The sequence below is a fragment of the Peromyscus californicus genome, unplaced genomic scaffold (assembly GCF_007827085.1).
Source record: "Peromyscus californicus insignis strain IS unplaced genomic scaffold, ASM782708v3 Scaffold_17__1_contigs__length_78620276, whole genome shotgun sequence".
NCBI lineage: Eukaryota > Metazoa > Chordata > Mammalia > Rodentia > Cricetidae > Peromyscus > Peromyscus californicus.
Window position 1 is genome coordinate 45,105,059 of NW_026294469.1, and position 70,345 is coordinate 45,175,403.

Genomic DNA, 70,345 nt, shown 5'->3' on the forward strand with positions numbered 1-70,345 from the left:
GAACTGAACACCCTCTTCTGACCTCCTTGGACATCAGGCAGGCACACGGTGCACGGATGTAAACGCAAGCGAAACCCTCAGAAACACAAAACAAATCTAAAAGAAAAAAAAATCGATCTAAAAACACGGCGGCAACGAGCATCAGGAAAGGTGATAGTCGGTTGCTCTGGAGAATTGGGAAACAACGGAGTACAGCGATCGGCCTCTACGATGGCACTCTCACCCTTCCTAAAAGTTTACTTTCTACCCTGATTTGACCCTGATTTAAAAAAAAAAAAAAACTCTCTTAAACACAAAGCAGAGGAAGAGTCTGGAGAGATGGCTCAGCGGTTAAGAGCACCGGCTGTTCTTCCAGAGGACCTGGGTTCAATTCCCAGCACCTACATGACAGCTCACAACTGTCTGTAACTCCACCTTCCAGGGATCCGACATCAACAGACATACATGCAGGCAAAATATCAATGCACATAAAGTAAATAAATCATTTTTTTAAAGGAAGCAGAGGAAGACTTCTGACTTGATTCTCTAAACCTGGTATAACGATATATTAATAGATTTGACTCTATAAAAATTAAAGGGGCTGGGAATGTAGCTCTGTAGGGAGAGTGCTTGCCACTCAAGGCCTGGGTTCCCATCTCCGTCACTGCATTAAACTGGCATGGTGATATACACCTATAATTCCAGCATTGGAGAGGTGGCAGTATGATCAGGAGCTCAAGGTCATTGTCAGCTACATAGTGAGGCCAAGGCCAGCCCAGACCCTGCATTTAAGGGTGGGGGGGTGTGGCGGGGGAGGGGGGCGGCGGGGGGAGGGGGTGGAGAGATGGCTCAGCATCTTCCAGAGGATCCAGGTTCAATTTCTGGCACCCACACATCAGCTCTCAACTGTAACTCCAGTCCTGGGGATCCAACACACTCTTCTGGTTGGCCCAGACATACATCCATCAGTCACGTAAAAATATATTGATAGGCAGGGCAGGGGAGATGGTTCAGTGGGTAGAGCACTGGACACACAAGCATGAAGAACTGAGTTTGGACCCTCGGCACTCACATAGACACCTGGTGGGGACCGACCTGCCTGTCATCCCAGCAGCTCATGAGGATTACAGACAGGGGATTCCCAGTTGGCTATGCAGACTAGATGAGTCAGCCTCAGTATGGAAGGTGGTGAATCACATGCGTGTACCTGCATGTGCTTGTGCACACACGCACGCTCGCACACACATAAGTAATCTTTATTTTTTTATGAATGCTTCTTTTATTTTTATTAAGAAATTTTCTATTCATTTTACATACCAACCACAGATTCCCCTGTCCTCCCTCCTCCCACCCCCCCAGCCTTCCCCCCCCAACCCATCCCCCATTCCCACCTCCATCAAGGCAAGGTCTCCCATGGGGAGTCAGCAGAGCCTGGTGCATCCAGGTGAGGCAGGTCCAAGCCCCTCCTCCCTGCACCAAGGTTGCACAAGGTGTCCCACCCTAGGCACTGGGCTCCAAAAAGCCAGCTCATGCACCAGGGATGGGTCCCGATCCCACTGCCTGGGGGCCCCCTAGACAGTTCAAGCTAAACAACTGTCTCACTTATCCAGAGGGCCTAGTCCAGTACCATGGGAGCTCCACAGCTATTGGTCCACAGTTCATGGGTTTCCACTAGTTTGGCTGGTCGTCTCTGTACGTTTTCCCATCATGATCTCGATGTCCCTTGCTCATAGAACCCCTCCTCTCTCACTGAATGGACTCCTGGAACTCGGCCTGGCTGTGGATCTCTGCATCTGCTTCCATCAGTTACTGTATGAAGGCTTTATGATGACAGAGTATTCACTAATCTGATTACCAGAGTAGGCCAGTTCAGGCACCCTCTTGACTACTCCTAGTAGTCTAAGGTGGGGTCATCCTTGTGGATTCCTGGGAACTTCCCTAGCACCCATACCTTAGTATGAAAGGTGGTGAATCATCACGCATGTACCTGTATGTGTTTGTGTATGCACACTTGCACACACATACACTCACACACATGTAATCTTTATTTCTTAAACGAGTAAAAAAAAAAAAAAGCCAAAGTTTTAATAAAAACATGACAAAAAATTGAGTCCTTGTGCTAGAAACACATAAAAATTACGAGTTTCAAAGGAACCTCTGAATCAGTTTTCGTCAAGATTCTAGCGCCCTATCATCTTCTACACACTGTACATAAATGCCATTGTCATGTGTGGCCACATCATAGCTCCTTACATGTTTAACTGAAGTGTAAGGTATCTTAGGTTTTGGGTTTTTTTGTTTGTTTGTTTGTTTTTTGTTTGTTTGTTTTAGCAAACTGAGTACTGGTCAGGTGTGATGGTAGATGTCTAATCCCAGCCCTTGGGAGGCAGAGGCAGGTGGGTCTCTGGGCTCAAGGCCATCCATCCAGTTACAGCACTGATCTTGATTGTATTTTTGATTTGTTTTGTTCATCATAACATGGTCTCTTGTTTCCAAGGATGGCCTAGAACTCATGATCCTCTGTCTCTACCTCTTGAGTGCTGAGAGTCCAGGTGTGCACTGACACACTCATTTACCTGGTATGGGGACTACATTCCAAGCTCCTGGTTCTCCAACTTCATTTTCCTCTTTAATTTTTTCAAAATTACACATTCTCTTGCTTCAAAGAGTCAAGCTGAGCCGTGACACACACCTAGAATCCCAGCTCTCAGGACGCCTGGAGGGGAAAAAGCCCGTCTCAAGAAAATAGTTCCAACGTAGGCAGTAGAAACTGGCTGGCTCACTGCATTCTGTGTGTGCTATGAAAAAGAGCAATCTATGTCCTCATGGCCACAGCAATGATTGAGAATCCACCTCCAAATCTTAGTAAGCCATGCCAGTTTCTTACTTCGTGTCAATTTTTCCTCAAGAAACCAACTGTCTTTATCCCCCTACCCTCAACTCATGCCAACATCCTTTCGGTAGCTCCATTAGTATCTGGCTTGGCTCATATCCAGTGATGGCAAGATCATGCCACTCAATGCTACTCACTGGTAACAACCGAGCAGTATGAACACACATTTGTAACGGTTTAGTGTGTCACCTGACACTTACCCACACTGAAATCAGTCCCCCAAATTCTTTACTACTGTCCCAGTCTTTCCACAGCATGATGACTCAAGTTCCCCACAAATGTCCTGTTCTTCAAAGGTTCCCACATGGGCTGTTAGACGTGAGTAGGTCCAGTGGTGGCTGCTGTGCAGTACAGAGTGACAGCACCACAGAACGGGTACACTGGGCCTGTCCACAGCTTCCCAGTGAGCCCTTAGACACTCAGCAGTGACCTTCCCTGAGTGCACTGTGTGCACTTCAGACTGAGAAGAAACTCATGAGCAGCTGCACAAGACTGTGGCTCTGGCATACGGTCTGAAGTCACTCAAGGCATCTAGATGTGCTTTCATGAGCGACTTGAGTCCCAGAGTTCCCAGCAGGTGACAAGTTCCGGGACAAGAACAAAGGTCTATCTATCTCGACACATTTCTTTCTGTTAGACACAGTCATGAGCAGGAGTCATAAGCGGGCGAACACCCTTTGTCATTCAGCATTTTTTGTTGTTGTTGTTGTTGTAGTGCTGGGAATTGAACCCAGGACTTCACACATGGTAGACAACCATTCAGAAGTGAGCTAAATCCCTCACTTTACCCAACAATGACCCACTGTCATTTGAAACACTGCAAATCATAGGCATGAAATTGTGCTGTGGTCCCTAGCACGTGAGGGGTACCTCTCCCCTTCAATCCCTGCCAGAGGAGGGGACCATGAGTATTCACTGCTCAGAAGACAGCCTTCATCTGTCTACTGCAAAGACTCTTCCGCTTGTGTATTCCATTTCCCACATCCCCAACTGCCTATGATGGCATGTACTTAACTAAGAAACAATTAACAGTAATAGAAAAAGGTAATCAGTGACACAAATTCACCAAACCCATATTTTGCTAAATGTAACTTAGGTTGAAAATATTTAATTTGAATTTTTGAAAAATGAGTATCTTGATTTAGTCAGGTTTTGGGGATCACTGGAGATTAGCCACTATTGTACTCAGAACGATCAGGGCAAATCAACGTTTTCTTGGGCTTCTTCAGAGCAGCCTCGGGAATGGCTAAGTTATGCCAAACTGAAGCATCATCACTCAAACTTGATGCCTTGAGCCAGAGGAAGGTCCCTGCTGTAGTTGATGGTACTGGGGAGAAGAGAATTAAATAAATGACAGTGTACGCATAATATAGAATACTTTTATAACATAAAGACATAGGTCTATTTATATTAACAACTTACAAGTTGGTTAAAAAAAATTAGTATACAAAACAATGTCAGTGTGATTCCTTATAAAAGAAAAAGAGAAACACAAAAGACTGGGAGACGCACATCACCTGTTACCCATAGTGTTTCTTTTGATCATAATGTAAGAACATGGGCAATTTAACTTTCTTTCTCAATGACTTGTATTGCATATAAGGGGAAATGCAAATATTCCCATATTAGTAGGAATGTAGTAATTTTTCAAGTTTTTTACTTTGTTTTTGTTTGTTTTTTTCCTTTTCCCAAACTAGGATTTTCTCCTAAGAGGCAAAGCATCCTAAGTCAATGGGCTCTGAAAAACCAGAACAAAGTTATTCCCCTATGTAGTTCTGAGGGCACAGGAAAAGATAGAGGTCACAAGGAAATGCCATGGAAGAGAAGCCAGCATCCAGCATGGCAGGTGGCAGAGCTGGAGATGTGAGGGCACCAGCTGAGGCCTCAGGAGCCTCACCCAGAACTCTTCCCAACTGAGCACAGCAATGACCGGGCATCCTAAAGTGACTATACACACATACTAGCTACTTCCACCCAAGTAGGCCAGAGAACACAATAAAAATAAAACAAGTCCCAGGCAGCATCTCCAGAAGCTGCCATGTATGTTCAGGCAAACGCCCTAACCAACTTGGCCTCCGGAGTCCTGCTCATACTTCCAAGCCGGTCCCTAAGCTTGCAGGCCAGACCCCCATGCTCCTCCCTCCTTCACTATACAAGAAAACTCCATCATAGGAGAAATGGAAAGAATGGTTCCTTCCACCTCCTCGTGCTGAGTGACCCGGTGTTCTGATCCTCCCTACCTAACCTCTGGGGTAGAATCCAACAAGGAAATTTCATAGTCAGTTGCTAGGCTAGACAAGGAGGCTAGAAGGGACGATTAAAGATGAGTATCTTTCACTGCAAATGTGTGGGAGTCACTTTTTTAGACCTTTTTCTGATTTGGAAATATCTGCATATCCAGGAGACACCCTGGGGATGGGACTCAAGTCTCGACCTGAAGTCCACTCCTGTTTCATGTTCCTCTGTACACATTACCTGAAGGCAATTTTTTACATTCCATACTCCATATGACTGCCACTCATCATGTGACCAGCTAGGGAAAATTTCACATGTCATGCAATGCAGATTTTCAGATTTGGGAGCATTTGGGATCAGCGGTTCTTAACCTACAGTGCAGCACGCAGCTACAGAGTCTGGAAAAGTCAAACTCAGAGAAACTGGGCACAGAGAAAACTGGAAGACAGAAGGGCAAGAGCCCACTCCCGAAGACTTCAAGAGCAACCCTCTTCCCCGGAGCCTTCCCTTACCACGTAGACCTCCGCATGTACTGCTTCCAGGCATCACTGCCAGACTCTCTGCCTCCGCCAGTGTGCTTCTCTCCGCCTACGGAAATGCAAAATCATCTCACACGTCTCCTGTGGCCCTCAGAGGACGCCACAGCTATCGGATTACTAATACTGTATTCGGTAGGGTAGTACACACCTATCATCCCAACCCTCAGAGACTGAGGCAGGAAGACTTTGAGTTCAAGACCAGCCTGGGGTAAATAAGACATATAAGTGCCTCCCTCCCCAGAAAAAGAAAAGCAGAAGAAAGTGGAGGAGAAGGAAGAGGGGTGGGGGTGGGGGTGGCAGCTGGAGAGATGGCTCAGTGGTGAAGAGCACTGTCTACTCTTATGTTGGACCCAGGTTCAGTTCCCAGCACCCACGTGGCAGCTCACAACCATCTGTAACTCCAGTTCTAGGGTACTTGGCACCCTCTTTTTGGCCCCTGCAGGCACCAGGCATGTAGACAAACACTCATAAATCTTAAAATTTTTTTTAAATTAAAAAAAATAAAAAAGGAAGAAGGAAACCAACACAGAGACCCAGAGCTGAACAATGTGTAGAGAGTGGGAGATTTTGGAGTACTCAGCCTTAAAAGGGGCATCATCAGACCCCTTCCCTTAAGGCCCAGGGAAATATGTGGAAGAGGAAGCAGAAAGATTGTAAGAGCCGGAGGTACTGGGTGATCCCAAGCAAAGTGTCTTCCAAACACACAGAACTGCCGGGTGGCGGTGGCGCACGCCTTTAATCCCAGCACTCGGGAGGCAGAGCCAGGCGGACCTCTGTGAGTTCGAGGCCAGTCTGGTCTACAGAGTGAGATCCAGGACAGGCACCAAAACTACACAGAGAAACCCTGTCTCAGAAAAGAAAACAAAACCAAACCTCTCCAAACACACAGAAGGGATGCACATATGAACACAGAGACTGCGACAACACACACGAAACCTCCACAGGTTCAAGGCCGATGGGATCCCAGCACCAAAAGGGAGAAATGAAGACTGGGCCCCACCCCTGACCAAGCAACTCTTTGCCCTTTCCAACGGCAAAGGGAAAGTCAGTTTTCCTCAACGGCATGTCAATGTGCACATCAACCACACTCCACATCAGGCCCCATGCTCAGGAGTAGGTAGCCAGAACAAAGTGAACTCCACGGGGTTTTTCTGGAATTTTTATTTAGTTTTGGCATTTTCTTTTTGTCTTATTGGTCTTTTGCTTGTTTGATTTTCATGTATATATGTTTAACGAGAAAAAGAGAGAGAACAAAGTTGGGTGAGTAGGAAGGTGAGGAGGTACTGGGAGGCCACTTATTTTTACTATACTTTGTGTTTTATTTTGTTTTTTTGTTGTTGTTGTTGTTATTTTTCTTTTTTCAGACTGGGTCTTTCTGGCCTGGTACACAGTCCAGGCTGGCCTCAAATTCATGGCAAGCCTACTGCCTCAGCCTACAGAGCGCTGGGATTAAAAGCATGTGCTACCACACTCAGCCATTTTGGCTAAATTGTTTTTCATTTTTCTATTACATTGATTTATTTTGTGTATGTGTGTTCATGAGTGTTCATGCCACAGTGTGAGTGTAAGGACCAGAAGACAACCTTCAGGGTCAGTTCCTTCCTTCTACCATGTGGGAGTTGGATCCACATTCTCAGGCCTGATGGCAAACACCCTTACCCACTAAACCATCTTGATGGCCCCACTATGAATAAGTTTTAACAGTTATACTTAATAGATGCAAAAAACAACGACAAAAAAAAAAACTACCACTAAACATCAGTAACTCATAGGGCCCAGGAAAAAATAATGACTTAGTATTTCATCTAGTGAAAGATAATATGAAGAGGGAACAGATACAGTCCTGAGTGAATGCAAACTGTTGACATGAGCACAGCCATTCCAAGGACCAGAATACCTCAGAGCCATGAGAATGGCAAGGCCTTCCCTAGGTATAAGCATGGGTGCCCACCAACAGTTGACCTTTAGCTAAAATCTGTGTGTGCTGAAAATTCAAGTGCAACTCCTTCATCCTGAGGACTGCAGCCTGGAACTGTTCCCCACAGGGCTTCCTGTGGACATTAGCTAACCTCCTCCTGTTCACACTATATATAACAAATGCACAGTTCCCATACTGCTGCTCGTGTGTCTCCATCAGACCTCAGAGCTTGTCTGTATGTGTGTCTGTCATCTTTATTTCTCAACTCCCAGGTCAATTTCTAAGTCCACTTTGCAAGTGTATTTGCAAATGTTTTGTATTTTAAGTTTCCTGGCTTTGAAGTAGAAGGTTTTAACTTTTCTTGGTCTGGGACCTTCTGCCTAGAAAAAATACCGAATTTCAAGGTTCATCTATCTTGAGCTAAAGCCTCTGCTCCAACATAAAGCAGAAGATGAGGACCCTGGTAAGAATTTGAGTTGGAGCACAGACTGTTTCAGGCATGCTAGATCACAGGTTATTACAGAATATAAATTGTATTTCCATTTCTTGTTTGGTTTGTTTTGGTTTTTTGGTGTTTTGAGACAGGGTTTCTCTGTGTAGCCCTGGCTATCCTAGAATTCACTCTGCAGACCAGGCTGATCTCAAATTCAGGAGATTCACCTCCCTCTGATTCCCAAGTGCTTTGCTGATTAAAGGCGGTTGCCGCCATGGCTCAGCTTGTGTTTCCGTTTCTTGACCAACTTCTAAAGATAAACACTACTGTTCCTTTGCTGCTCCATGTGGAGAGGGGTAATGAGGGCAGAGGCTCAGCTCAGTGACAGTGCTGGCCTAGCACTCATGAGAGCCTCAGGACAGCCTCGGTTTGGTCCCCAGTACCAAAATAAATGCATCTTTAAAAAGGAAAAACAAGTCTCTACATACCAAAGGCACCGCCAATCTCAGCCCCGCTGGTAGGAATATTGACGTTCACAATGCCACAGTCGGAACCTTTGGGTCTGTGTGTGTGAGGAGAGGGACAGTGAGAACACAAGGAAATCAAAACAAAAGAGAACAAAGCCCGCACATTCGGGCTCTCACCGTGAACACAATCACTCACCACTCAAACTTACATAAACGCTCAAAACAGACAAAGCCATTCATACCCAAGCCAGCGGAAGATTCTGCCCAAATCCTTGGTAAAAATACTACTCGAAAGTCCCTGCTTCACCTCATTATTCCAAGCGAAAACCTCTTGTTCATTCTAAAAGGACAAGACCGGAAGCTGTTAGTGTTCCTGGTGTTGCTGTGCTCGGGTCAAAGCTCATTTCATGAAACAGTTTTAGTGCACAAAAGAAAACCAAGAGTGAATGCTTTGCCACATCTGTTTTCTTTCATGGTTTGGATCTTTTCTTTCTTTACCTTGAATTTGAAGATATAGAGAATTGGGGCAAAAGTCTCCGTGTGTACAATCGGTGCATCATGGGCAAGGCCGGTCACAATGGTGGGTTCTACGTAATTGCCAGGGTGATCCATGACCTTAAGTAGAAAGATGAAATAAAGAATGGATGGAGTCCCTTTTCCATGACTTGGGGTCAGAGGATATCATCCCTGCCTACGTTTATGAGGAGAAAAACAAAACAGCATTTACACGTAAACTATTTCTCCAAAGCAGCATCCTGTTTGGAATGAAAATGGCCTCCTGCCCCTATTTGTCAGAGAGAAAACAGAAAAAGGAGTTTGGAGAGGAAAACCATGCTGTGTGCCACAAAAGTTACGTGGTGGGGCAGACTGCTGGAATGCTATTTTTAAGTTAATTTTAAAATAGGCAATCTGCACCCATTGTGTACTGATTTAATAGTGTTCACCCAAATTCATACACTGAATGTGACCAACACTCAGAGTGATGGCATCTGAACATAGGACCCTAAGGGAGGCCACAGTGGAACAACCCAGAGGGACTTCACCAGAAACCATCTCCATGGGCACTCTGTTACTGGTCTTCAGTGTCCAATGTTTCCAAACCAGTTTCTGATACTTTGTTATGCAAGCCCCAGGGAATTCATACACATTAGTAAACAGCGAAAATGTGCATTTGCAACCAATTTCCCCAGAACCTCTCCACTTAGTGGATAACTGTCTTTTCTCCTGAAGCCCTCTAGCCCTCAAAGCTCCGCATCAACCCTGCACTCTAAATGGCTCACATGCAACTCTATCTGTTCCTCCATGGACGGACTGAACCATGAACTTAAGTCTCACATAAGGGTGGACCCCACTTCTGTAACGATTAGGTTAAATTCTGTACAGAAAGCTCAATATAAGAAAAAACGTGCGTAAATGTACACCCACATGGTGTCCAGCTGGATGTGAGTGTCTCCACTCTGGGGAATCTGCTTTCAGACTGCCTCCCAAGAACTGGGTCTCCATGAATTTTAAATTGAATGAAACTAAGCAGGCTATAAATGAGGTGTACACCTTTTGCACAAATAAAGGCAACAAATCCATGAAGCAAAGGCCTTGGCTATCCATTGAAAGAACTGAAAAGGTAGTTCTCAATGGGTGTGATGACACCTGCCTTTAATCCCAGCACCCAAGAAAGGCAGGGGCAGGCAAATCTGAGTTCCAGGCCACCAGAGCTATGTAAGAGGGCGTCTCAAACTACAACAAAAATGTAGTTCTCCAGTGTTGACAATAACAGTATGTGTTTTTGTGATTTCTTTCCTTAATTATCTCAACCAGTAAACATGAATTCTAACTACCCTGCATATAGTCTTGGGCTATAGCACCCCCAGATCCCTTCCACACCAAGTCCTAGGGCCTAACTCCAAGACAACCATGACTGAGTTTCTTCTGTGTCTCATGCCTATTCTATCATCATTCATTCCTCAAAACCCCTTTCTCCCTTCTGATGGGGCTGGGGAGAAGAAAAGCATCCATCTGGGACCCTTCACCGGTTCTTCTCAGCAATCTGTGTGTGTTCAAGGGAAAGAAACGAGGCCGTCACTACCCACCCACAACTCTCATTACCTTGCCCCCGTAGACCACTGTGCCTCCTTGTTTCTTTGCTTCTTCCACAGCTCTAACAAACATGTTCACCGCCTGTTTGGTATGGAGTGGTCCATAGAGAATATTCGCTGGGGAGAGAAAAGGGATGCTCTTCATTTTGCCCTCAATAGCTTCATTTTATTATGTAAGTGGCTTTCCAAATTAACAAGCTAAGCCCTCCTCCCTATATCCTCAGTTAACAGCAGGAATCAGCAACTTTTTCTGAGAAGGATTAGATGCCTAATATCTTACGCTTTGGATCTAGTATGTAGCTTCCAACACAACTACCCAACTCTGAGAGCTGCCACCACAATATGCAAATGAGTAGGGGTGGCAGTGAGGCAGACATAAACAGACAGTAAACCAAACAGCTAAGAAAGTGAGGCCCTAAAAACACAGGCGTGGCATGTTCACGACAGGGTGCCCACTCTGGAAGGCCATTATAATCTCTGTGGCTACTGTGCGTGCAGTTCACGGGGTAGACTAACCAGTTGCCAGAAACTAGAGCATTGAAGTAACCACAGCGGGGTTTAGGCCCCTGCAAGGATGTAGTTGAAGTAACCACAGGGAGGGTTAGGCCCCTGCAAGGATGTATCAGTCGGCCATGCAAAGACCTCGCAAAGATTGTTTCTAGCAGAGAAAATAGCAGTGAAGAGCCAGGAATGCTTGAAAACACCGGAAAGTCGGACAAATGCAGCCCAGGCCAAGTGAACACAGGTCTAGTGGACACTAAGCAAGGCGGGAGGCAGGTGTAGCATCATAAAAGCCCGGGAGTCAGCCACAGAGGGAATCTTGATTTTAGTCTGAGCACAGTGAGATCCACTGGACCGTCCCAAGCAGAAGGGTGAATTATGGTTCTCTGGAGAGATGGCTCAGTAGTTGAGAGCATTGGCTGCTCTTGCAAAGGACCTGGGTTCAATTTCCAGCACCCACATGGTGACTCACAACCATCCAGTTTCAGGAGACCCAATGCTCTCTTCTGACCTCTGTGGCACCAGGTATACATATATACACATAGGCAAAACATTCATATAAGTAAAATAAATAAATCTAACTTGAAAACAAAAGAAAAGACTGGTTGCTTTGCAAGGCAGCAATGGAAGCAGGCAGGTCTGGGGACTCGCACACTTTCCCTGCCGATAGTGGTGATTTGGAAAGGATAATAGCAGTAAAAAGAAAAATAACTCAACCATCACCCCATCCAACCATCACCCCATCCAACCAGGACCTCAACTCTTACACATGTCAAGTATGAGAACCTAACCTAGGAAGATGTCATCAAACGTCCCTCAGACCTCTCAGAAAAGGGTATCCCACCACCACCTCCAAATCAGAAGGTCAGAAATACAGGTAACACCAGCTGTCAAAAGGTAATAACTTTTAATAAAAGAACCAGCTACTCACGGTCCCAGGGGTTCCCAACACGGATCTGTGAGTAGGCACCTTTCAGTCTTTGTACAACTTCCTCATGGATGCTTTCATGCAAAAACTACATAAAGAACAAGCATTCAGGGGAACAGCAAAATGAATATACAAGTCTTGCTTGAGACAGTAAGTTCTTAACAGTACTGATTAGTAACTACCGAAATATTATAATCTCTGAAAACAAACTAAAACCATGCTCTTAATCATATATTTTCAGGTTTTAATATTAACGACATAAAAATAAATCATCTCTTCTAGGTGAATGTTGAAATAAAACCATAAAGCAAAGCTGGGATGCAGGTTAGTTGGTCATATGCTGATTTTAGCATTCAGGAAACCCTGGTTTTGATCCTCAGCACCACATGTCAGGTGTGGTGCATCATCACATGCCTATAAGCCCGGTATTAGAAAGATAGAAGCAGGAGGGTCAGAAAGAAGTTCAAGGCTATCCTCGGCTACACAGTAAGCTTGAGGCCAGCCTGGGATACATGAGACCCTGTCTCAAACAAAAAAAGCACCCCAAAATGCAACCAAACAAAACACCATAAACCCATATCTGTATCACGTTTCTGAGAACCTGACCTGCTAAGCTACAAAACTCCATTGTTCCTGTTTTTATACTACAGAACTCATCTGTGAATTGACGTGGGTGTATCTGCCCCACACTGTGGCTGTGAGTCAGGTAAACATGGGACTCAGCATGGCCGAGTCACCAGAAGCACTGAGCCTCAGGTTCTGAGGTCTCCAGCCAGCATCACACTAGGACATCCATGTGTTTTGTGCTCTATTCCTAGCGGCAGAGGAGGACTCACCCAACCGCCCGGTCTCCGTTCTCTGTAGTCTCCATGTAGCGAATGAACCGCTCGTTATTCTGGGAACTAGTCATGGAAAGGCTGCTAAGTGGCTGTAATTTTTTGTCATATGAATCAATGTCACCATGGAAGTCAATCTATTTAACACTAAACACAGAACATAGCTACATATATTTGCTCCAAGATTAAAGAGTGAGTCAAGTAAAGAAATGGCTAGCTTTTACACAATTTTGCATTTTACTGTGTAATTATTTATTTTTGAGACAAGGTTTCATTATGTAGCCCAAGCTAGCCTCAAACTTATGATCTTCTTGCCTAAGCCTTCCCAGTGCTGCGATTACAGGAATGACCCACCACATCTTCCAAAGCATATCATTACTTCTAATAATCCTTGTTTCTTTCTTGGCTTGAATGTGTTTCATGCAATTTAATATATATGTGAGCAAGTTAAAATAGAAGTTTATCATATCTGAGATGTTTTAAATTCAGGAAACAATATAAAAAGTATAACAAAGGTCAAGACTGTTGTAAAGATGTGTTGCATTTGTTTACTTATGTAAAGATGTGTTGCTGTTTCACTTTGCCTGCCTAAGGCACCTGATTGGTCTAATAAAAAGCTGACTGGCCAATAGTGAGGGAGGAGGTATAGGTGAACTTCCAGACAGGGAGAGTAAGTAGGAGGAGGAATTTAGCCTCAAAAAAGAAAGAAAGAGAAAACAGGGACCAGCCAGCCAGACTCGGAAGAAGCAGGAAAGTAGGGCATACAGAATGAAAGAAAGGTAAAAAGCCTCGAGGCAAAACAGATGAACAGACACAGGTTAAATTAAGTTAAAAGAGCTAGTGGGACAAGCCTAAGATAAGGCCGAGCATTCATAATCAGTAAGTCTCTGTGTCTTTATTTGGGAGCTGTTTGGCAGTCCAAAGAAAATGCCAACTATAGACTGTATATCAGAGCTGGAGAGATGGATCAGAGGTTAAGAGTACTAGCTGCTCTTCTAGAGGACATAGGTTCAGTTCCCAGAACCCAGTTGGCAACTCACAACTGTCTGTAACTCCAGTCCCAGGGATTTGTCACCCTATTTTTGCCTCTGTAGGTACCGATCATACATGAGGTGCATGGATATACATATAGATAAAATATCCATACACATAAAAATAAATTTTTTTTTTAAAGATCATATTGTCACTACTTCATCTTGGTCTGATTTAGAAATCAGTCTCACATAACATCTATTCATAATAATTGTGAATGAGGGAAAATAACACAAAGTCAGTCCCTCTATAATTCCGCAGCAGCTTTTTAATGTAAATGCAGCCACATTTTGTACCTAAAACTTATTTAGTTCTAGTCTTTCACCATAGTGAGAGCCACAAAATAAATAAAGGATGTATTTCTAAATTGAAATCCAACTCAAATCTAGTATATAAATTAAACTACCTATATCCCCCACACTGAACACACTGAAGCTGGACAACACATCCTTATACAGGGAGGGGTGTGTGCGTGCATGCGTGCGTGCATGCGTGTGCGTGTGCGTGTGTGTTGAAAACACCACCCAACCTAAACTCAAACTCCTGGGCTCAAAGGACTCTCAGCCCTCAACCTCCCAGGTCCTAGGGCTGCAGGTGCACAGCTCAAACACATATACTAAGGAAAGAATGGACATGGCAGTCATTTGCTTTTCAATAAGCCATATCACACTAGGTGAGGCCCAAACTTAAAATACTTGAAATGTTTATGCAAAAGCAAAGCTACTGTTTAGCTAACAGTTTTAGAACTTAACTTGTCTGATCCCCTAGAAGACACTAGATGTTAGCCATGGAGTGTAACTCAAAAATTGGCATCACCTCTGCGTCCAGCTTCTCTCAATGGGTTGTGAGCCCACTGAAGCTTAGGGTGGGTTAGCATCTGCCACCATCACAGGAGTGGAGGAGGACCACACATCTGACACTCATGTTTAGGGAATATATTCTTCTAGCGACACTTCGATGACTCCTACTCGACAGAATCCATTAAACTGGGGTGTTCAAAAAGCAGGAGAGATGCTTAGCAGTGAAAGAGTTCTTGCTGCTCTTCCAGAAGTTTGGTTCCCAGGACCCACACTGGGCAGTTCACAGCCACCTAGAACTCCAGCTCTAGGAGACCTGATGCCCCCTTTGGCCCTCTGAGGGCACCTGCACACAACACACAGAGCACACACAGACACATTCACAGAAAGAAAAAGAACAATCCCAAGCATCAATGTGGACACACTCACCAGTCGCCTCACACTGGTACACCTTTGGCCAGCTGTTCCCACGGCGGCAAACAGAGCTGATGGAAGAACCAAGCTGAGGTCCGCGTCCTCAAAAGCTTAAAGAAACACAAGTGTGTGCCATCAGTGAGCAGCAGGCAGACAGGACACTTGTTAAGCAGTATAAAACAATGCCTTTAGAAAATACAGTATCATCAAAATAGTCATTGCAAAACAGACGATTCATGGTACGGAGACACACGTCCAAGGGGGAGGTGTGCTCTTCTTCTAGGGAAGCGTATATGATGACAGACAGAGCAATGGAATCTACTAAGACCTTTACCCAATGCACAGGTAAACTGAGGCTCGGTTGGATCACGTCACGCTCATCTGTTTCAGAGACCCCTGACTACTGCTCCATGAAAACCTATGCTCTGCCACCATCAGGGTGCTCGTTTGGCCCAGGCCACTCCCCACTGCCACAAAGCTTCCTGCTGTCCCCTGCTGCAGGGCACAATCAGAGCCTGTTCCAGCTTCCCCTGGAGACGGCCAGGTAAAGTCCCATCATTCCCTTTTCTCCATTCCTCTTCCTCCACCCTCAGAAGAAGAAAAGTGCAGTCTTTCCAAGGCTAACCTTTACGGAGCTGATTTATTACTTACAATCCCTGCTTCCTTGTGCCTTCTGGAATCTGACAGCCACCGTCCCCTCCTCTGCTGTCACTGTTACCCTTCCAACCTGAGCATCCTCGGATCAGGAGGATGGAAGGAAGGCATTTCACACATACAGGCTAGACTTCCTATCCATCTCACCACTCTTTAATTCCACTATTTTAATTTTTCCCCAGTTCTGGGGACCAAATCCAGGGTCTTGTACAGGTGAGGTTGTGTACTAGCTGTGTCCTTGACATCAGATCTCAGAGCACAGCACAGTGCTTCACGTCCTTCCTCCCATCCATTCAGACAGAGGCATAATTACCCTGTGCTACACACAAGCAGCTGGAGATTAGCTCAGCAGTGTAAGAGCATGTCCTGCTCCTGAAGACGACCAAATGTGGTTCCCAACTCCCATGACAGGTAACACACAACCACCTGTAACTCCAGCTCCAGGGAAGCTGGTAGCTCTTCTGGCTCCTCAGGTACCTGCACTCACCCTCGCAAATACAAACATACACACACACACACACACACACACACACACTTAAAAGCAAAAATAAAATCTTAAAAATGGAAGTGTTCCTTCCTAACATGAAAGCCACCAATACTCCATTTGTGTGTCTGAAACCTACAGAAATCAGCAAGTCACCTAGGAAACAATTGATTATTCTAGAAAAGCACATAGCCCATTTCTAGAAAACAAGAGAAGGAAAAGCATGAAGTAATGCTATGTTAGAGACAACAGAAGTCTCATGCCCACATTCAAGACCCCAGGTAACATTTTCCCAGCATTATCCTATCTCATGCCCACATTCAAGACCCCAGGTAACATTTTCCCAGCATTATTCTGTCTCATGCCCACATTCAAGATCCCAGGTAACATTTTCCCAGCATTATCCTGTTTCTTCTTAGCTCCCTCTTCCTTTAAGCCAAGTTCATGTCCTGACTCCTAATTCCTCAAGATGGGGACCGAGCCCCAAGCACACAGAGCATGGACAGGATGAGTCTCCACGCAAGTTCTATATATTCAAGGTGACTGCAGACAACAGACTGAACAGGAAGCAAAGTGAAACGGGGCAGCCTTACCAATAATGGCGTTGTTTCCTCCAAGCTCTAACAAGCTTTTTCCTTTAAGAGAAAACAGACAGTTATTTCCCATTTCAGTACTCAGTGCTCACCGCCTCACATCCAAGCACCCCCTCCCCCGTATCCTTCCATTTATTTTCTCATCAGTGAAGCAGCTTGCCAATGGTATTAATTACTGACCATTACAACACTGTACCACAGTGACATACAACAACGTGTTCTTGGGAAACACTGAAAAAGGCTATGCATTAAATGCACACACTGCATGCGTGTGAACCCATGCATGTGCATGCTTCTACAGAGTAAATGACAAAGCATTATGCACATAGCTGCTGCTGCTGCTGCTGTCTGCTCTGGTCAGAGAAGCTTCCTTCAGCAGGGACTGGAGAGACTCATAACTGGTCAAAGTACTGAGAATTAATGACAGCTGAATGTCTACCACGAATGGGTGGGACATCTCTAGCATGCCCGTCAAAGTAGTGGGGAACAGTGACTTCCAGGCAGAATGTGACTATGGCAATCAACTTAAAGTAGCTGTGTGATCACCCAAATAAGATGGGGGCCATCAACACCCTGTCATGGAAAAAGAGGAATCCATGGGGCCCCACAGCTCCCTGGGGAGTTATACATAGTTAATGGTTGATGGGTGAGAGAGAGAGAGAGAGAGATTTTCTTCAGTGGTGTAGCAACTGGTAAGGCGCCTGTGAGCCCATAAACAAACCTACCTTAAATTCTTTAAGGAGCCCTAATGAAATTCACTAGGAGCTGAATGGTTGGCTCAGCAAATAAAGGTGCCTGCAGCCAAGCCTGAGTGCAATCCCCAAGACCTACATGATTAGAGAAGTGACTCCTGCAAATTGTCCTTTTACTGTGCGTGTAACACACACACACACACACACACACACACACACACACACACACCATGAATGAAAACAGAAGGGGGCTAGTTAGGCGGCAAAAGAAGCAGATGTGGGAGGGGAACAAAAGATAATGAGGTAGATAATCCCCAGAAGTGGGAAAATGAAATCAATGCATGTTATTATTCTGTTGTGACAACGCATCCAATTTTGTTTATTAATCATTCAGTGTTGAATGTATTAGTTGTTTGTCATCAGTGTTATTCATTATCTACTTAGGTCACTGCCCAAGTGTATGACCTGCAGGACTTCTGACATATAATGCCAATTCACTCACATTCCAGAGGAGTCATACAGAACTCTCTGAATGCCTGGCTCACCTCACTCTCCCCTGCATAAAGACTCTCTGAATGACTGGCTCATCTCACTCTCCCCTGCATAAAGACTCTCTGAATGCCTGGCTCATCTCACTCTCCCCTGCATAAAGACTCTCTGAATGCCTGGCTCATCTCACTCTCCCCTGCATAAAGACTCTCTGAATGCCTGGCTCACCTCACTCTCCCCTGCATAAAGACTCTGAATGCCTGGCTCACCTCACTCTCCCCTGCATAAAGCCTAGAGATCTAACTCAATTTTATAGACATGTGTTTTGTTCTACTCTTTGAAAATATATTTCCTTTAAAGAAATTTATTTGAAGTAGCAGGGGCATGATACAGGAGAGTACATTGTCACCCCAGTTAAGCATCTGGTGAATATTAAGTATGAAAGATATGGCTGCTATTGGCAAAGCCTCTGAGGACTACAACAGCTCCAGCTTCTGGGGCAAGAACTGATGTAAACAAAGCTCAACGCTGACACACGGCACTATGCTAGGTGCTAAAGAGGAAACAGAAGATTCCTCTGTACAGAAGATGGCAGTTTCCCCTTCCTGACTGCGAGTGATACCTGGCCAAAGGGGGAGGCCCATGCCTTCTGCTTATGCCCATCAACTGCTCTCTAGCCTCCCTCCTTACCGCCAATCTCCAACCCCTTGCAAACAAAAGTTCCTATCACTTAAGACAGCCAAATGTACTCAAGAGACTGCAATCCTACTGCGCTGCTACTTAAGCAAGAACAACTACTGCTTCGTGTAGGAGATGGTGAGAAGAGGGTAAACTCTGCTCCCGAGACCAGAGACACAATGAAGCTGAGTGTCTTTTCCTATTTATTGCACACATGAGGGGTTTATTCCTATCTACTGCCCATTTTCCAGTTATTCTTTCTCTTTATTTTATGTATATGAGAGGGTAGGATGGACGGACAGACAGACAGACGGACAGACAGCAAGCACACACAAGAGCACAGGTATCACAGCATGCATATGAATGTCAGAGGATAACTTTTGGGAGTCGGCTCTTTCCTTCCACCTTGTTTCTGAGGCACTTTCTCCCATTCTTTCTACCACTGGGCTATGTGTGTGAGCTTCCAGGGGATTCTCCTGGCTCTCCCATCTCACAATGGGAGTGCTGGGACTACAGATGCAAGCAACTGAGTCCAGCCTTTTTACAGGGGTTCCAGGAATTAAACTCAGTTATCAAAGTTGCACAGCAAATGCTTTTATCCACTAAGCCATCTCACCAGCCCCCACGGCCCATTTTTTAATTGCATTATTTGTAGTTGTGAATGTAGCTCAGTGGTAGAACACTTATCTCATATAGATAAGGTCCTGGGACTAACCCAGCATTACAGAAAAAAATTTATAGCATTTGTCTTTAGATTGTTGATCTTTAAGAGTTGCTATATTTCACACACACCTTCAATCCTAGTATTCAGGAGGCAGAGCAGGCACATGAGTTCAAGGCCAGTGTGGTCTACATAGCGAGTTCCAGGCCAGAAATCCTGTCTAAAAAAAGTTCCTATATTCTAGACACATGCTCCTTATGTGAGAAATGACTTGTAAATATTCTGTGCCCCTCTGTGGGCCGCTCTTCCCACTTTCTTTCTCTGGAATACGGTGAAGCACAGAAAGTTTCTGATGAAGTCTAATTTAACTACTGTCACTACTACTATTTGTGTCTTGGGTGTCATTTAAGAAACCACTGCCCAACCCAGGGTCACACAGACTTATCTCTTACGTTTACATAAATTTAGTCTTGGCTCTACATTTAGATCTTTGATACATTTTTAGTTAACTTTGGGGTTTAGAGTAAGGCAAGGACAAATTTCATACTAATTCATGTGGCTATCTAGTTATCCAAGCACTACCTGTCAAGAGAAACCATTCTTGCCCACTGAACATGTCTGGCAATCATGCTAAGAGGAAAAAACACCCATTAGCAATACATGTAGGGGCTCTTGGTTCTATCCCATTGATCTATGACGTCATGCGATAATTTTGTAGTTAGTTGTAAAATCAGTTCTCCGTCATTGATCTTTTAAAATTGTTTCAGATATTCAAGGCTCTTTGCATTGCCACAGGAATTCTGGCATCAACCTGTTGCTTGCCACAGACAGAGAGCCGATGTTGACGCAGGTCCACTGAGCCGTGGCTCACTTGGGAAGAACTGGTATCTTAACAAGCCTATGAAAGTGAAAGTGGGCGTCTTTCCATTGACTCAGGTCTTCATGTCTTTCGTCAGGTACTTTGCACGAAAGACTAACATGACTTTGGGGTTTTGTGTCAGTGTTTTATTTTTTTGATGTCACCATAAGTGAAACTGTTTCCTAAATTTCATTTTCAATTTTCATTTATTGTTACTATACAGAAATAAAATTTTCTAAAGCTAAATCTTGCATTATTTATTTTGTTGAATTTTTTTGTTTTGTTTGTTGTTTGTTAGTTTTTTGCATTTTTGGAGACAGGGTCATAATATAGTCCTGGCTAACCTGGAACTCATTACATAGACCAGGCTGGCCTTGAGTTCAGAGGTCCACCTGCCTCTGCCCCTCCTGTGCTGGAATTAAAGGAGTGCATCACCAGGCCCAGCAAAAACTTGTGAACATCATAAACTGATTCAAATCCTCATCACAGAGCCCGCACTTACCAAACCTCTCCTGCACCATTAGGGCCACCTGCTTCCCCACCTGAGTGCTCCCCGTGAAGGACAGCAGGTTGATCCGTGCGTCCTTGGCCATTGCTGTGCTGCAGGGAACAGAGAGGGTCACCCAAGCAGAAACACCTAGAAATGGCGACACCCAACAGTACCAGCAAGAAGCATGTTATAAACCTGTGGCAAGACAGTCAAGGTTACAAGGAAGTCTATCCCACAGGCATGAGGTAATGAAACAAACTTTTCACAAGTAGCAGCACAGGGAAAACAAGCCGACCTGCTCTGTGAGCTATGACAGCCCCTTTAGGGAACCTCCTTAGTTCATGAAGAAAGTTCTTCCTGTACTGAGAAGGAGCCGAGACAACATGTTCCTAGTGCATCTTTAATGAGCATCAGCTGCTTCCGGCTCCTCATCTGCAATACAATCCTTTAAGAACAGCCAGAGTTGGGGCTGGAGAGCTGGCTCAGCAGTTAAAAGACCAGCTGCTCTTCCAGAAGATCCAGGTTCAATTCCCAGAACCTAGATGCTGGCTCACAACCATCGGTAACTCTAGTTCTGGAGGACCCAACACTCTTCTGGTTTCTACAGACACCAGGCATGCATGTGGTACACGTGCAGGCAAAACACCCACATCCGTAAAACTAAATAAATCTTTTATTTAGAAGAAAAGAACAACCGGAGCTATTGCACAAGCCTGTAATCCCAGCTATTTGGGAGCCTGAGATAGGAAGAGCACACATTGAAGGCCTGCCTGTGCTAGCATGAGTTCAAAGCCATCCTGGACCAGTTAGTAAGGCACTATCTCAAAAATCCTCATGATTAACACTGCAGATCTCTCCAGGACCCAGGTAACAGGCATCGCTCTTAGGGTTGGGGATGTAGCTAGCTTCATAGCATTCAGGAGGCATCACATAAACGGGATGTGGGGATTTATATCTACAATCCCAGCAGCTGAGAGGTGGAAGGCCGGAGGATCAAACCCTCAAGTCATCTACAGCTACCCTGAGTTTTCCACAATCAGTCCCTCCCTTGGACCTCCTTTCTCGCCCAGTTAAAACTCTTCCCCCCACACCCCCAAAATAAACAATTTTTAAAAAATTAAAAGCTGAGGAGAGGCGCAAAGCTACACAGAGAAACCCTGTCTCGAAAAACCAAAAAAAAAAAAAAAAAAAAAAATTAAAAGCTGTTCTAGGATTTCCAGTTGTTTCTCAGGAACGTAGCTCAAACACTGCTGATTGAACTTCTTTGTCCAGTTGTTGATGCTCCCACTCAGTGTGAGCAACGCAGGGCAGCCCCTGCTTCGGCTGGCACGCCGGACAGCTTGAGCTAACTACTCAGGTAAAACTCCCCCAGTTCAACCCACAAGCATGAGTGCCTGCATGCCAGGTGGCCATGCTTAGCAAGGTCCTACGTAGACTACTGAGCTATGCCAAGGCCACCAGAAGGACAGGATGTCCAGAGTGCAAGAACCGAGTAGGCCAAAGAATACAACACTCGTGTTTCAGTGACATTTAAAAACACTTCACTGGGTACTATGAAGGGGGAGAGGGGGAAATAGGGAGGCAGGAGGATAGGTTTTCTATTATTCTCATCTATATGAACAAAGAAGTAAGAGCCTAACATCTAGACCAACATGGTGATAGACCTGACTCCTAGGGAACCTCCCTGGTCAAAGGCTAAGCTGGTAAAAAACTGACCCCAGCTCTCCTGATGATTTGGAGCAGTATTAGCCAATTCCAGATTCAAGAGGCTGTGACCTTATGCTAAGTAAAAGAGGAGCCACAAAAGAGCACCACAAAAGAGCTCACATTCTGATTCCATTTATACAAAATGGCACCCAAGTTCACAGAGACAAAAAGTATGTCAGTGACTGTCAGAAACTCGGGGAAGACAGTGTGAAATGGGTGTGGAAACATCCTGGAATAACATAGCGATGGCTGCCCAACACTGACTATTCTAAAAGCTACTCAGCAGGGGCTGAGGGTACAGCTCGGTGGGAGAACCCTTGCCTGGGCTCTACACAGAGTGCCTGGGCTCCCACTCCAAGACCAAAACAAAACTAACAAAGACCCAAGTGGTACGGTTTCAAAGGGAGGGTTTTATGGTATATGAATCTCGTGGCAGTTAAAACAAAACCCAAGGGGTTGGGGATTTAGCTCAGTGGTAGAGCGCTTGCCTAGCAAGCACAAGGCCCTGGGTTCGGTCCTCAGCTCCAGGAAAAAACAAAACAAAACCCAAAAAGCCCTTTTTTTCTAGATAGGGTCTCAAACTTGCCATGTAGCTGCAGATGACCTTGAACTCTTGATCTTCCTGCCTCCACCTCCAGAGTTTTGAGATTACAGGCCTGTGTCACCATACCTGGTATATCCAGTGCTAGCAACTGAACCCAGAGTTTCATGAATGCTAGACGAACACCCTACCCTCTGGGCTCCACCCCCAGCCTCCTTTTATGGTCAGCCAAGGGAATGACACTACGCTAAGTCCTCAGGCACGGAGTGCGATGTCACAGTTTCGCTTTAGAGGTCCCTGGATAAATCAGGTATCAGGAAATTATTATCTGTCCAAAATATAAACACTGAAAATCCGTAGGTGGAGAACTAAGAAACAGGTATTTCTCAGGAAGGTTGCTCACTGACAGGGGCATAGCAGGTCTACAGTATGCATGCCCACAGAAGGTAGCCTCGCCTCTTTAGCCACACCGGGTTTTGTTATTATAGTAGAAGAGTCCCAGCAATCAACCCAGCCAGGGTCCTTCAACAGAAGGATGCTCTCCATCCCTTCACCTACCCAATATCTGCTCCACCACAAGTCAGGGAACAAATGGCACCAGGCAGCTGGTTGTCCTCCAAAACCTTGGCAACGATCCTAGGAAGGAAACAGCAGACACTACTCAGCCAACCACTTCACTCAGAACTTTTATAAACGAGGGAGAGAAATCCCTCTCACGTGACCTCCCTTTTCAACTTTCCCCCCTGACTCTTCAAACACTCAGACCTGGGTTTTCCTCACAGATTACAGACAAAGTTTGCAAACACAAGAAGTGTGGGTTTACAAACCAGTGTTAAAGGGAAAAATATACGGAACGTGAGTGGGAGATGGGAAGCATTGCATGGGGGGTTAAAAACGCATTTTCATCTACTATGAAGACACATTGGAGTCAATAAGGCAGATTGGAGGCTGGGGTGGAGTCAGCATGGAAGGACATGGAATCTGCTTTTTCTTCTTTTGTCCCTAACCACACATCCATAGAAACAACAGTAAGAGAATTACAAAGGAGTAAGGTGCAGGAAGATGAAGGAAATTAAAGAGACTCCAGAAGCAAATAAGACATCTGAACATATCCCCCCCCCCCCCCCCACATCTGCTCACAAACAGAAGCAGGAAAGGGAAGCAGGGGATGTTTAGCCTGGCTCAGAGTATTTGCCTAGCTTGCATGAAGCCCTGGACTCAATCTCCAGCCCTGCATAAACTAGGTATGCTAGTGCATGCCTGAAATCCTAACTCTTGGGAGGTGGAGGCAGAAGGATCAGAGCTTCATGGGAGATCAAGGCTAGCCTGGACTACAATGGACCCTGCTCTCCACATGCCCTCCCCATAAAGAGGGAAGCAGTACAGGATGAAAGGAGAGCCAGGCATGGTGGTACATGTCTGCCATCCCAGCACTTGGGAGGTGCAGGCAGGATGGAGAGTTCAAGGTCAGATTCAGCTGCATAATGAATGTAGGGCAGTCTGACTACATGAGAACAGGCTCAAAAAGCAAAATTAAAACAAAAAAGGATAGAATGTGGAAGGAAGAAGTCTCCAAAGACTAGAAGTTTCCATGGAGGTACGCTGGAAAAGGGGCCTGCCTATGAAGTAGCGCAGGGCTTGCATCTGCTGGCTTCTGTCAGAAAACGGCAGTATCCTCCATGCCCAAAAGGCTCATGGACAAGGAAATATGTTCTCTTTCAATTTAAGGGCTGCAGTTAAATGAGGTCATGGTTACACAGTATCTAACTCTGGCTGTGAGTTGTGAAAATTGGCTGAACTATCCAGGTGTGGTACACGCCTTTAATCCATGCACTTGGGAAAGCAGAGGCAGGCAGATCTTTGAGGCCAGCCTGGTCTTCAGAGAGTTCCAGAACAGCCAGGGCTACACAGAGCAACTCTCCATTGAAAAAAAGAAAGAAAGAAAGAGGGAGTGGGGAGGAAAGGAAGACAGACAGACAGACAGACGGCTGAACTAACTCTGCATTTTCAGAAGCATGATTCTTCCTTCCCAGTTTCCAGTGGAGTGTTATGGTTCATGCCTGTAATCCTAGCACTCAGGAAGCTGAGGCAGGAGGCTCACCATGAATGAGAAACCAGCCTAGGTTACAGAGTGCGATGCTATTATAAAACAAATATTTTGAGTTTTTAGAAGACAAACAGAGCAAAGTTCCTTTGCTATCAGTCCCAGCTCACAGCTCCTTTCCAACGAGGCCAGGACAACGATCTGTGGACTCTACACACGGGAACGGCAAGCCTTCAGCCTAGAGCACGGCGGCCCCTGACTCCCACGGCATCTGAACGTTGTGCTTCTGGATTTGCTGCAGGAGATGGGGGCTCCCGGGGGTGTTTGGCTTTTTTTTGGGGGGCGGGGTGTTAGACTTTTAAACTCAGGGTGATAGCTAATCTTGATGTCAACTTGATTGTACTGAGAAGTGCCTGAGAGATCGGAACACACCTGCGTGTGAAGTGAGCACCGACCAAACCATGGCTTAATATTCTGAGGGATTTGTGTGGTAAGGTATTGGGAGGTGATGAAAGGCAAGAAATGGAGCTAAGCGGAAGGAAGCAGGCCACTAGGGAAGGGGTCCACAGGACCATCCAAACTCTTCAGAACTGTCTGAAGAAAAGGAGAAGGCTGAAACCAAAATTAGTACCCAAACCAGCGCTACTTTACTCAGGAACAACAAGTCATTCTCTCACTGAAAACAGCTTACATTTTAAAAGCTGCCTGAGGAGACTCATTGTTTTCGGATTTCCATTTAACATTAATTTGAAAACCCTAAGAAGACATTATTCCTTTTAACTAAATACTAAGACATAATATCTTACCTCTTTTGGTTTTGTTTAATGTTTTACAGTGGTAGAGAGTTTTTTTTTATATAATTACTTTTTTGTTGATAAGTTTTTGTTTGAGACAGGATCTCACTATATAGTCCTGGTTGGCCTAGAACTTGCTATGTAGGCCAGGATGACCTCAAAGTCACAGAGATCTGCCTGCCTCTGCCTCCTGAGTGCTGGCATTAAAAGTGTATGCCACCACATTCAGCCTTAATTACATTTTTATCTATTTGTTTTGTGTGTATTTATATGTCTGAAGTGTGTGTGCACATGTGTGCCACGGTATGCATATGGATCAGAGGACAACTTATGGGAGTCTGATCTTTCTACCGTGAGGGTTCCAGGGACAGAGCCATCTTGACAGCCGTGTGTGTGTGTGTGTGTGTGTGTGTGTGTGTGTGTGTGTGTGTGTGTGTGTGTGTGTGTGTGTACCCATACCATGGTGTATGTGTGGTGATCAGAAGACATCCTGTACAAGCTCTCTATCAAAACTTCTTAAATCAGAAAGAAGATTATGCAACCACTGGATTGCACGATCCATCCATTAACCATCAGGATTAAATAGGCCAGAAGAAGCCAATGAATCTAAATTCTAGACTCCTAAATTGATTTTATGACCTCAGAGATGTAAAGGTCTCAAATATAAATAAATAAGGACTTACAATTTTTAACAAAAATGTAATTCCTTTTAAATAGTATTAAGTAGCGTACTAATTGGTTCTCTCTGTTTTGTTATTGGTCTGTTCACTTGACTGATGTATCTCAATGGCAGAGCACGTGCCTAGCATATGTAAGACCCTAAATTCAATCCCCAGCACAGGGGGCAGAGGGCTTCTCAGCCATAAACCTGTGGATAGTTATCAAATAAATACAGTTCCTAAAGTGCAAGGGACTGTATTCTTCTCATTGCAGAGGTTTTTATTTTTCAAGTGATAAAATGTCCAGAAGAGTTCAACATTCATGTCAATATCTGGCATCCTTCCAAAGAGGTAAATTAAATGACGTGGCTCAGAAAGAGCCATATAAACTGTAAAGTGATATAAAGTGTTACTACAACCAAAGAAGAAAGTTATCTGATCTCTATGCTGAAATAAACAGGACACTTCCCACTATTAAAAACCCAGCGCCTGGGGAGCTGGATGTGGTCACCCATGCCTTTAATCCCAGCACTCAGGAGGCAGAGGCAGGTAGATCTCTATGAGTTCAAGGCCAGCCTGGTCTACAGAGTGAGATCCAGGACAGCCAGGGCTGTTACAGAGAGAAATCCTGTCTTGAAAAACAAAACAAAACAAAAAACCAGTGCCTGTCAATCACCTTTGCAAAATCACGTCATACCCAGGAAAAAGAAAGCCACGCATACTTACTTTGTGACCGCTATACTAACGAGAGACGTTGTTGGTGCTCCTTTCCTGGAGACATTTTTAAAAAGAGAGAGAGAGAGAAAATTAACTTGAGGAGAGGTAAATACCTTTCATTACAAAGAAATACAAAGTTTTGGAGAAAAGGTTCTATCCATTTAGATGACAAACAACTCTAGTAACTGAAATGGAAACCTACCCTTCAACTAAAGGAGGAAGACCCACCCCAAACACGGGGAGCGGCGTCCCATGACTGGGCTCTGGGGCAGAATAAAAGGGAAAAGGGGAGAAAGCCAGGTGAACACTAGCAATCTCCTTTCCCTGCTTCCTGACTGAATGGGTATGAGCAAGCTGGTCCCACACCATGCCACCTCTGCATGATGGACTGTACCCCACCCTCACCTGTGACCCAAATAAACTTCCCCTTTTAAGTTGTCTCTTATCAAACAGTTGGTCACATTGAGAAATCTCAAACAGAAAGGTTCCTTCGGCAAGTGGTACCAAATCATGAAGCCTTCAAACTACACTTTGTTTTAGAAGAGAGATTGAGAATGTTCTATGGAAGGCATTACTTAACACTAATAAATTTGGCTGGGCACACTGCTGCACACCTGTAATCCCTGCACTCGGGGCTGAGGCAGTAAGATTGCCTGGGTTACATAGTGAGATCTTGCCTCAAAAAAAAAAAATTAAATTAAAAAAAATCCTGGACAAGATAGCCCATGCCTTTAATCCCAGCACTTAGAAGGTGGAGGCAAGAGTTCAGAGTCTTCCTCTCAAAAAAATAAAAACTAAAAAAAAATCAATCAATTAATCAATCAATCAATCTGAACTGGGGGCAGTTCTACTGAACCATTAACCTATGGAGTCTCACTCTGGGTATTTAGTATCAGAACCCAGGTAAGATCCTTCCACTTGGAGTAAGGGCGGCTGGGAGAGGGAAGGGGACACTACCACATCCCAACATGTCGCCGATGTGAAATACAAATTAAAAAATGTAGACAATTAGCACGTATGACTTAAAGCATTAGCTGAGAAAGTTTGGAAAACACTGGAACCCATCTAGAGCCCTTTGTGCAGTGCAGAGCAACAGCTACCTGCTCTCCACAGGAACTCTGTCTACTTATCACAGGGAGAAGGGCACAGCTTACCAAATGCAGACATTCCCTGTGATCAGTGATATGGCATTGTTCCAACCAAACACAGCCACCGGGAAATTGAAGGCAGTGATGATTCCCACCAGGCCTAACGGGTTCCACTGCTCGATGAGAGCATGGCCAGGTCCTGAGGGTTATAAATATTCACTTAGTGAACACAAATTTATTAAGAACAAAATCCTAAACCCTTCCTCTTAGGTCAGAAGTACAGGTACCTGACCAGAGAGAATTCCTGATGCTTCCGAGGATCACCTCACATAGCCAAAGGGTATGAGCATATATATCACTTAATAGAAACAGAACTGTTTATTACTATACTGCTTCATCAACTATAATGGTGTTCATTATACCTCATACCTCAGGAGCTGCAGAGGTAAGGGCATTATGAGTCCCAATTGGAAGACAGGGACATGTCACGTTCCCCCAAGAGATGTGAACATAAAGGGTAAAATATGAACAGAGCACAGAACACGTGATTCTCAGGTCTATGTTCTTTATGTCGTCTCTTGACCTCTCCGACTTCAAGACAAGGAATTTCGTGGTATAGGCTCATGTGGGATGGATTGCAAAAACTTTCCATTCACTGTAAGGAAATTAAAAGTCTGAATAGAAATGTTTATATTTTGGTAGACTGCTTGCCTAGCATGTACAAAGTACTGGGTTGGATCCCCAGCACAGCACAAACTGGGTGTGGTGGCTCATGCCTGTAATCCCAGAATTCAGGAGAAGGAGGCAGAAAGATCAGTTCTAAGTTTTTCTCAGCTACATGTTAAGTTCCAGCCCAGCCTGGAATACATGAGACATCGTATGAAAAAAACAAACAAACAAATAAAAAACCCAAAACTCATGTTTTAATTGCAAACTTTAAAGCTAATCCCACAAAGGCTTATTTTAATCCATAGCTGGCTGAGCGAAGACACTCTTGACAGACCTGGTTAAATCACATACTACGACATGACAGGACAGCGGCCCTTCTTGTCATCATTCACACTGGAAGCGGGCTGGGAACCTCCTAGTACAGCACCTCATACCGAGGCCATCCTGCAGCCTGGCACCCTCACCCCTGCTTTGCAAGGCTAGCCTTCTCTCCGACTCTCCCTGCTTTACCCTACTGCCATCAACCCCTGGCATGAAGGCTTCTATAGTCTGTATAGATGCTGTAGCTATTGAGGATAAAGTCCAGACTCCTCACAACAGGGATGCTTGCACTGCATCCTCCGGCTGTGCCGAAGCAAGGCGGTCCCCACGTGGACCATGTTCCTCCATCCTCGACTTTACACAAGCCTCTTCCCTACCTGAAGCATTCTACCTCCAGTTCCATCTCCTCAAGGCCTTAGGGCATATTCCCCGAGAGGCCTTTTCGACAGCATGCCCAGGCTGGGGTAGAAGTCCCCTATATGCGTATGGTCCTATCCTCTTCTTGTTCTATTATGGCTACCCTGACATATATCTGGTGTGTGAGTCTGTGCATACACACATGTGGAGGTCAGAGGACAACAAAAATCAGTTCTCTCCCTCCCTCTACTCTGTGGTCCTGAGAATGAAACTGAAGTTGTCGGGCATCCTGCCAAGCCATCTCGCTGGGCTGCAGCAGAATTTTTGGAGGTCTGTACTGCAGCACCAAACACTTAGTTAACTGACGCCAGGCTTACTTTCAGAAGGCAAGACAGGTCCTCCGATCATCCTCGACAAGCCGGCAGCGTAATCACAAATGTCCACGTACTCTTGAACTTCTCCTATCCCTTCCACTAAGATTTTCCCCATCTCCAAAGACACCTAAAAATATAAAAATCCAAGCAGAATTTCTCCAGGAGAATCTGTACCTTAAACATTAAGCTAAGGACAAAATAAAACATTATTTTATGTAGGCAATAAACTAAGAAAGTCTGTTCTTTTCTGATGATTTTTTGCTTTTTATCTTTCTTTTTACTTCTTTATTTACTTGCTTTTTGTCTTATTTTTTAATATAATTTTGTTTATTAATTCTTTGAGAACTTCATTCATGCATATAATGGATTTCGCTTCAGTGATTTTTAAACCACATAATTTTTTTCACTTTCCTCTCTTTCCTCTAAAAAAAAAAACGGATTTCAAAATTTCTTTTTCTTAAAAAATCACAATCTTAAGACACAAGTACAATGTTAATCCTTTTAAATCTGATTAAGGCTAGTGGGGAAAGGAAGCACACAGAACTCCAGCAGTTAGGAGTCTGAGGCAGAGGGATCACTTGAGCCAAGGCTAGACAACACAGCAAAACCCGCAGTTTCAAACAAAACAAAACGTACCTATGAAAACTCTTGACAGCCTACTCTCTACTCAAGAGATCACGAATAGACTTCAGAAATACCTTACCAGTTTTCCCAGGACGCGGATCTTTCTCCGCAAGGCATCGCCAATCTTTCTCACTATTTCTCCTCGCTTTGGGGCAGGAATCTAAGAAAAGAGTGGAATTTGGGTGTCAAAGTCCAAGTCCGTGTCTACCCCACTGTCAGACGCGCACCACAGAAGAAGGAAGCGCAACTATATCGGAAGAGGCTTTTTGGGTCACATCGGCACTGTGATAGGGCTCAACATCCTTGGAGCTAATCTCTTCAGGGAGGCACGGATGCAAAGACCTCACCAACTGCTGATGGTCTAAAGACAAATGCTGAAGAGAGAAAATGGCAAGACTAGATGCAGGGGGAATCTAAGCTCAGACTCGTGCTGAATCCTGAAGGATGGAAAGAGTTGGCCACGAAACACAGAAAGAATCGTGGGAGGGAGGAGGGAGGGGGCGGGGGGGGGGGGGAGGGTCTGTGGATAGCATGTGGAGTGAGTAGAAAATTTCTTAATAAAGAAAAAAAAATCGTGGGGAATAAAGGGCTGGTTGGGAAGGCCAGTGCCTCTGTAGCTAGGGGCATTAAAGAGAAGGAATCCCAAATGGGCATGGTGGTGCAAGCCTTTGATCCCAGTACTACAGAGGCAGTATTGTTCTCTATCCAGCAAACAGGATTCCCCTCCCCCCCACCCCACACACACTCTCTTGCTCTCTTTGGGGGCAGGGCAGCAGGGGTTGATCCCTGTGAGTTCAAGGTCAGCCTGGTGGATAGAGCAAGTTCCAGGCCTGCCAAGGTTACTGAGACTCTGAGCCCCTGATTCTCACCCCAGGGCAATGTGAAATCTTCTATGTTCTTAAGGCCCAGGATAAAGTGCTTTGCTGTATCTTTCAACATCACTGTTTGCTATAGAGAAGATGAACAGGAGGGAGATCAACTTAAAACAGAGTAGCCTGGAGAGCCAGTTCCAAGTGGGGTGGCTGCCTAGCATTCGCAAAGCCCTTGGTTCCACCCTCAGCACTACAAACACTGGGCGTGCTGGTGGACGACTGTCACCCCAGCACTTGGGAAACAGAAGTTCAAGGTCTCCCTCAGCTCCATAGTCAGTTCTAGGCCATCCTGGGCTACACGAAGCACTGCCTTTAAAAAACAATCTACAATAACCTCAACAAAAGAGCTCAGAAGCTTGGTCCTAACACTGCAAGTGTGTCCATCTATTTTGGAAGTAGAACTGACAGGACTCACTAACAGAACAGAAGCAGGAAATAAGGAAAAGGGACAAGCTAAGGATGGCTCTCGGGTCTCTACTTTGAAAAGCTAGTATGGCTGGCTGGTCATGGTGGCGCACTCCTTTAATCCCAGTAGAAGCAGAGGCAGGTAGATCTCTGAGCCTGAGGCCAGCCTCGTCTGTACAGTGAGTTCCAGGACAGCCAGGACTACACAGAGAAACCCTGTCACGAAAAAAACCAAAGTGGGAGTGGGCTAGGTATGGGGCTGTCGAGGTGGCTCAGCAGGTCAGGGCACTGGTTGCCAAGCCTGAGATCAATCCACTTGGTAAGAGAGAACCTACTACTAAAAGTGGTCCTCTGACCTCCACATGCATGCTATGGTACAATCACGCACACATACAAACAAATTATTTAAAAAATAAACAAGCCAAGTGGTGGTGGCATATGCCTTTAATCCCAGCACTCGGGAGGCAGAGGCAGGCGGATCTCTGTGAGTTCGAGGCCAGCCTGGTCTACAGAGTGAGTTCCAGGACAGGCAGGGCTAAGTAACAGCCAACTGAGGAAAAGGGCAGGCAGGGTTTGGGGAGAAAGCATAGGCTGAGCAATGCTAACTCTGAGCTGTGACTCACCAATAGGGACGCAAATCCCCAACAGTGACCACAACCCTCTTTAGCTATTCCTCTACCTCCCTTTCAAAGGCAGCTAAAAGGAACTTCACATGCCTGTAATCTCAGTAATCAGGAACTGGAGGCAGGGGGATCGGAAATTCAAGGCCACGCTCTGCTATGGACTAAGTTCCATATTAAGCTGAAGGCCAACCTGGGCTGCTACATGAGACCCTGTCTCAAAAAAGAAAACACAGAGAGGGAGAGGGGGAGAGAGAGGGGGAGAGGGAGGGAGGGAGGGAGGGAGGGAGGGAGGGAGGGAGGGAGGAAGGGGAAGGGAGAGAGGGAGAGAGGGAGGGAGGGGAAGGGAGAGAGGGAAAGAGGAAGAGAAACAGAGAGAGAGAGAGAGAGAGCGCCTCCTGCAGATCATAGGCTGGAGTCCCACTTCCCACGCCCCTCATAACATCCCTCACACCCCATCTTTCAGAGCCCCACACTGAGCTGCAAGCTGAAGGCTCCACTTTGCTCTTTTTCCCCAGGACATCCCCATGTCTCAGAACGGCTTTTGTGGAGGACAACGTGGCGATGCGTCATGTTGGAAACACTCTTACTCTTGGAGTAGGCAGTTCCACATCTAGCAACTGAACTTATGTGTGTGTTGAAACAAACAGCTAAAACAAGAGTCACTGTACACTTTTTCTAACAGAGAGATCCATCAGAATGTGATGTACTAATTACTCACCAGCGGTAAGAGGAACAGTCTCTAAAATGAATGGGCACATGAGAAAAGGCAGGAAGAGCTTCAACAGGATAGCAGAGAAGTATAAGACAGTGATGCTTTGCTGCAGCCTGGAGGCTACACCAAGATGTCTGCAGTGGCAAGCTCTTAGAATCACAGCTGCTTTTCACTCACTGTTTCTAGAATTTATATGTATGGATGTTTTGACTGCATGTACATCTGTACACCACATGTGTGCCTGGTGCGCTCAAAAGCCAGAAGAGGGTGTCTGATCTTTATAGATGGTTATGAGTCACTGTGTAGAACAGCCTGGACTGTTAACCACTGAGCCATCCCTCCACTCTTGTTCACGGCATTTTGTACAATTGCAAGGTTTACCTTTCTAAAACATTTTCTAATTTTATTTTTATGTGTATGTCTGCGTGAGTGCACACTCATGGCATGTGGGAGCCAGAAGAGGGCATCAGATCCCTCACAGCTGGAGTTACAGGCCTTTGTGAGCTGCCTGACGCGGGTGCTGGGAACCAATTCTAGGCTGCTGCATGAGCAGCAGGCATCCAACCACTGAGCCATCTCTCCGGCCCCTAAGATATTGCTTCATTTAGGTGGGGGACGGGTGCAGAGGACCACCTGCAAACTTGCAGTAGTTGGTTCTCTCCTTCCACCACGCGGGCCTCGGGGACAGATCTTGGCTTGTCAAGCTTGGCAGCAACTGTCTCTACCCACTGTGCTATCTTGCCAGGCCAAGCTTGTCGTCTTTAGGATACATGCACCCCGTGACGTTAACTGAATTAGCACAGATCCCATCGTTGGCATGGCCCAGCTCGTGGCACAGGTGTCATCCTGTTTCTACTGAATTGAGCTGACAGGGTTGTAAGTGAAGCCAAGCTGAGGAACATCAGCTGCGAGCAAGTATACATGGCCTCTACCTCCCCTGTGTTACTCATTTTTTAAAATAATTACGATTTACTTTATGTGTTGTCGGTGTGTGTGCCTCAGTGTATGTGTGTGCACCACATATGTGTGCAGGAGCCCACCAAGGTCAGCACAGGGCACCTGATCTCCTGGAACTGGACTTCCAGGCAGTTGTAAGCTGCCATGTGGGTGCTGGGAACCAAACCCGGGTCTTCTGCAAGAGCAGTAAGTGCTCTTAACCAGTGAGTCATCTCTCCACTCCCGTGAGGTACACATTTAATTTACTGCAATCATTCTTTCGGTTACTATAAAACTGCCCAGAGACATCAACATAAGCAAGGTAGCTATAATTCTTGCCCAGTAGAGGCTAACTCAATGACAGAGATGAGAAGCAGGTGACTACTGAAGAGGAGCAGGCTGTGCAGTTGGAGCAGCTGGGACATGTCAGTGTTAGTTTGCTAAAGGAGGAAAGTCTTTGAAAGGGTAGGGCAAAGACTTAAAGCATGACTGTTATCAGCAGGGTAAAGAGGCAGAGAAATTCGAGTGAAGAGCAGGGCATATGCAAAGGCCAAAAGGCAGAGAGAATATGGTCATTTTGAAAAGCAAAACAGCTCAGACAGGCAAGAAAAGAAAAGAAGGCACAACATGGCCAAGGGCCAAAGATTCTACAAGCAGCAAGGACCACAAGGAGGTTTTAAACAGGAAGGGAAAAATCAAAACCCACTTTGATATATCACTGTAGCTCCAGGTGTAGAAAATGACTGGAGGAAAGAACTGAGAAGACCATGGGGCCAGGCAAGAGCTAGCACAAATTAGTCCTATACTACTGTATACAATATAATACAGAGTGCTGTGGTCTGCACAAAGAAGTACTATACTACCGTATATAATATAATACAAAGTGCTGTGGTTTGCAGTATATCCCCACGATGGATGCTAATGTCATGTGCCAGTGGTTGCAGGGAGGGCCTTAGGGACAGATGGAGTCCTAAGGAAAGAACCCTTCCCTATGGCTTCGTTAGTGGCTTTGTCAGAAGAAGAGTGACCTGAAGTAGGATGTCCAGCCTGTCTTGGGATTCTATTATATACTCTTCACAAAGACTATCACCAGATGTGGCCCCTCAGCTCTGGATTGCCCAAGGCCCCCAGCACTATACAACAATTAATGTCGGCAGAAATTGCCCTGTCAGTAGTATTTAGTTACAGTAAACAAAACCAGACTAAGACATAGCCATGTATTTTAAAATGCTCAAGACTTGACAGTTGGCAATTGACTGATCACAGATTCTTGATCAGCCGTGGGGTTTTCACAATCAGACTCTATGTCAGATCACGCTAATGAACAACATCACTTAACTCGACACCTTTAGTCTCGCTTCCCAGATCATCCTTAGGAGCAACACAGACTGAGAACACAAGGATTAGGGGTTGACGAGGACAGTAAGAAAGGAATAAGAAGCAAGGAAGATAGCCTCCTTTCTATCTCCTTTTTGAATGGACCAGTCCGAGAAGAGGCTATCAATCGAGTACAGTAGCTGGGATCACAGCTCAATTGGTAGAATGCTTGCCTAGCATAAATAAAGCCAGGGGTTCGAGACCCAGCACTGCATAAAGCCAGACATGATGGCAAAACACTCAGGAGATGGAGGCAGAGAGATCAGGAGTTCAAGGTAATTGTCCTTGTTACACAGTAAATTAGAGGTCAGTCTGGCACACATGAGCCTCTGCCTGGCCCAGTGAGTAAAAGTTACGGCTGCCAAGCCTAAACACTTGAGTTCAATCCCCAGAACCCACGCGGTAAAAGGAGAGAAGTGACCTCCCCATGTGGACTAGGGTACATATGCCCCCACCCACATATGCACACATGTAATTTTAAAAGCTGAGGGACTCAAGAGATGGCTCAGTGGTTAAGTGATCTCTTGCAGAGGATCAGGGTTCTATCCTACCATCCACATGGTACCTGAAAACTGACTGTCACTGCTTCAAGAGCACCAGGCATGCCACAGTATACACACACACATACACATAAAATAAGTAAATTTTTTTTTAATTGGGAAAAGAAAAACCTCCAGGACCCTGTTTCAAAGTTCACATCAGAAGTCCTCACCCCTGTATACTCCACCCATGTAGTCTCATCTAAAATTGACATAAGACAGCATGTAGAAGGAACTACACAGACTGAGGGAATAGTGGTGCCCATCTTCAGTTCCAGATGTTGGGACACTCAGACAGGAGAATCCCTTGAGGCCAGAATTTCAGTCCAGCCTGTACAACACAGGGAGACCTGCTTATAAAGAAACACCCAAATGAGAATATTGGTACATAATGTGGGCACACTCATTATGGTATCTGGTATTTATTTCTCTTTGCAATTAGGAGAAACCATCCATTTCTGTCCTCAAAAGACAGAAGTCTCTGGCTCTTTCTCACCAGCAACAGAGGGGAAACTGAGGATACTCAAGGGATTTAGAGGAGCAAGACAAGGAGAGCCGTAGGTAAAGCTCATTCACTGAGGAGAAGCAATGAGTTCCAGTCCTAGAGCCAGGTTCTCTGTAGTATCTATAATTAGGAGAAAGAAACCTGTTCTCAGCGAAGGCCAGGAGATGATGAACTGCAACACCAGCACTCGGGAAGGCAGAGGCATCAGGAGCTCAAGGCCAGCTTTGCCCATCTCAAGTTTGAGACCACCCTAAGCTACATTAAACCCTCTCGCTCAAAATAAATATATAAATAAATAAAGCAACTGCTGTGGGATGGTCTGTATGTCAAGTGTGTTGCTGATTGGTCAATAAATAAATCACTGATTGGCCATTGGCTAGGCAGGAAGTATAGGCGGGACAAGGAGAAGAATAAAGCTGGGAAGTGGAAGGCTGAGGCAGAGAGACACTGCCAGCCGCCTTGATGACAAACAGCATGTGAAGATGCCGGTAAGCCACAAGCCACGTGGCAAGGTATAGATTTATAGAAATGGATTAATTTAAGCTGTAAGAACAGTTAGCAAGAAGCCTGCCACGGCCATACAGTTTGTAACCAATATAAGTCTCTGTGTTTACTTGGTTGGGTCTGAGCGGCTGTGGGACTGGCAGGTGAGAGAGATTTGTCCTGACTGTGGGTCAGGCAGGAAAACTCGAGCTACAAGCAACCTTTGTAAATTACTTTCCTTTGAATTTATACTTTGTTTTTATTTTCCTTTAGGAAAAAATGTTCCCTTTGACACTTAACCCGAATGAAATGAAACAATGTTCTGTTGCAATGTAGACAAGCCAAAGAAGACCAGAGAGAGCTGAGAAGCTCAGTGGGAGGATCCTCGAGGGAGGCTGTAGACCACAACAGCCCAATACCCTGTTTTTGTCAAGGCCCAGGCATCCCATCTCTAAGTCACTGCCACACTGACCCCAGCCCAAGAGGACTGTTAGAAAAAGCTGTCTCCACACTAAACTTTGAACTCACTTGCTTAACTCAAATTCCAACAAACAGATCCCCCACTGGTCCAATTTGCTCTCGTCCAAGAGTGGCTCGCCTGACTTATCCAGCAACTCCATCTCAACTCAAAAATGCACAAGCTGCTGAAGGAAATGGTGAGTGCAATCTGGCAATGTGGGGCAAGACACTGAAGTAACAAATGAGATCCTAAATTCAAAAATATCGACAAAAGCAATAATGCACAACATTTCAGAAAGATGATCATGGCAGCAACCACTGCAGCAAGGGAGACAGACTTAACAGTCAGCGAAGGAGAGTATGAGATGGCTCAGCAGGTAAAGGTGCTTGCTGCTCAAGCCTGGTGACCTGAGTTCGATCCCCAGAACCCACATAAGAGGGAAGGAGGGAACCAACTCCACAATGCTGACCATTGACCTCCATATGCACATTATGGCACACACCACCACCACCACCACCATAAATAAAAAGTCTTTAAAATCAGACCCTGATTTTAAAGGAATCTGTTCAGGAAAACAGACCCTGAAACCACACAAACTGTTTGCAAACATGTTTGTATTTATTCTAGATAAACACACATGAGCATAAATGTTTCTTATATAAAGACATGTGAATGAGTCCAGCATTTGGGGAGACTGAGGCAAGAAGATATCCTCTGACCAACATATAATGTGTCTCAAAAAAAATAAATAAAAGAGGGAAGAAAGAAGCGGGGGGGGGGGGGGGGGGGGGGGGGGGGGGGGGAAGGGAGTAGATCAGGATTAGAGAGATGGCTCAGCAATTAAGAGCATTTGTTGCTCTTGCGAGGACCCAGATTCAATTCCCAGAACCCACGTGGCAGCTCACAGCCATCTATAACTCCAGCTATAGGAGATACAGTGCCCTCTTCTGACTTCTGAAGACACTAGGCACATGGTGCACAGTCATACATTCAAACAAAACCCTCAAATGTATTAAATAAATCTCTTTTGTAAATGTTTGGCCAGGCATTGTGGGGCATGCCTTTAATCCCAGCACTCAGGAGACAGAGGCAGGAGAATCTCTGTGAGTTTAAGGCCAGCCTGGTCTACATAACAAGCTCTAGGACAACCAGGACAAACAGAGAGCCTCTCAAAACACAAAGTTTAACATGGCTGGAGAGATGGCTCAGTGGATAAGAGCACTTGCTCCACAATCTTAGTGAACAGAGTACTAATCCCAGCATGCATGTAACATTCCAAGAATCCCAGCAAATGCCAGTGACCTCAAGGCACCGAGGGGGGCAGAGACAGGAGGATTACTGGGATTTTCTTGCTGGCTTCCAACCTAGTGAAAAGCCTGTTTCAGAGGAATAAACAGAGAGTGATGGAAGAAGACACCCATGCCCTCTTCTGGCCTCTCTACATGCATGTACAGGCACATAAGCACAACACACATATGACTAAACAAACATCTTTTAAAAAGTAAGTGGATCCGTGAGAGGGCTCAGTGAGTAAAGGATACCCTTGGCAATATGAGTTTGATTTCCAAGGCCCATGTGAAGTCAAAGAGAATTGATTCCACAAAGTTGTCCTCTGACCACCACCACACACACACACACACACACACACACACACACACACACACACACACAGTGACATATGCCGACACACATGCATCAGGTGCACGCAGACATACAACAATAAACACCAGCTTTTTTAAAGTATGCATTACCTTTGTTGGCATACAATGTGATCCTAAATGCATGCACATATCATGTAATATGCATAAAAAAAAAATCACAGCTACAGAGTAGATTGAGAGCTGGGAGAGAAATGCCCAAAGGTAGCTCTGACAACCATCTGTATTGAAGAGGGTGGAGTTAGAAGACTAAATTTGATTTTCATACTGCATCATCCTTCAAACAAACAAACAAAAACCAAAACACCAAGGAGCTGTTGAGATGGCTAAGGGGGTAAGGACACTCGCCACCAAGCCTAATGACACAAGTTCAGTCTCCAGCACATGGCATTATGGTGGACTGATGCTTGCCTGTGCCAACTCCGCTACAGACACCTGCAAACAATGCATGAGTAAGTGACTTAATCCCCATGACAACTCCAGAAGACAAGCAACCCTGCTCTCCCCTCTATCAAAACACTGAGGGAGACAGAGGGATGCTGGAAAATCCAATTTACTACTTCTCTCCTTGAGTCCCCACTCCATACCCACCTATAGTGGCAGATCAGTGAGGCCCAGGGCAGCAGAATTCTCACTTTGGCTTTTTTTTTTTTTTTTTTTTTTTTGCTTTTTTTTTGTTTGTTTTGTTTTTCGAGACAGTCCTGGCTGTCCTCAAACTCATTTTGTAGACCAAGCTGGCCTCGAACTCACAGAGATCCACTTGCCTCTACCTCCCAAGTACCGGGATTAAAGGTGTAAGCCACTTTGGCTCTTTTAACCCATGATGGATGGTGTTCGAAGATGAAGGAGGCAGATTCTGCCTCATGGCCCATAGGAACTCCTTAGCCCTGAGAAAATGGTGTAGCTGCTCTGGAGCCAGACATGCTGTGAAAACATCCTGTCCCTGGTCAGTCTGGGAGGAATGGCAGGAGGAGCAGAGAATGAAGAGCTCCCCTTCTTTTGCTCAATTACAAGTTTTGGGGGAGAATATTCATGGCTCCAGTTTACATCATATCACAATAGTTTTCATCTATTTTAAAGTTACCCATTCTTGTGAACCCAAATGGGAAGGACCTTATATTAGGCATACCAGGGAGGAAATTAACACAGTCCCCAAGATGGCACATTTCAGCACTGTCTCGTGCTTAGCTTTCTTTCATCATGACAGCAGGTGACCTGCTCTGCAGTGGAGATCATAAACGCATACTTACCTCTGCCCACATCTTCCAAGCTTCCTTGGCTTCCTTTATGGTTTCCTCATAGTCTTCCATGCTGGCCTAAGTTAAGAATTGGAGGAAGAGAAACGGAATGAAAGAGCAGAAGTGAGAATTTCCAGAAGGAGACTGTGTCTTCAGACCCTGATTAGCACTGCAGAGGGCCTTTAGTCCCAGCACTCAGGAGCCAGAGCAGGCATATTTCTGTGAGTTTGAGGTCATATTGGTCTACAGAGTGAGTTCCAGGACAGCCAGGGCTACACAGAGAAACCCTGTCTCAAAAAAAAAAAAAAAAAAAAAACAACTGCAGAGAGGTTGGAACGCTGCAGATCCAGAACCTAATTACCTTATCCTGAGCTAGTTTCAGCCCCCTGAAATTTCTTGCCCACCTCACCACCTTGGCATCTGTCAGAATATCCTGTGGCTAACAGATAAAATCTGTTGGAATCTATCATTTCAGCAGACCACTAGTCCCAAAAGTGAAGAATGTCATCAGATAACAGGCAGAGTGCCCCATCTTGCTGTAACCACTGATCTGAGGTGCCACCAATGTATTTTTATATTGCCTTTATGTATGACTTTCATTTTCCTACAACTATAAAACCCTAAGAAACAGCTTCCCTGAGGGAACAACCTGGGGTAACCTAGCTGTGCTTTCCCAGGGTAAGGTGGTTTTTTAATTTTGGCTCCAGAAAAAGCTATCTCCTATTCCCTTTGAGCTGAAAGCTGTGGTTTTTGCATTGACCACGGGATATTTGCCTTCGAGAATATTCATACATCTCTGTAAAAGAAGTGGAAAATTTCTGTGTCCCTAAGACTCACAGATGATAATGATTTCAACAGTCTACAATCCTAAAGACTGTTTATGAGGCTGGACTTATAGCTGGGGGGCGGGGGTGAGGCAAGCTCTTGACTAGAATGGTTGAAGCCCTGGGTTCAATTCCCAGCATCATGGGGAGGGGCGGGTATATAGAAACATTAAAATAATGCAGAGATCCACAGCCAAGCACCAGGCTGAGCTCCAGGAGTCCAGTGGAAGAAAGGGAAGAGGGATTCTATGAGCAAGCGGCATCATGATCATGATGGGGAAACCTACAGAGACAACTGAACCAAGCTCGTAGGAACTCACAAACTTTAGATCAACAGCTGTGGAACCTGCATGGAATCAGACTAGATCCTCTGCAGATGGAAGACAGTTGTATAGCTTGGTCTGTTTAAGGGGCCCCTGGCAGTGGGATCAGGATCTATCCCTGGTGTATGACTGACTTTCTGGATCCCATTACCTAGGGTGGGACACCTTGCTCAGCCTTGATGCAGGCGGGGAGGGGTTTGGTCCTACCTTAACTGAATGTACCAGGCTTTGTTATTGTTTGGATACAGGATACGTAGCCTAGGCTAGCCTAGAGCTTGCTGGATGGCTGACTTTGGACTTACCTATAGGCATGGCAGCATCATACCAGGTTTTTTGCTGGGGCTTGAACCCACAGCTTCATGCATGCTAGGCAAGTTGAACTACATTCCTAGTCTCCCTCTTGGGTATTGCTTCCAAGTCATGGGAGCCCTTACTTATCCTTTTGGAGGCTGAGGGGAACAGGAGGAGGGATGAGAGGGGGATCTGTGGTTGGTATGTAAAATGAATGATTTCTTAAATAAATTTAAAAAAAAGAAAGAAACACCAGCTAGAATCTAATACAAGGAAAGATAACCCAGCTGTGCTTTAAAGCTTTGTTTTTCAAATCAAGTCTAGATACAACCAACACATGGCCCATATTAAAAAGTTCAATCTTAGCCGGGCGGGTGGTGGCGCACGCCTTTAATCCCAGCACTCGGGAGGCAGAGCCAGGTGGATCTCTGTGAGTTCGAGGCCAGCCTGGGCTACCAAGTGAGTTCCAGGAAAAGGCGCAAAGCTACACAGAGAAACCCTGTCTCGAAAAAAACAAAAAAAAAAAACAAAAAAAAAAAAAAAAAAAGTTCAATCTTGGGCTCCAATCCAGATTTGAAAAGTCAGAATTTTCATTCTAAAAAAAAAAAAAAAAAAAAAAATAACCAACAACAACAAAAAGCCAACTCTGGAGTGACTTGGAAGCAATACCCAAGAGGGAGACTAGGAATGTAGTTCAACTTGCCTAGCATGCATGAAGCTGTGGGTTCAAGCCCCAGCAAAAAACCTGGTATGGTGCTGCCATGCCTATAGGTAAGTCCAAAGTCAGCCATCCAGCAAGCTCTAGGCTAGCCTAGGCTACGTATCTGTATCCAAACAATAACAAAAAGACCCTCTGCCTAATCCTCTCTATGACTTACCTTTTCTAGCTAATACGACAGAGCCAGAGTGAGCAGTCTTCCCAGACAGGCTCGCAATGACAAAGAAGTGCGTGACTCTTTCTGTCTGTAACCTTTGCCTCTGAAGATCGTTAGCACAGTTCCCTGTGACAGCTTGAGTTTTAGCAGCTTACCTGTCGGATTCTTGCTATTGGCTCATTGTTAGCAGGACAATAGGTCGTAATCACCTTGAAACAAACAAGCAAAAAAAGATGACAATCACACATAGCAATTATAACCATTCCCAACTTGAGGAGATACCAAACAGAAAAATAAAAGCAAAATAGGAGCCTTTAGGCTAACTTCTGTTAGAACTAACCCACTCTTCAGAGCAATCTTGGGTTTCTCACCTATGCATGAGGAACTTTCTGGAAGATCCATACACTGATCATCTAAATACTAGGTTCAAAGGCACACAACACACTCACTCACACAACCCTTAGTGTAACCAGATATTCAACTGACAGTTTAACTTCCTGCTTTACCACCTTACTCTGCCCACCCTCTGGTCTGGAAACAGAATACCCAAGTCCAGATAAACTACAAAAAAAGCCTGTGTTGATGAGATTGGAGAGGTCTCCAAATAGAAAGCCAAAACTAAAGTGCGGCTAAAAGGCTAGATTTTATCAGACATTAATGACTGATGCCACAAAAAAAGCAGGCCGAGGGCTCAGGTCGGTGGCAGAGCGCTTGCCTAGGGTGCACACTGCCCTGGATTCAAGTCCAAGAACCAAAAAGTTTTTTGTTTTTTGTTTTTTTTTTTTAAAAGAGACAACAGGGCGAAGCTCCCAATTTCATAACAATAAAAATCACCTGGCTCTCCTTCGGTCAAGAGTCGCCTTTAAAAGAAGTTGCGTTTTCTGTAACAAAGCAGGTTCTGATACAGTTGAATGTTATGTTTCTGAAAAAGCTTCCTTTCCTTCCCTTAAACGTATGAGACACTCTCCTAAGTTTGGGGCAACTAAACCTTACCTGTCCACTGTGTTTAGAAAAGGTTTTATTTCAGTGGTAAGTTCGGGCAATACATACTGAAAATCAAGTCTTCAAGGGGAGAAAGTTCATAAGATTGTAGCCAGGGCGAGCTTGTGACAGATCCCAAGCAAAACTGCCATACGGTTTTAAACACTGGGGTGTAGCCTTCCTGGCGGCTCCAAACCTCCATCGATTCCTCACAGTGCTAACATCGAAAGTTCGCTTACTCTTACCTTTCATCGTTAGAAAACTTCTACTGTATCAATTTACAACTTCCCATCCTGTCTATACTCCCAAGGTTCCAGGCGGGGAGGTGGGGATGGGGCGCCCGCCTCGCGGCCTCCCAGGCAAACCTTGGCTGCAACTTCCCTGGGGCGCTCGCCTACCTCTCCCCCGCCGCGCCAGTTTCCATTATACACGCCGTCGTTTTCCTCGCGGAGCCCCAGCTCTTGCAGCCAAGCATACTGGGGATGCTGGATCAGCAGCGTGGACATGAGGGCGGTAGGCCTGCACGGAGGGCGGGAAAGCCTGCTGGTCTTCACAGTCTTCTCGCAGAGAGTGCGAGCCACACGCAACATCCCGGGCTCAGAACGCCAGAAGCCCCTGCCGCAGGGGAGTCCGGGAAATACAGCCCCGCCCGCCCCCCGCCCCCCGCCCCCCCCCCCCCGCCCCCCGCCCGGCAGAGTCCACCAGGCAGGCCCCGCCCCCTGCCCAGTCCATTGAAGGCCGGCCCCCAACCCCCTTCCGCGATTGCTCATTGGGCAGACCCTCCCCCGGGAGCCCATTGGGCAGCCTCGCCCCACCCCCCCGCCGGCACGCCCCCTGCCCGTCCCCCATCCGCTCCCGCGGGGTCTCCCTGACCGACCTTACCCTCTGGACAGTGAGATGGCCTTAGGGTCTGGGGGCGGGGCGGGGAGCCGAGCCACCCGCGGGTTCTGAAGTCCAGAGGGTTAGGAGCGGAGCTCCCAGACAGTATGCTCTTAGGCCGTAGTGTTCAGCGTGTTCTGGGCATGCTCATTCCGTGGGTCTGGGCTGGGACCTGAAAAACCTCAGCATTTCTAATCGGGGCTCTCAAGAAGCAAGTCCTGTCACTGGTCTCTGTTGTAGCCCTGGGAGTTTTTTTCAGTGGGTGGAGGTTTGAAGGTTATTTTTCACTGCTTTGGTGACGATGATGATGATAATAAAATACAAAAAAAAAACAGCTATGAATAAATCTAACCAAGGAAATAAAAGACCTACAACAAAAACTTTGAAACACTTAAGAACTACTGAATAAACCGGGCGGTGGTAGCACTATGCCTTTAATCCCAGCACTCGGGAGGCAGAGGCAGGCAGATCTCTGTGAGTTCGAGGCCAGCCTGGTCTACAGAGTGTGTTCCAGGAAAGGCGCAAAGGTACACAGAGAAACCCTGTCTCGAAAAAAAAAAAAAAAATTAAGAACTACTGAATAAAGAATTGAAAAAAAGACAGGAGAAAATGAATAGATCTCCCATGCTCATAGACTGACACAATTGGTATTGTGAAAATGGGGCCAGGCAGTAATGGCACATGCATGCCTACTAATCCCAGCACTCAGGAGGCACAGTCAGGTGGATCTCTGAGAGTTCAAGGACAATCTGGTCTATAGAGTGAGCTCCACAACAGCCAGGGCTACACAGAGAAACACTGTCTCAAAAAAAAGCCCAAAAAAAGGGGCGGGGGCGGGGGTTGGGAATCTGGGGATATAGCTCATTGATAAATCTAGCATGCATGGAGTCTTAGGTTCCATCTCCAGCATGGCATAACAAGGCTGGGTGTGGTAATGCACATCTGTAATGGAGAACACGGGAGGTGGAGGCAGAAGGTGCAACATAGCAAGTTCAAGGCCAGCCCAGACTGCATCAGAGTCTGCTTCAAAATTTGAAAACTTCTCAAGTTTCAAGATATTTGTGTAAGTAAAGCCTTTTTAAACAGGATTCCTGTAGTCCGGGAATTAAGAGCAAGAATTGTCAAATGGGTCCTAGAAAGATGGCTCAACTGTTAAGAGCATATAACTGTTCTCTAGAAGACCTGAGTCCAGTTCCCAGCACCAATGGCAGGGGGTTTACAGCCATCTGTAACTCCAGCTCCAGGGAGCTCTGACGCCTCTGGCCTCTGCAGGCACCTGCACTTATGTGCGCACACACACACACATACATATTTAAAAAAATAGAATAAGTCTTTAAAAAAAGAATTTGCACATGTGACCTGGGAGTATGAATCAGTGGATAGAGTGACTGCCCAGTAGGCAGGGAGCCTTGAGTTTAACCCTCTACTGTTCATCCAGGTGGTAGCCCAAGCAAATAATCTCAGCTTGGAAGGGGAAGACGGGAAGATCAGACATTCAAAGTCATCCTCAGCTACATAGTAAATTGGGGGCCAGCCTGGGCTACATGAGACCCTGTTTTTTTTGGGGGGGGGGGGGAAACAGACAAGTAGGATTGCATGAAATTAAGAGCCTGGGCTGGAGGTTACAAGCACTGGTTGCTCTCACAGGGGACACAGGTTCTAATCCTAACATTCCTAACGTGCTTTACAACTATCCCTAACTCTAGTTCCAGGGAATCAGATGCCCTTTTCAGGATCCAGGCATGGATATAGTACACAGACATACATGTAGGCAAAGACTCATAGATACAAAAGAAAAACAAAGCCAGTGTGGTGGCACATGCCATTAATCCCAGCCCTCGGGTGACAGAGGCGTGAGTGTCTCTGTGAGTTTGAGACAGCCTGGTCTATATGGTGAGCTCCAGGACAATCAGGACTGCACAGAAAGACCCGGTCTCAAAAAGAGAAAAAAGTAAAATTATTTTAAAGAAATAATAAAATGAATGTAAACAGATTATATGCAGAGTTAAGGAGAACACAGGACAGGAGAAAACCTTTGCCAGCTCTTCACCTGACAGTGTGTTAATATCCAGAATCTATGAAGAATTTTTAAAAGTAAAACAATATTTAAAATAATAATCCAGTTATTAAATGGGCAAATGAATCAAAAAGACAGTTCTCAAAAGAAGTACAAATGACTAATAACTTTGTTTTAAAATGTTAAACCTTTAAACCTCACTTGCCAGCGGAGAAATGCAAATCACAGCTGTAGAGTCTATCTCACACCAGTGAGAATGGCCAAATAGATGAAAACAAGGAAACACCAGGAAGATGGAAGACAGGGAATACTTATACACTGTTGGTGGGAGTGTAAATTAGTGTAGCTGCTGGGGAAATTAGAACAGAGGGTTAAAAAACATCTAAAAATATAACTACCACATGATCCAGGTGGGTAACTCCTGGGAACTCACTCTGTAGACCAGGCTGGCCTCAAACTCAGATTCACCTGCCTCTGCCTCCTGAGTGCTGGGATTAAAGGTGTGCGCCACCACCGCCTGGTTTAATATTCATTCTTAAAATGGCACTATTCACAATAGCTGAGCTATAGAATCAACCTAGGTGTCCACTAGCAAATAGATGAAGAAGTGTTTATGTGTGTGTGTGTGTGTGTGTGTGTGTGTGTGTGTGTGTGTGTGTTCTTTAGTTCAGACAAATAGAAAAAAAGAAATAATATAATCTTCAGGAAAATGCTTGGAGCATGGGAGTTGTTTTTGTTTTGTTTGAGTTTTAAAAAAAAAAAAACTTTTCACTAGGGTGGTAGTTTGACATAAAATGGCCTCTAAAGGGCATGGCATTATTAGGTGTGGCCTTGTTGGAGTAGGTGTGGTCTTGTTGGAGGAAGTGTCGCTGTGGGGGTGGGCTTTGGGGTCTCCTATGCTCAAGCTATGCTCAGGGTCACAGTTCACTTCCTGTTGCCTGTGACTCAAGATGTAGGACTCTCAGCTCCTTTTCTAGCACCATGTCTGCCTGCATGCCACCCTGTCCCACCATGATGATAACAGACCAAACCTCTGAAACTGCAAGCCAGCCCTAATTAAACGTTTTCCTTTACAAGAGTTGTCATGATTATAGTGTCTCTTCATAGCAATAGAAACCCTAACTAAGATAGAAGTTGGTACCAGGAGTGGGGTATTGCTGTCATAGGTTGGACCATGTTTTGTTTGTAAGAATTTGGACTTTGGTACTTTGGGTTAGGAAAGCAGTGGAATGCTTTAAGCACTGCTTAATGGGTCATACTAGTATGAGCATGGAAGATCTGAACTGTGGGGGCCTGGCTCAAGAATTTTCAGAGGAGAAGAATTTTAGTGTGTTGCCCAGAGATCATTCTTGTGATTTTTGGTGAAGAATGTGACTGCTTTTTGCCCTTGTCCAAAAAGTCTGCCTAAAGCTAAAGTGAAAATATTTGGATTAATTCTGTTGGCAGAGGAAATCTCAAAACAGCCTAGTATATTCAACTGAATGTACCAGGTTCTGCTGACTCCCCATGGGGGAGACCTTGACTTGGAGGAGGTGGGAATGGGGGATGGGTTATGGGGGAAGGCTGGGAGGCAGGAGGAGGAAGGAGAGGGGATCTGTGGTTGGTATGTAAAATGAATAGAAAATTTCTTAATAATAAAAATTTTTAAAAACAGCCTAGTACAGACTCTGTTGTGAGCTTATCAGTGTTAATTCAAATGAAAGGAGTAAGTTGAGTGAGGAAAAATACAAAATGTACAATTTGAGGAGAAAAGGAGAACCAAGATGTGGAATGGAGCTAAGTCCCATGTTCAAGGAGATAAACAGATTAAGAAATGGAATAAAGGGCCAGGTGGTGGTGGTACACACCTTTAATCCCAACACTCGGGAGGCAGAGTTAATGGATCTCTGGGGTTCAAGGCCAACCTGGTCCACAGAGAGAATTCCAGCATGGTCAGGGCTACACAAAAAAATTCTGTCTTGAGAAACCAACCCCCCCCCCCGAGAGAGAGAGAGAGAGAGAGAGAGAGAGAGAGAGAGAGAGAAAGTAATAGTGAAAATCAAAGGAAATTTGGTGCTAGAAACATGGCTCAGCAGTCAAGAGCACTTGTTGTTCTTACCAAAGACTTGAGTTTGATTCCCAAGTCTTGATTCCTGTAAATCCAGCTCCAAGGGATCTGACACCTCTGTCCTCTGGAGGCATCTAGTCAAGCGCAGTCAAGCACACACACACACACACACACACACACACACACACACACACGAACACATGTGTATGTGCATACACACACAAATTAAAAATGAAAATCAAGTTGTGGTCATATTACCAGTCTTATGAGGGGGCAGCTTTTTGCTAGTAAGCACATGAGCCTGTCCCCTAAAAGTGCCTGCCATGCCTAGTGCTGACATCATATGCAACTAATTCCAAACACTACAGACCTAAAAGTAAGAGCTAATATTCTAAAACTCTTAGAGAAAAACATAGGAAATACCTTTGCTATGACAAACTGTTTAGTCACATCCTTAGCTATCCATAGAATCCATCCACTACCACAGTTAGAAATGTCACAGGGACTCTGACGCTGCTATTCCCCACAACCTTGACTCTTCACTCGGGCCTGCAGATATCCCCAGAGTCACTGAATACTGGTTACGGAGGTGTTGCATCTCTGCCTTCACTTCCTATCTGTCTCCTTTACTGCTTTGGCATTTTAGATCAGATTTCTGCTCAACTCAGCACTTCAACACATTAATCCTTTAAGGTGTGTTTATTTTGAAGCTGATGACCTTCCTCCTTCAGTGCTGAGGACTCCAAGACTAACCAAGGTATTTTCAAGATTTACAAGGCTATCATAATCAACACATTATTGACCTCCAGCTTTTACAATGTCCTCTGCAGACCACAGGAAGGTACCCAAAAGTCTTTAGTTATTGCCCTAAATGCTACAGCAAAGGCCTTATTGTACAGCTCACTGACTCAGAGAGAGGAAGCTATAGGCTTATATCTGCGTCCCTAACCAGTCGGTAGCAGAATGTGTAGGAAGGAGAAGGGAGATTGTTGGCTTGCACATTTGCTAAGTCCATCACTTCTTGACAGAAATACTATACCAGAGAAAAACAACCGAAAAGAACAATTTCTTTTGGCTCACGGTTGTAGAGATTTTGGTCTATGGCTGGCTGTATTGCCTTTGGGCTCTTGGAAAGACATAATAGAGGACCATGGAGGAGAAAAGCTGTTCACCTTATGGCTGACAGGAAAGGGATGGGGGCCAGGGACAAGATAGACCCCTCAAAGGCATACTCCCATGTGGGAGCCCATTCTCGGGTTCCTCGTGGCTTTACCCAGCAGGTCCACATAGAGGATGATCAGGACCACGGGCCTGAGTGCAGGTGTCTGAGATGGTCTGCACTTGGCTGTGCTGGGGGAGGAGGTCTTTTGCTCCACCCCTTGGCGTCTCTATAAAAACCCTGGGGCAGAGACAGTCGGGGCCCATTGGAATAGGTTCCAGGCCCTCTCGAGGCTATCCTTTATTTTCTATCTGTTTATCTCCGCGATATTCTCCGCAATAAATCCTTCTATCTAATATTTCCTGCTGCTCGCACTCAAGAAAACTCTGGGGAACTGTGGGGGTGGTTGGGTAAACGCCCCACAGAATGGCGCCATGAACAGGGACTAAAGAAAAAAGAAAAAAGGGACTAAAGAAGAAAAGGGGGGACTAAAAAAAAGGGGGACTAAAGACAAATGAACAGGGACTAAAGACAAAGGAAAATAATAGTTTTATTACAGAGTTTTTGGCAAAAGTGCTGAGTCAGCCCTGCCAGTGGATAAGGCAGCCGGTGTTATGGAAAATATATTTTATATTATTGAGAGGCAGGGGTTTTATCCTCGAGAGAAAAAGAAAGTGGACTGGAAGGATGTCCAATGCTGCAGCGAAATTCTCTTGTCAATTTTCTATCTTCTATCCCTTTCTCAATTTCTATCTGAAAAATAAGGCATAGGGTAGTAATATAGTGTAGGAAAAACTTAGAAGTGTAAGACTGTGTAGGAAAAAAGTAAGGCAACTAGACAGAAAAACTCTACAATTTTCTAACTTTGGGGTCTATGAATGCAAACTGGGGGGAAAAAGTCTTTCTTTGGGCTTCACGGGTAGTAAAAAAGCTTCTCTGAGCTTATGGGGAAGAAAGTTTCCTATGGAAGCTTTTGACCTGGGGACAGCTGAAATGCTAAGTCCAAGGGGCAGGAGAAAGTGATTTCTCCCTGAGGCAAAAATGGGGGTATAAAAAGCCAAAAAGTTTAAAGTTGGGAAGTTTTGGGAAAAGTTGGTCTTTCTCTTGGGGGAAAATCTTTCTCTTAAACTAAAAGCTTTTCTTAGAAAATTTGGGGCGAAAAAACTCTCTAAAAAGCCTTCATCTTTCTCAAAAGCTCTCTTAAACTTAAAAACTAAAGCCTCTAACTTTCTCAGAAGGACAAAAATTAGAATCACCTGAAGATATTAGTATGGGGACTACCTGTGATTAGCTCTAAGGGAAAACAACAAACCCTCTTAAGATGGCAAAACCTAAGTTCTCTTTCAAGCTTTAAAAATCCTCCCTGCAACGCAGGAGGCAGGGACAAGTTCCTAAAAACCTCTCTTCTAAGCTCTGTCTCTTCAAGCCAGTAAAAGACAGGTGGGTCAGAGTACCCTGAGGGAAATGCTTGGGAGAGTGTGGGTAAAGAGCTATGGAGAGCCCAAAAGGGCCGGAAACTTTACCTGAGAAAAGCAAAAAAGCCAAGCTTTTCAGTTACAACCAAGCTGAGGCATCAAGGGTTTTGTTTCTGAGTGAGCGTCTTTGAAAAGGTGCTCCTAATCATCCTAATGCAAAGATCCCCTGAAGCAATGCAAACTGTTAGCATTGTATCCTCTCTTCTGACCAAAAAACCCAGAGGCGACTGGCCAGTGTCTGAGTTGGGGTGCTTTTCGGGGATACTAGGGTTCCTGCAGTTGTAAACTTCCTGGAGCACAGAGCTGAGGCAGGAAGGTGCAGGACCCAGGGGAAGATTGCTAATGAACAACCAAAGCTAAAGCCGGTGGGAACAGCAGTTATCCACTTTCCTACAAGTCCCGAGTTGATAGGTCCATAGCTGAAAAAAAAGATCTGAGAAAAAGCTTTCCTATGAGTAAGAACGTTTCTGAGAAAACAGTAAAGCTGAACTGTGTCTGAAGCAGTTGTGCTGCTGAGTCAGAACACTGTCTGGGGAAAGAGGCCAGCCAGGGCAGAACAGAACTATCCAGGAGTAAAGCTTTCTTTTCTGTCAGAGAAAGCAGCTCTTTGAGAAAAGCTTTGTTTCAACTGACTTCCGTGAGATGAGTGTAGCCCTGAGGGGTGATTGCCTCTGGCATAAGCTCTGTCCTTGATCACCCAGACAAGCAAATGCAACCCACTGGGGGACTGGGCCAGGTGAAGGCCTGATGAAGCAAAACACCTGTCCTAATGGGAGTTTAGAAATGGCAAAAACCTCCCTTGTTAGATTTTCAGTCTATACGCAAACCACACAGACCCTGAAAACAAACGGACAAAAAGCCCTACCTTCAGTACCAGGAAAAGCCTCCACTGTAGTGTCGGAAACTGTTTCTGGGGTAGAGGGGATAAACTGAGACCAAACTGGGAACTGTCTGGGAAAAAGACTCCAAAGAAACAGAAGGGACATATTCCTCCCCAGAAAATAAGTGACCTGTGAAAAGCTGCTAGAATTTGAGGCGGATTCGGAGGGAGAAAAAAAGCCCCTACCTCCAAAGGCAGCTAGCAGAGGTACAGAGTCGCAGACAGATACCTGAAGCTCTGCATCTGGGGGGGAAGGAACAAGCAAAATGAGAATAAAGTCAGTGGGAGAAAATCTCTGAAAGAGCTATGGAAAAGCTGTTGTACATGATCTTGTTTTTCACTGACTGGCTAAGGCAAGCACAAGCCCCAAGGAAAGTTGCTATCAGAAATGCCAGCCTTAATGTGTGCTAACGAGGCAGGTGCAGTTCTGATTTGGGGGCCAGTGTCAAATGAAGGAGAGACACCTGTTAAAGCCAGCTAAGGAGAGACCAGAACCCTCCCAATGTCCCATAATTGAAAATGTAAAATGCTTGTTCAAATCTCCCGTTGCAAAAGCAAAAAACTTTGTTCAAACCTCCTGGGCAAGAATTTGTAAGCAAGTCTGGTAAAAGAGAACCAGTTGACTCTCAGACCCGAAAAGAACTATGGGAAATGACTGATATAAGGGAAATGATATAAAGGACTGATATAAGGGACTGATACTATTATGGACTGATATAAGGAAAATGCATTCTGGGAAAGGTAGTTTTTCCGCTAAAGATGGCGACATTGCCCTGAAACACTTTTGTCAGCTCGAAAACACGTTCATGGTAAACTTAAAATACAGCTTTTAAAAGAATAAGGAGGAAAAATCATCTAAGAGTTTAAGTGTCAGTTCCAATGAAAAATTGAAAGGATACGGAACTAGGTGCTTCGCGGTTTGGGGCTTCGTTGGTAAAATGCCTTATTTACCCTAATAGCTGTACAAAGTTTTTAACGGCAGTTGGATGACAAAAAGCTACCTTTAAGAGCAAACAAGCCACTTTAAAATCCTTAAGAAAGCAAGGGAAAGCAGTTTATACACTGAACGTTGTCTTAGATATGAAGAAACTTATGTGAAATTGAAAATTATTTACCTCTTGAACAAACAGCCTGCAACGAGTGATTCCTTTGCAAATCTAATTAAGGGGATAATAAACAGGCATTCAAAAAGAAATGACTGCTTTATAGATGGGAAACAAACTTCAGAAAATCTAGCTGTCTTACAAAAGAGTTGCTTCACCTGAAAGTTCCTTATAAGAAATCAATGCTAAATATTACAGCTGCTAATAACATCAGGAGTTAAAGCTAATAAAGTGAAAATACTATAAATCCTGAAAATGCTTTTTCTCAGAGTAAGCTAATGAAGGATATGTTTCGTGAAAGAACGTCTATGTTCTTAACTCTTTTGAATAGTAACAGTTTTGGTAAAAATATTGGAACTAACAACAATCCAGTCAAAATGTTTCAACAAATCCAAGACGCTATTCCACAAAAGAAAGCTGCCATGCTTTGTGGGCCATATTAGAGCTCACTCCAATCTTCCTGGTCCTTTAGCTGAGGATAATTCGAAATGGAAAGATCCCTGCTTGGGATTATGGAAGGGTCCCGATCCTGTGTTAATATGGAATTGAGGACATGTTTGTGTTTTTTCACAAGAGGAGAATGAAGCTCGGTGGTTACCGGAGCGTCTGGTAAGGAGCGTGGAACTAAGGAAGGTCAGCTCCAATGATGTTCCTATAAAGGAACCAGAATGAAAGTGGCTCGATTAGTATTTCTGAGGTTTTGTCACTGGTTAATGCAAACAGTGAGGAAATGGAGTTCAGAGCTGTGCCACTTTTGGCCTTACTAGCTCCTTTAGAAAAGTACTTTATATCACCTAATAGCTGTGCAGTATTTGCCAAAGACCTTTACAGCAGCTAAATATGGTAATTTAACGCTCAGCATGAAGTGAAGTTTTTCAGTAGAAAGAACCAAAAGTACTGCTGTAATAGAAACGTTTGTCTGAATTGAAGCACTTAGGGGAACTATTATGAATTTGGGTGAAGGGACAGCCTCTAGTTAAAAACCGTCTACGGCTGACAGTGCATCTCTGCCGGTCCGGAACGGCTGAGAGAACTGGCAACTTTGGAGTGTGGTGTCATCCCGAAGATGTTACAGTCCCCTAGCAACAACTATCACAATTCTATAACAACAACACTCACTAAATCCCAGTGCTTTATAGCAAAGCTGACTTTAAACTCTAAACTTTAGAAATGATGTACGTACTTCCTGTCTAGTTAAGATTATCTTTCTAATAGAGATAGTGATAATAAGAGTAAGAAATAGAAAAAGATGAAAATAAGATGTGTGAGTTTGTAAAAAATTCTCTTGTTAGATCTGTGTTAAGAAACCTTTAGGTGTTTGCTAAGTTAAATATATGCTAATGGTAGCCCTATATAAGTTTGTAAAATAGATCTATAGAGTTCCTTTAAGAATATAAGCTTGCGCCGGGTGGTGGTGGCGCACGCCTTTAATCCCAGCACTTGGGAGGCAGAGCCAGGAGGATCTCTGAGTTCGAGGCCAGCCTGGACTACCAAGTGAGTTCCAGGAAAGGCGCAAAGCTACACAGAGAAACCCTGTCTCGAAAAATCCAAAAAAAAAAAAAAAAAAAGAATATAAGCTTGCAAGAAGTATCTAAGGTAGTCTTAAGACATGTAGTAATAAGCTTGTAAGAAGTAAAGATGCTAGTTGTAAATGTAAGTTTAAATAAGAATAAGATGGAATGAATATAAGAAATATATAAGAAGTAATAAATGTATTTGCTAAAGTAGTTCTATAGTTTCCTTAAGGAGTATAAATAAGTAGATGTTAATGTTATGAGTTTGTAAAAACATGTAAATGTTGAATGTGAGTCTAAATGCTTTGCAAAAAATGTTATGTGTGAGTTTGTTAAAGTGTAAATGTTAAGTGTGAGTCTATTCTTAATGTATATGGTGAAAGAACCTGAGATACAGAAGTTAGTGTCCTAGCAGACTGCAAAGCAGGCAGTCTGAGCGGGTTTTCAAAAGTTCCAGAAGCCGCTAAGAAGCAAAGAAGGGCGGACGCCAGAGCCAGCACAACGAGGCATCCGCAGCTGAGATCTGTGGAAAATCCACTCAACACAGAAAAACCTGAGCTAATATCAAAAACGGTGTGGTTTAGAATACTACTGTACCTAAAAAGGTCTCTGGCTTGAGAATAAGTTCAGAGACACTTGTTTGAACAAAAATTGTTAACTGCAAAAAGAACATCTCTTCATATTTTGAAGTGAAAGCCTGATACCAGAATTTTTCTTGTTTGAACTTTTTGAACTTAAAATGAGATAAAACTACAAAGATTTTGGTTATGGATTTCTTCATATTTGGAAGGCTAGTACCAGAATTTATCATTTGAATTTTGGGACTTAAGAAATGAAATGAACAATAGAGATTTCATTGCAATGGGAAAATTTTGAGTTTACTTATAGTAATGACCTAGGAACTGTTTGCTGGAATTGGATTAAAAATGGAACTGTTTAAATGAAGAAATTTATTATTTCTACCTAGAATCAAGATTCAGTTTTGTGTATGCATATATGCTTTATTAATTGGTGACTCATGAATTGTTTTGTGGAACTGTTTATGTAAAAATGAAATTACTGCCGGGCGGTGGTGGCGCACGCCTTTAATCCCAGCACTCGGGAGGCAGAGGCAGGCGGATCTCTGTGAGTTCGAGGCCAGCCTGGACTACCAAGTGAGTTCCAGGAAAGGCGCAAAGCTACACAGCGAAACCCTGCCTCGAAAAAAACCAAAAAAAAAAAAAAAAAAAAAAAAAAAAAAAAAAGAAAAATGAAATTACTTACAGAACTGTTTTTGTGTTACAAATGGAACTGTTTAAATGGAAAAGTTTGGGTTTTCTAATTAGGCTTGAGATTTTGCTTAAATTATAAAGAAAAGGGGGAGAGTTAATATTTCTTAGTCTAATTTCAAAAGTTGTTTGAGTGGATTAATGTCATGTTTTTGTTAGTAAGAAATACAAATGGGGTATATTAAGAGACTACTTTTAAAGTGTAAAGAGTTTTATTAAGAAACTGCTTTTGGATGTTTTGCTAAGTTTTCAAAGTGTTAATGGTTAGATTGAGAAGATTGCTTTTCAATATGGGTTTGTAGGAGTTGTATAAGTTTGGGTTCCTCTAACTAGGTTTGAGATTTTGTTTAAAAAATTATAAAGAAAAGGAGGAGTTATGAGGTTGAATTATGTTTGCAGAAATTATATTTACCCTATTGATAGTAATGCACCCTGGTTTTGTGGAGTTAAGGAATATTTAAGTTTGATGTGAATACATCGAAGTTTTTCCTATGTTCTGTTAGCAAGGAAATTCAAATGATTAAGAGTTAAAGTTGTAAGACGGAGAAAATTGTTAACTATATATAACACCATATATGCTAATTCAAATGGTTCTGTTAAGAGTTTGCTTTGTATTGTAAGACTGAGAGAATTGTGACTATGTATAACAATATTTATGTTAACCTGTTAATGGTAATGATGAAGCTAAAATATTCTTTAAGTTTGTAGTCGCCTTAAGAGTTTTTGGTTTAGAAAGGGCTTGAGGCAGCTAAGACTGCTGTAGTCACCTCGGACCTAATTCAAAAGAGAAATGCCATCTTTATCATCCTCTACTCACATACTGGGAGGTGTAACAGCTATGGAGATTGCTGTAAGCCATTAATAGTTATTTTTTTATATATTAAGAAAGGGGGACCTGTGGGAGCCCGTTCTCGGGTTCCTCGTGGCTTTACCCAGCAGGTCCACATAGAGGATGATTAGACCACGGGCCTGAGTGCAGGTGTCTGAGATGATCTGCACTTGGCTGTGCTGGGGGAGGAGGTCTTTTGCTCCACCCCTTGGCGTCTCTATAAAAACCCTGGGGCAGAGATAGTCGGGGCCCGTTGGAATAGGTTCCAGGCCCTCTCGAGGCTATCCTTTATTTTCTATCTGTTTATCTCCGCGATATTCTCCGCAATAAATCCTATCTAATATTTCCTGCTGCTCGCACTCAAGAAAACTCTGGGGAACTGTGGGGGTGGTGGGTAAACGCCCCACACTCCCAGTGATCCACTTGTCCCAACCAGGCTCCACCTCCTCCTAATAGTCCATTCAGCTATTAATTCATCAGTGGGTTGTTGAGATTAGCTTTTTTATGATTAGTCACCTCTTATTAATGACACCAGTTGGGAACTAAGCTTTCAACACATGAGCTTTTAGGGCAATTTAATAGCAAATGACACATGCCTCCTCCAGGTCAAATATTTCAGTGGGCAGGGAAATTATAATTTGCCTGGGGGATTTTGAGTTTACAGTATAACTGGTCAGATGATTGACACTTTTCTGGTCATGTCCATTCTTGAAAAGCCAGGTGTAACCAGGCATGATGGTGCATGCCTTCAGTCCCAGCACTTGGAAGTCAGAAGCAAGGGGATCTCTGAGTTTGTGGCCATCCTGGTCTACAGAGTGGGTTCCAGGACAGCCAGGGCTACACAGAGAAACCCTGTCTTGAAAAACAAAAAGGAAAAAGCAGGAAAGGGAGAGGGAGGGAGGGAGAGAGGGAGGGAGGGAAGAAAGGAAGAACAGATGGATGGCAGGTGGGCAGGGAGGCAGGCAGGGAGGCAGGCTGGTTGCAAAGTGTTAGAATCCTAGTGAAAGAATTGAGGCTTTGCCTAAAAGATAACTTTAAAACTGTTATTTAAGCCCTCACCCTAGAATCTACTTTATATGTCCTGCTGACTAAGAGTCAAAAAAAAAAAAGATTTCAACACTATTGAAAAAAACAAGACGAGATGGCCTACAGAGATAACGCTGCTTTTGCTACAGACGCCTCAGGGCCAGAATGTGTGTGTGTTCAGTTAGCACGTCTCTCTCATATCCAAACTTAAAGAACGTACCTTGTCAAAATCACTTTACAATTTCACTTATAAAAAGAAATTCTTTAATGTTAGAGAAGTAAACCAAGCTGGTGATGGTGGCGAACCCCTGTCTCGGAAAAACAACAACAATAAAAAGAAAAAACCCAACAACCATAAAAAGTAAACTGGACCATATGTTTTACTTAATTTTTGACCTTTATTGAATCTTTAACCTTGCTGTAAACTACTTTTCTTGGCACAATGTAAGAGAACGTTGCAATCAAATGTATCCACTATGGAGACCCCTAAGCACAGCTCTGTTGAGCTCTGAGCCATTTTGAGTATGGACAGCCCTTCTCCCCACCTCTCTGAGCCAGCACTTAAATCTGAAGTGTGTACCCCCTTACCTCTACTGACCAGGCTTGCTAACTTTGCTTCTCTCTGGCTGGTTCTGGAATTTTTTTTTTCTGCTGCGTAGTCAAGAGTTTAACTTTACCCCAGTCCATATCCCCAAGGTGAGGAACTCCTCAGGCGATGGGGAAAACACTGCTGGCCTCTGCCTCACCACCACAGATTGGTGACATTTTGACAATTACCATGGCAATGAGCAAAAAGAAAAAAAGGGGGGCGGGGAGGGGGGGAGTGTCACCTGAATTCCAGAATGCTGACTATCCAATCTCTGAAAAAATCTGAATATTCTCCCCCCTTTTCTAAGCCTCTCTCTCTTCCTTTCTTTTTAACTCTCTACCTGTTACTTCTCAAGGCCCAAGAATTGCTAAACCGATTAAGTTTATCCTCCATTTCTCTTGCTCTTAACCAAAACTAAGTCTCCTTTTTCTGCTCAGCCGATGCTTGGTTCATAATCCTGAGAGGGAAAATGGACCCGGATTGGGCAAAAAAACAGTAACACCTAAGGAACAGTCTATCAAATTGGTACATTTTTTAAAAGTCAGATTTGTAGAACCATAAGCATTTTTTCTTCTTTTGTACACATGTGTATGCATGTTTGTGTATGTGGGCACATGTGTGTGTTACCAAACTTGGGAGTCAGTCTGTGCTCCAAGAAGTCATGTTTGATCACTCATCCTTGAGAAGCCAATTGTAATAAACAAATTAATAGTAAAAATCAGAAAAGGGAGATTTATTCAATGCAGTCATATTGGGAAGACGGACAGAGAGATCCATGATTCCACTAAGTCCATCTTCGGTTCCCAGGATGAGATTAAAGTTTGAACAGAGGCCAAGGATGCGCACATCTAAACAGTCGGATCAAGGTGTGGTCCCACCCACCGCTCATTGACCCATCACTGTGTGGGCTTTCTTCTCAGTCTATAGTCTGACCAGTTAGAGCTGTGGAAAATCCTTTTTCCCAGTCCCTCCTCTGCTTGTGCCTTGTCCTTTTTCCACCATGAGATTCCCAGGGAAATCCCTATTTCTTGGGGTTCACTGCTTCAACAGCCCGATAGATTTAGAGACTTAAATAAAGAGAAAGCTCTTTAAAACAATCTCATTTCTGCCAGGCCAAACTTCATGAGTTCACGTGAGTGCATGGTCTATGTGTGGAAGACAGAGGTCAGCATCGGGTGTCCTTCTCTGTCATCACCTTATAGTATTATTATTATTATTATAAATCTCTCACTTGAACCCAGAGCTTGATGATCCGGCTTGTCAACAGCCCCTGGGAATCTCCTGCCTTCACTTCTAAGGGCTAGGGTTACAAGGTAGCTGCCGTGCCCACTTGGCATTTAAGTGAGTGCTCAGGATCTGAACCTGGGTACTCACTCCTGCACAGCAAGCACCCTACCTAATGCACCTTTCCCTATCCCAGCATTTCTTACATATGCTAGAAACAAGCCCCTCAAAGCATGAACCCTGTTGGTATGGTCACATAGGCCTTTAATCTCAGCACTTGGGAGGCAGAGGCAAGTAGATTTATGGGAGTTTCAGTCTAGTCCAGATTGGTCTACATAGTGAGTTCCAGGCCAGCCAAGGCTACACAGTGAGACCTTCTCTCAAAATCAAAACAAAACAAACAAACAAAAAACACCTTTGAGGACAATATCCATATTATAATAGACTTGGACTGGAATTTATATCATAGGTTTTCCTTTTTTTTAAGCCTTCAAACTTACACCAGGAAGGTGCTGGAGAGATGGCTCAGTGGTTAAGAACACTGACTGCTCTCCAAAGGGCCTGGGTTCAATTCCCAGCACCCACACAGGCAGCTCACAACTGTCTGTAACTCCAGTTCCAGGGGAAAAAAACAAAAAACAAAAACAAAAAAACAAAAAACTCGCACCAGGAGTATCCCACTAATCTCCTCAGTTTCCAGTCGACAGATGGAAGATTGTGTGAGCTCCTCTGTCCCCAGAGTCACATGAGCCAATTTACACAATCATTCTATATTGTAAAACTCTCTCTAAATGTGATTTATTGTTTCTCTGTAGAACTCAGACCAATATTAACTATAATCACAAAGACTGATAACTAAGTACTAGGTTGGCTTGGATTCAACTAAAATGCTCATTAATTAGTGATTAAATAAAAATGGTAGAAGTATTTGGAAAAGTCTTTGCCATTCTCCCAAAATCATAGATAAATGCCAAAAGCATTACACGAAGTAAAAGAGGCCAGATACAAAATAATACATGGTAAATAACCTCAGGTATGCAATATACTAGCAAAGATAAAATGTGCCAGGCATGGTGGTACATGCCTCGAATCCCAGTGCTCAGGAGGACCACGAGTTCAAAGACACGCTTGCTGACATGGCTGGCTGTGAGGTGGTGTAACACAGAACAAAGAGGCAGACAGATCCAATATTGAGCAGAGCACTGTGTGCTGGGGACTTGAAGAAAGCAGGGTTCTGCGGATCAGAAAGCTTGGCCCTGAGGGTAGAGTTCCGTTCTAAAGTACTTGCCTACTCTGTGTGATTCCTAGCATTGTCCAAAACCAAAACAAAACTTTATTTTTTCTTTTTAAAACTTTATACTTTGAAAATTGTATACATGCATGCAAATGTTTTAATCGTATCCATTCTCCATTACCTCCCTCCAATTCCCCCTGGAAATCCCAACTCATTTCCCTCCCAACTCTGTGGGGCGTTTACCCATCCACCCCCACAGTTCCCCAGAGTTTTGAGTGCGAGCAGCAGGAAATATTAGATAGAAGGATTTATTGCGGAGAATATCGCGGAGATAAACAGATAGAAAATAAAGGATAGCCTCGAGAGGGCCTGGAACCTATTCCAACGGGCCCCGACTGTCTCTGCCCCAGGGTTTTTATAGAGACGCCAAGGGGTGGAGCAAAAGACCTCCTCCCCCAGCACAGCCAAGTGCAGACCATCTCAGACACCTGCACTCAGGCCCGTGGTCCTAATCATCCTCTATGTGGACCTGCTGGGTAAAGCCACGAGGAACCCGAGAACGGGTTCCCACAGGTCCCCCTTTCTTAATATATAAAAAAATAACTATTAATGGCTTACAGCAATCTCCATAGCTGTTACACCTCCCAGTATGTGAGTAGAGGATGATAAAGATGGCATTTCTCTTTTGAATTAGGTCCAAGGTGACTACAGCAGTCTTAGCTGCCTCAAGCCCTTTCTAAACCAAAAACTCTTAAGGTGACTACAAACTTAAAGAATCCCTTAGCTTCATCATTAACAGGTTAACGTAATTACTATACACAGTCACAATTCTCCCAATCTTACAACACAAAGCAAACTCTTAACAGAACCATTTGAATGAGCACATATGGTGCTATATATAGTTAACAATTTTCTCCGTCTTACAACTTTAACTCTTAATCATTTGAATTTCCTTGCTAACAGAACATAGGAAAAACTTCGATGTATTCACATCAAACTTAAATATTCCTTAACTCCACAAAACCAGGGTGCATCAATATCAATAGGATAAACATAATTTCTGCAAACATAATTCAACCTCATAACTCCTCCTTTTCTTTAATTTTTTAAACAAAATCTCAAACCTAGTTAGAAGAACCCAAACTTATACAATTCCTACAAACCCATATTGAAAAGCAATCTTCTCAATCTAACCATTAACACTTTGAAAACTTAAAACATCCAAAATCAGTTCTGTAAGTAATTTCATTTTTACATAAACAGTTCCACAAAACAATTCATGAGTCACCAATTAATAAAGCATATATGCATACACAAAACTGCATCTTGATTCTAGGTAGAAATAATAAATTTCTTCATTTAAACAGTTCCATTTTTAATCCAATTCCAGCAAACAGTTCCTAGGTCATTACTATAAGTAAACTCAAAATTGTCCCATTGCAATGAAATCTCTACTGTTCATTTCATGTCTTAAGTCCCAAAATTCAAGTGATAAATTCTGGTACGAGCCTTCCAAACATGAAGAAATCCATAACCAAAATCTTTTTGTAATTTTCTCATTTTAAGTTCAAAAAGTTCAAACAAATAAATTCTGGTATCGGACTATCACTTCAAAATATGAAGAGATGTTTTTCAACCAAAACTTTTTGCAGTTAACAATTTTTGTTCAAGTGTCTCTGAACTTATTCTCAAGCCAAGACCTTTTTAGGTACAGTAGTATTCTAAACCGCACCATTTTTGATGTTAGCTCAGGTTTTTCTGTGTTGTGTTGATTTTCCACGGATCTCAGCTGTGGATGCCTTGTGCTGGTTCTGGGCTCCGCCATTCTTAGCTTCTTAGTGGCTTTTGGAACTTTTGAAACCATTCAGACTGCCTACTTTGCAGTCTGCTGGGACACTAACCTTCTGTGTCTCGGGTTCTTTCACCATATACATTAGGAATAGATTCATATTTAACATTTACACTTTTTTACAAATTCACATATAACATTAACATCTACTTATTTATACTCTTTAAGGAAACTATAGAACTACTTTAGCAAATATATTTCTTATTACTTATATACTTATCTATTTCTTATTTAAACTTACATTTACAACTAGTATGTTCACTTCTTACAAGCTTATTACTACATGTCTTAAGACTACCTTAGATACTTCTTGCAAGCTTATATTCTTAAAGGAACTCTATAGATCTATTTTACAAACTTATATAGGGCTACCATTAGCATATATCTAATTTAGCAAACACCTAAAGATTTCTTAACACAGATCTAACAAGACAGAATTTTTACAAACTCACATATCTTATTTTCATCTTTTTCTATTTCTTATTCTTAATTATTATTACTATCTCTATTAGAAAGATTTTCTTAACTAGACAGGAAGTACGTACATCATTGCTAAAGTTTAGAGTTTATAGTCAGCTTTGTTATAAAGCACTGGGATTTAGTGAGTGTTGTTGTTATAGAATTGTGATAGTTGTTGCTAGGGGACTGTAACCTTCCCAGGATGACGCCACACTCCAAAGTTGCCAGTTCTCTCAGCCATTCCGGACCGGCAGAGATGCACTGTCAGCGGTAGATGGTTTGTAACTAGAGGCTGTCCCTTCACCCTGCACGGGTAAGACAGTGCTGAAGCCGTCCGAAAGTGTCAAGCAAAATTTCTTCATCTTTATGTGCAAGCAAAATATCATCCATGTAATGAATAATATAAGCCTGTTGAACTTGCTCTCTAACTCTTTGGATAGCTTGAGCTACGAATTTCTGACACAGTGTTGGGCTATTAACCATTCCTTGGGGCAAAACTTTCCAGTGGAATCTTTTCATGGGTTCTTTAAAGTTGACTGAGGGAACACTAAATGCAAATCTTTGACAGTCTTGGGGAGCTAAAGGAATGGTATAAAAACAATCCTTCAAACCCAAAATAATTTTATAAGTATTTTCTGGTATAGCAGTAGGGATAGGCAATCCAGGCTGCAAAGCTCCCATAGGTTGTATGGTTTCATTAATCTTTCTCAAATCCTGTAATAATCTCCATTTCCCTGACTTCTTTTTGATGAAGAAAATAGGGGAATTCCAGGGAGAATTAGACGGTTCAATATGACCACTATCCAGCTGCTCCTGTACTAACTGCTGGACAGCCTCTATTTTTTCTTCTGTTAGGGGCCATTGATCTATCCACACAGGCTGATCGGATTTCCAGGTTATAGGATCTGCATGGAGTACAGGCTGCTCAATGACCCTTCCTAAAAATGCTCCATAATGTCCTTATCTTTAGGAGTTAAAGATGTCCATTAACTTTTGGTCAGGAACTTCTTGTTCATAGGTAGTTGTATCGGGACTATAAGTATACTCCCATACGGCTCATAACATCTCGACCCCACAAATTTACCGGCAAGTGAGGGACAATGTATGGTCGAAAAGTCCCTTCATGACCCTCCTCATCTCTCCAGGAGAGCTCATTGCTGCTCTGCTCGGGACACTGAGTTTGACCAATCCCTTGCAGCTGTGTAATAGTCTCCATTTTGGGCCACATAGCAGGCCATTGACTAGCAGATATAACAGATAAATCTGCGCCTGTATCTAAAAGACCCGAAAAATTTTTCCCATTTATGACTAATGTAAGTTCTGGGCTCTGTGGTCCTATGGCTTGTAGCCAATAGGCATCTGACGAACCAAATCCAGCCTCTCCTCTCTTATGTCTTTTAATTGGATTTTTTGTTTGTATTTGAGGAAGTAAGATTAACTGTGCAAGTCTCTGACCGATCTTTATTACTGAAATTCTTGTGAATGAATCATCACCTTTATTTCTCCGATATAGTCAGCATCAATCACTCCAGGGGCAACTAGAATTCCTTGCATGGTAGTACTACTTCTGCCCAACAATAACCCCACAGAGCCCTGTGGCAAAGGTCCATAAACACCTGTAGGGAGGGCTTGCATTCCCATTTCAGGGGTCAAAACTGTATAGATGGAAGAACTGAGGTCTAATCCAGCACTACCTGGTGTTGCCCTATAGAGGTCTTGAATATATTTCTTTGCCGGAGGATTGACTGCTGAATTACCCCAAAGGTCTATTTTGTCGGGGCCTGGGGAGGGCCCCTCCGTCCGTTTCCCTGAAACGGACTCTTCTGGGTATTTGCCCTTGATGTGCATTCACTAGCCCGGTGTTTCCCTCTCCTACATCTTGGGCATAACCCAGGCTCTCTATTTGATCCGAAGCCCCTTCTCTTGCTAGGGCAACTTCTAATATAATGTCCCATCTGTCCACACCCAAAACAACTTCCAGAAGGTACAGTATCTTTCCCTTGTCTGGAATTACGGTGTCTTTGCTGGTATAAAACATCCCTAACCGTTTTTCCTTGTAATGCCACGGCCATGACTATCCCTTGATTGTATGATGGTCCTATATCAGAACAAAGTCGGATATAGTCAGAAATGTTTCCCTTTTTCCTAAAAGGGCGTATCGCGGCCTGACATGCTGCATTGGCGTTTTCATATGCAAGTTGTTTTACAAGTAAAAGTCCAGCTTCTGAATCGCTAATTAATCTGCTAGCCGTTTGCATTAATCTGGAAACAAAATCTTGAAATAACTCATCAGGCCCTTGCCTTATCTTGGACAGATCCTCAGTTTGTCTTCCTGATGATGGAAGCGTATTCCAAGCCCTTTTGGCAGCGGCCTGAACCTGCGCATACACCGCTATATCAAAGTTTAACTGTTGACCTGTCTCTCAATATGGGCCTTCCCCAGCGAGCATATCAAAGGTGATAGGAATCTGTTGTGCCCGGTTTATTTCAGCTGTGGCCTGACACTGTTCCACGAACTCACTTTTCCACAGCAGATAGTCACCTCCAGATAGACATGCTCGAGCCATTTGTTTCCAATCACTCGGGGGCAAAACTTCTAAAGCCAGGCTTTCTAACAATGCTGTTGTGAAAGGAGCGGTCGGGCCATATTGACTACATGCTGTTTTTAACTCCTTAAGCTGTTAGAAAGGAATGGGAACATGCACTCTTACGATATTACCCTGGCGGTCCTGCTCTTCCAGGACAGGGGACATCTGAAAGCCTTGAATTTCTTCCCCCTTACTAGCAGCTTCCCGGAGGCTAGCTTGAAGAGGAGATGTAGCTTTAACAGAGGGGGTTCGCATTGCCTCAGAGGATCTCTGTGCTATGGCAATTACAGGGTGGCTTTTCCATTCTAAAAGACGCCTCCCCAGGTGAGTCTAGTTCCACCCCTACAGAGGGAAGAGGAGAGACTTGGAGAGTTTCTATTTTTTGAGTAAGAGAAGTTACTAGGCTTTTCAAGTTTTTCAGTTCCTCCCTTGTCTTATTCCAAGATTTTTGTTCCTTAAACTTAGCGTCATGGCCAAGAGAAACCGGACCCCGTTTAAACGGTGCTGTACAAGGGTTTTCAGGTTCTGCTGGCGGAGCAGAGGGTTGTGTCTCCACCTCATCTGCCTTAGGGAATGATCCCTCCTGCTTTTCAGGGTTAGGATCTAAATTATCCCGGATTAATGCCCACAGGCCAAGGGCTTCCACGGGAATATTTTCTGGCCCGTGTTTTTCATAGCATTTTTTAATTTCAACTCCAACTCTCTCCCAGGAATCCTCATTCAGCTTCCCATATTCAGGAAACCAGGGACACAATTCCTCTACAAACTTTAAGAACCTCTGTACTTGTTGTAGTTCCACCTTAACGCCTTTGCTTTTTAGTCTTTCTACAAGTGACTCTTCAAAGGTCTGCTTACTATTTTCCTGCCCCATTTTTATCAGGAGGTCTTTATTTTTTCTTAAAGCGACTCGCAGATAATTCTCACTCTAATCTCCAGGTGATTCTAATCTCGTGCTTCTGAGAGAGAAGGTTAGAGGCTTTAGTTTTTAAGTTTGAGAGAAAGATTAAGGCTTTTTTAGAGATTTTCCCCCAAAATTTTCCAAGAAAAGCTTTTTAGTTTAAGATTTTTTTTCTTCCCAAAAGAGAAAAACCAACTTTCCCAAAACTTCCCAACTTTAAACTTTGGCTTTTTACACCCCCATATTTGCCTCAGGGAGAAATCACTTTCTCCTGCCACTTGGATTCAGCATTTCAGCTGTCCCCAGGTCAAGAAGCTTCCATAGGAAACTTTTTCTTCCCCAAAAGTTCAGAGAGCTCTTTTACTATCCGAAAAGCCCAAAGAAAGATTTTTTTCCCAGTTTGCGTTTATAGCCCCCAAAGTTAGAAAATTGGAGAGTTTTTCTGTCTAGTTGCCTTACTTATTTTTTCCTACACAATCTTACACTTCTAAGTTTTTCCTATACTATATTACTACCCTATGCCTTATACTTATTTTTCACGGATAGAAATTGAGAAAGGGATAGAAGATAGAAAATTTTGACAGAAGAGAATTTCGCTGCAGCATCGGACATCCTTCCAGTCCGCTTTCCTTTTCTCTCGAGGATAAAACCCCTGCCTCTCAATATATATAAAAATATATATATTTCCATAACACCGGCATGCCTTATCCACTGGCAGGGCTGAACTCAGCACTTTCGCCAAAAACTCTGTAATAAAACTATTTTCCTTTATCTTTAGTCCCTATTACTTTGTCTTTAGTCCCTGTTCATTTTTTAGTCCCCCTTTTTTTCTTTAGTCCCCTTTTTTTTCTTTTTTCTTTAGTCCCTGTTCATGGCACCATTCTGTGGGGCGTTTACCCATCCACCCCCACAGTTCCCCAGAGTTTTCTTGAGTGCGAGCAGCAGGAAATATTAGATAGAAGGATTTATTGCAGAGAATATCGCGGAGATAAACAGATAGAAAATAAAGGATAGCCTCGAGAGGGCCTGGAACCTATTCCAACGGGCCCCGACTATCTCTGCCCCAGGGTTTTTATAGAGACGCCAAGGGGTGGAGCAAAAGACCTCCTCCCCCAGCACAGCCAAGTGCAGACCATCTCAGACACCTGCACTCAGGCCCGTGGTCCTGATCATCCTCTATGCGGACCTGCTGGGTAAAGCCACGAGGAACCCGAGAACGGGCTCCCACACAACTCCGTGTCTCTTTTTGTTATTATTAACTCCTGGGGTCCAGTTAATGCTGACCATTTGTGTACGGGTGTGGAGTTGTTCACTTTCTGGGCCAGACATGTTTGTCCATGCCTGTAAACCAGTACTCAGGAGGAGGCTGAGGCAAATGCAAGACCAGCCCAGGCAACTTAGTGACTTCCTAGTCATAGTGTGGGAGGCACCGAAGTGGGAATGTGAGGTGGCTGGCCACTTTAAACCTCCACTTAGGAAGCAGAGAGGCGAGCGTGCTGGTGTTCTCCTTGCTTTCTCTTTCAGCCCAGGACCCCAACCCCATGGGATGAACCACCTACTTTCAGGGTGGGTCTTCCTCCTCAGCGAAACCTTTGGAAATGTCCTCACAGACATGCCTGGGCTCAGAGCTGTACCTCCTAGGTGACTGATTCCAAATCCTGTCCACCTGAAAACCAAGATTAGCCAGAAACTAGAGACATCAGCTTTTTAGCTACTCAAGATGGAAACTTGGTGCTTTGGGTCCCCATCTACCAGTGGTCCTGGAATCTTGTAGCTGTTGTAACTCTTGGCTTCCAAGGGCAGTGAGTGGTGATGGTGGTCGGCGGCAGACAGCTCCTGATGAATGTAGCAGCCCCTGAACCCTCAGGTCCTGCAACATTTAATATCAAAGCTCTTGGGCCTAAGATGTCTGGGATTCTTGACCCTTGGACTTGGCAGCTCCTTGTAGCCCTAGGAATTGAACCCAGGTCCTCTGCAAGTGCAACAGGTGCCTTTAACTGCTGAGCTATCTCTCCAGCCCCTAAGAGAAACCCTTCTTAATTGTGTGCAGTGTTAATACTGAGTATCTCATGGCTGACTTGAAAAGTAAGTCCAACAACCTAGCTATATAGCCAGAAGGGATGTAAAAGGGATGTTTATGCCAATCGAGTCACCATCCTTCACATAAATGAAGGACCATGTTTATATCCGTCCCAGGAATAGTGCTGCCCCTCTAGCCTGAACGTAAACAGTCAATGTAGTTCATCTCGCCTTTTGATATCCCAAACCTCAGGCATAGGCTACCTGACACAGCTGCAGCTGGGATGGTTTCTTCCAGAGTTTTGCTTTGTCATCAAGTAGCCGATTGTTAGAGCTGATACCAGACTCTGCTCAGGTTATGCCTGCCTGAAGCAATGTCTCCTCCCCCATAGAGATTCTGTCCAAAGGCCCCAGGCTAACAGACTCCATGGCGACAGGAGATATTAGCGACAGAGCCTGTAGGATGGATACATATTAACTAAATGGGCTCATCCTCTGCACGCCCCCTTCCTCACAACACAAGACCCTTTCACCCACCACCAGCCCTTGCAGATGAGGACTCAGAGACTGCCTGGTTACAAGGGTACTATGGACTACTCATCAGCCACACAGCATAGACTCTTTCCCTTCTGAAACCTGCAAGAAAGGATCCATACTCTGCATCATGGACTAGGACGCTCCTTACGCAGCCAGCCTGCTGCTGTGTGTCTACGCAATGCTTTCAGTTGCTGGGCTGGCAGGAAGGCAGTCTGTGAAGTTGCTCGGCTGACAGTCTTTGGCTTAGGTCACCAGGGAAGGGACTAAAACCTTTCAATCATGTGAGAAACGAGAACCCTCGCTTTGTAATAACAAAGTCAAGAGGCTAGGGAAGGTGAAAGTTTTTATTTTACAGTAATTCTACAGACATGGAGATTGGCCTACTAAAATGACTGGCGTACCACTCTGGCATGAAACAATAATTCTGTTTTGTTTTTCAAGTATACACGAATGTCTGCCTACTAAAAGGACTGGTGTACCAGTTTGGCACAAAACTGTGATTTATTTTTTTATTTTATTTTTTTATTTTTGGGTGGGGAGGGGTGGCTTTGGATTTTGAGAAACAGTGATTTTTAAAGGCCCTCTTCCCATAGTCTGGTACTCCCGAGAGCTACATAACCTTTGCTCTCACCTAGCAAAGCACCCTCCCGAAACTCCCCATCCTATTGACTCAGAACATCAAGCCTAATCTATTGTATATCCTGGGCTTTGGGATCCCCTTTTCTGATCCTCATCGGCTCAGTCACATGGCAGAGTACCTGTAACTTTTCAACTCTAGGATAAACTGGAGTGCCTAGACAAGCAGGCACCAGCTGCCCACGTCAGGCAAGCCAGGGGTATGGTTGGGGACAGTGGCGGCAGGCAGTGGGCTAGCGTCTCCTGCTTATCTGTAATTGAGGCCCAAACCACCTCGTACTGAAAATGGAACGTGATTTATTTATTGATTCATTTATTTAGTTAATAGAAGTGGGTTTATTTTTGTCTTATGGTTCCAGACGGTCAAAGCTCACAAAGATGGCGTGGCAGCAGGAGCATGATTTATTTCTTGCACAACAGAGGCTCAAACAGCCCTGGCCTCCACCAGCTTAG

At 44.2% G+C, this 70,345-nt stretch overlaps 1 protein-coding gene across 2 annotated transcripts; it reads right to left on the bottom strand.

Moving 5' to 3' along the window:
- Positions 1 to 3,964: 3,964 nt before the first annotated feature.
- On the bottom strand, positions 3,965 to 44,661 carry Aldh7a1 (aldehyde dehydrogenase 7 family member A1). Of its 2 annotated transcripts, XM_052742207.1 has the most exons (19): positions 44,545 to 44,661; positions 44,061 to 44,181; positions 42,837 to 42,890; positions 40,381 to 40,446; positions 30,640 to 30,720; positions 29,940 to 30,063; positions 28,282 to 28,414; positions 27,137 to 27,181; positions 23,472 to 23,549; positions 20,678 to 20,775; positions 16,797 to 16,838; positions 15,081 to 15,175; positions 11,990 to 12,074; positions 10,568 to 10,674; positions 8,963 to 9,079; positions 8,707 to 8,804; positions 8,486 to 8,559; positions 5,620 to 5,695; positions 3,965 to 4,199 (listed from the first exon to the last, which is right to left on the bottom strand). In XM_052742207.1, exons 2-19 carry the CDS (start codon positions 44,166 to 44,168, stop codon positions 4,145 to 4,147), a joined length of 1,536 nt encoding a protein of 511 aa, XP_052598167.1. In that variant the 5' UTR covers positions 44,169 to 44,181; positions 44,545 to 44,661; the 3' UTR covers positions 3,965 to 4,144. The 2 variants fall into 2 exon arrangements, with proteins under 2 accessions (XP_052598167.1, XP_052598166.1); XM_052742206.1 differs by lacking the exon at positions 44,545 to 44,661 and having other exon boundaries at positions 44,061 to 44,301.
- Positions 44,662 to 70,345: the final 25,684 nt, after the last annotated feature.

What these genes read in the sequence shown, in the direction of transcription:
- Aldh7a1 (XM_052742206.1), bottom strand. Translation starts at nt 44,252, where the DNA reads ATGTTGCGTGTGGCTCGCACTCTCTGCGAGAAGACTGTGAAGACCAGC. An exon ending in ACTGGCGCGGCGGGGGAGAG is followed by an intron (nt 42,891 to 44,060) that starts GTAGGCGAGCGC and finishes GTTTGTTTCAAG; the next exon opens with GTGATTACGACCTATTGTCC. An exon ending in ACAGGGAATGTCTGCATTTG is followed by an intron (nt 27,182 to 28,281) that starts GTAAGCTGTGCC and finishes AAATGTCTCCAG; the next exon opens with GAAAGGAGCACCAACAACGT.